Below are 69,732 nucleotides of genomic sequence, written 5' to 3'. Positions count from 1 at the left end.
CTTCCAGGGGCACCACAGACCTGCCAGGGGCACCACCAGAGGCCTGCCAGGGGCACTATCGGCTTCGCAGGGAAACCACCGGCCTCGCAAGGGCACCATGGGCCTGTCAAGGGCACCACAAGCCTGTCGTTGGCACTTTAGGATTGTCAGAGGCACCAGTCACCACAAACCTGTCAAGGGCACCTGCGTTCTAACAGGGGCGCCACAGGCTCGCCAAGGGCACCACAGACCTGCCAAGGCCCAGGGTCACCACAGGTCTAGCAAGGACACCACAGGCCTGTCAGGGGCACCACGGGCCTGTCAGGGTCCATGGGCACCTAAGTCATGTTAGGGCCCACCGTAGGCTTGTCAGGGGGCAGGGTAGGTAGGTACCACAGTCTTTCCAGGGGCACCAGCGGCCTAGCAGGGGCACCAGCCAATAGCCATCACATGACTAACCAAAAATAAAGAAAAAAAAAACTGAAAATAGGGCACCACCAAAATAAAGTGGCCGAAATCCGTTGAGGTTTTAATTTTGGGTATAGGTAGGGGCACCACTTCGATTCATGACCCTCCCCTTGGAGTTTTTCCGAATCCGCCCCTGGTACTAATACATCAAATGTAAGGGGGGCACCTTGCTATTGGTGCCCCCTTGCAGAATTCAGGGGGGAACGGTGCCCCGGTGCCCCCCGTTCTGCCGCCTATGGTAACCTGCAAACACAAAAGTAACATGTTTCAATTTTCAATGCATCAATTTTGCCCTCAAATAATTTACGGCCACTTAGCGCCCTGAGCAGTCAGCCTTCTCTTACGACTTACCTCAACCCCACACAAACTAACGGAATATTTTGTTGCCGCTTCGATACACAGACCCCAGCAGCTGCGTTTGCCCGCCCGACTTCACGCTCTGCGCCGGCCTCTGCCTGAAGCGACTGGATGAGGGGGGTGCAGTCAGCCACTCCGAGGCCGTCACAGCCTGCTCCGCGCTGGGTGCCCACCTGGCCGTGCCTCGCTCTCAGCACCAACACCAGTGCACCGTCGACCTCGCCACCGGCATCCAGGTGTGGCTGGGTATCACCAACACGGTGCTGGCCGGAAAGTACACGGGTTTTGACGGCTGCGGCGAGGTGCCCCCGGCGGAGCAGCACTGGGCTGTGGACGAGCCGAGTAACCCCGATACCCAGCCGCTGGTTGCGCTCAGCACGATGGTCGGCGGCGGGTGGAAGGTGGGCTGGCACGACCTCGATGACCGCTTCTCGGCCTGGCCACTCTGTCAGCGACCGCTGAACTGATACGGATAACTGGCCGGAAAACCGGCAAACCGTCTAAAAGACCGGCAAACCGTCAAACTGTCTAAACGGCCGGAAAACCGTTAAACCGTCTAAAAGACCGGCAAACCGTTAAACCGCCTAGAAGGCCGGAAAACCGTCTAAGACCGTCAGCCGTCTAAAAGGGCGTCTCACGGTCATCGTAACCGTCTAAGCGGCCGTCTGTAACGGTCGTCAACCGTCTAAACGGCCGTCTGTAACGGTCGTCAACCGTCTAAACGGCCGTCTGTAACGGTCGTCAACCGTCTAAACGGTCGTCTCACGGTCGTCGTAACCGTCTAAACGGTCGTCTGACGGTCGTCCAACGGCTGTCAAACTGAAATGACGGACACTTCATATATTGGAAGCGTGCACTGATCTAACGGCTCTTGATCTGAGGCCAGTTATACCAACAGAAAGATCACCGGCTTTTGTTGTCTTTATTTCTGAAAGTCTCCGGCAGGTTTGGCTAGCCACGCGACAACTTAGGCAAAAAGAGCCGCAGCTAGTGATTTTTGATAATGGCAAAGCTAGCCTCTTTGCAACGTCTTAGCACTATTCTACCTATGTGTTGTGAAGTGCGAACAATAAATGTCTGGTCACTTTCAGTCGTTGTTGCTTGAGTCCTTTAGTAATAAGTGCTACCATGGTACTACTACGAACGGATCTGAACGAGCTGGAACTGAGAACTCACAGCAGTGCTATATTGTAAAATGAAAAGCAGCAATATTTGTAACAACTTTAGCTGGTGAATTGAAGTGTGCCAAAGGTATATGTCAGAAAACGGATTATGAAAAAGGCAAAAGAAAGTAATATGTAATCGAATTAAGAGATACTTATTTTGTTTCATGTGTTCTGCCTTGAGAATAAAAAAAATATTATTTATTAACAAGAGAATAATTAAGAAAAGAAAATACTCACATTTTCTGTGTCAGGCTCGCAACCTACGGCTACATGCTTGAGATTGTATGGTTAGCAGTTAGCAGCGTATCACACGTATTCGAGATTAAAGGTGCAGGTTATGGAAATGTCTAGCCCATGTTCATATTGTTCAATGATCGTCTAATATCACCAACAGAAACACAATGTAAAATTGGCTGAACACAAGATAAAAGAACGTAGGAACGAACAGACCCGAAAGGTCGACCGTTAACATGGGTAAAATAAGGGGAGCGGAAAGGCATGCGTCGTTTAGTGATTCACACAATTGATAAAATTGTGTGATTGTATATGTGATCGAAGAGTTATGTTTATTAGCTCAAAACATCATTCCGATTTGCAGACTTTTTACGGTGTAGTCTTTAGGCTTTTTGTGGTAAGGTCAAAGACATATTGCTTGTAGCACAACATACTCGTATAACGCGTAAAATCATATTAAGACGGTAGCAATAGGTATGACCACGGTAAATGTTTTCAGTCTATGATATCTACTATAGGTATAGTGCTATCATATTAGGTTCAGTGTGTCTCTTAGTAGCTGTCAGCTAGGGTTGCACTAATTGCTTAATGCTTATAAACCTGCCTTGTCATATTATCAGAGTATCAATGATTAAAACACTGAAATACATTCATAAAATAAAGATATTTGCTGTAAAAGAGATTAGGTGCAGATTTGTTCAACTTAGGTGCACTCGCCAGATAGCCCGTCGTCAAAACGGCTATTGTGTAACGCGTAACATAGATAACGCGAAAGCTAGATACATAGTTGAGTGATAAATATTAGCCGTTTTCACGACAGGCTATCTGGCGAATGCACCTTATTTGACATAAATCCGCACCAAAGCTATTTTACAAGAAATAAATTGATATCATGAATTTATTTCGGTGTCTTAATCGAAAATAAGGTCTGATAATTTAAAAATTAATGAGATATATAAGCATCTGTGCAATCCAAACTGATAACTTTTAAGAAATACAATGAACCTAATTAGACCAAATCTGCACCAAATCTGCGCCAAGTCTGCACGAAATGTGTACCAGATGGCCGTCATGAAAACGGCCGTTGTCATACCTGGCCTCTGGCCTCTGATTCAAGTGAGATCTTCATGCACGCAACTCTGCCTGCAGGGTTCAAATTGTCGCAACTTTGAGACTAGTTTGTGTGTGTACTGAGTTATGTGGCTCAGTGGCGGCAAATGTAACCATATGTGTGACTGTGTCTTTGTCTTTTTACATCCTGTATTATTATGTTTAGACACTCTTTGTGTTTGTTTATGTTGTGCATGCATGTATATTGCGTATGCTCTGTTTATGTGCTGTGCAATTGAATATGCATACGCGGTTCGTGCATTTGTATTTTGTAAACGCTACATGTGTGCGTTGTAGGTATGCATGTTCTATTTGTGTTTATGCATGGGTTTGCGGTGTTTGTGCATTTGTTATATGCACTTGCCAAGTGTGCTGTGTAATATGGATGTTCTTTGCACCGATTGTTCTTGCATTGTGTTGTGTTGTTAGCACCGACTGTTTGTGTTCCGTAGATCAGTGGCAGGGCCATTGACACAGAGGCCTTGGCAGTTCGTTGGACTCGAGATCGTGCCAGCCGGGTGGTATTGGTAAGGAGCCGATCTGCTTAGGGAACAGGGCGACGTAGTGTGGCACTCCTCCGGGGTTGTTGGGCTGACCGTCCGGCGTCCGCCCAGTAGGGACCGAAGGAAGGCACGGTGCCGCAGCCGTCGGCGCCGACGAACTGGCCTTCGGTGACGACGTCGGTGATCCCCAGTCAGACTGGCCAATCAAGGGAGGCATTCATGGCGCACTGGTTCTCCTCGTCGGAGCGGGGTACGGCCAGGTGGGCGCCCAGCGCGGCGCACTGGCTCTCCGCATCGGTGTAGACGAACACCCGGTCCAGTCGCATCAGACAGCGGCCGGCACAGCGGCTGAAGCCGGCCGGGCAGGCGCACGAAACGTTGAATGCATCTGAAAGAGTCAGATACATCGCTTAGCCATAACCAGATAATCAGATTAATAAGCAATCACTATAACTCTACCGGAGCGGCTCCTTTTTCCCGATATTTTTCTTTCTTTTTTAGCGGCTTCTCAGCGATCCTTAGATGACAGATCTAAGCACATGGATAAGTATGTCTTTTGTGGCCAACCTAACATATTCGCTGGAAAAAAATGGTCACAAGGTGTAAAATTAATGTATAAGAGGGTATCGAAAGTTTCGCGACGATCGGCGCTTTAGTTTTAGAGATAACGCGAAAAGACTGGGGGGGGGGGACAAAAATAGCAGCCCCTCATAAGGGCGCGGGTTAACCCGGCAGTTGCTGGGGTATTTCGCCACCCACCGTTTGCTGGGGGTGGGCGTTAAACGCCCCCAGCCAATAACTCGAGAACCAATAGGCGCAGCGAAACGCACGAGGCGGCAAACGAAAGAGCGCGACGAGACGCTTCAGATGAGTACTTTAAAGTTGAATTTTGAGGTCACAGGTCGGGTCAAGGTCAGGTCAAACACCTGAAATCGGGCTTTCAGTAGCATGGACTTCAGGGCTTCGCAATGGGCGCCTCTCGTCATAAACGTTGTCAAAACGGTGCACAATCCATCATATAAGGCCTACAAGAGTGTCAGCTCCATGTAGGGGTCAGTCAAGCATAGGTCAGGGTCAAGGTCAGGTCAACCGGGTAGGCACATATCCCCGAAAATCAAAACTGAAATTCGCAGCCTGCGACAGATGTTTTATGGTTAATTTGGGGCGTAGAACACGATGGTGACATTCATTTTATCATATGTGTACGTGTTTGGCTCAAAAAGTTCAATTTAAGAAATGTATGTATCATGGTCGTGAAGTAGTCGCGAGAAATTGCCAAGATTCAGTTCAAAATTTTGGAAAATGCAGAACGATAATCAATAATCAAAGATAGCCATTTGATTGTCCATGGTATTGGCAGTCTTATGGCGTTTACGGCATGTCTGTATGTCTATTCTGTGATTTTATATGATTTTTCGAACATATGCCGTTTTTGGTCGAAAACTCAGAAATCATGACGTCACTAAAACCTCGATATCTCAAAAATTTTCCGATTGATTTTTTTGAAACTTTGTCACAATAAACTTCAATCAATTCCCTACAGGTACCCAAATTTTGGCGCGACTGCGGCGCGCCGTTTTTATGCTATGGCCCGGCGAAAAAAGTGGGGGCGTTTAACGCCCCCCCCCCCAGCAACTCGCGGGTTAAGTTAGGCAAATTCTGAACAAATAACGATAAAGTGCCAGCAGACGGTGCATCTAACCATGTTGATGTGTAGCACGGGCTGTGATTTGAGCACCAGCTCCTCCGAGGAAAGTTGATTGTCGACGTGAACAGCATTGTATGTGGTGTGATTAATTTTGTGATGTCCCCAGCAGTCGACTGGTGTGTACCTTATTCGAGTCTGCCAGACAGCCATCACAGAAGTTTTTGACGCTCAGCTGAGTAAATTTTTTATTGGGACGCATTGTAGTTTACAAAATCACACTCGCATATAACCAATCATGTATCTGCCTTCGGCTTCTATTGCTGATTCCTAGCTTGGAACACTAATGTTCATGCGTACCTAAACATTTTCGCTTTTATCAATCCAAATACTAATATTTCCAACCAATCTTACCTGGTAGGCGCAGAGCACTCAAATAGATGCCCTGCTGCCCATCGACGGCCGGACCGCGGCAGCCTCCAGACAGCAGACGACACGTGCCGTCATCCGGCTCATAACTGAAGCCGGTACAGTCGTGCAGGTCTTGGGCCTCACATTTGATCCCGCAAGTGATCTTTGACGGTGCGGTGGTGGCCTCCACGTGCGCTCCGGAGAGGGTCACCGCCTGCTGCCAGCCGTAGAGAGCCGCAGCCGCTGACGTTACCAACGTCATCAGCGTCATCAGCGGCGTCATCAGCGGGGCGGCGTCCGTCTGAGCCATGGCTGAGAGTGGGGTGGTCAGGTGTGGCCGACACTGCTTTATTGGGGCCGCTCCAAGTGTTGTGCCGTCCCGGGGGAGGAACTGGTTCCCGTTTCCTACAGCAACGGCACGGACTTGAGGGCAATCGCGCTCTAATAACGGTGCGGTCAGAGGCAAACAGGCTGTGGGCTCCGCAATTAGGTATTATTGCTGAAGGAAAGGTTTGAAGAGGCAATATCAATCGGTGCCAGCCGCTTGTTAAACCGTGCCCTACTGGGGTCCTGGATTTCCACGCCCTGCTGGGGGGGGGGGGGATGTTCATAGGCGGCGGAACGAGGAGGCACAGGGGCACCGTGTCCCCTTTGATTTTGGCATTATGGGCGTTATTTGGCATTATTTGGCCACGTAGCGATACGTGGAAGCCGGTGTTGGAAAGAGCACCAAATACAATGGCGGTAACTAGAGGTGGAAATGAATATTAGTCATTAGTCAAAAATTAGTCGACTAACGTTAGTCAAGCACTTTTTTAGTCAGTCAAAAGTCAGTCAACCAAAATGTTTGTTAGTCATTAGTCAGTCATTAGTCAATGATTTTGTTGCATATTAGTCGACTAATTTGTCGTGATTCGTGAGGTGACTTAACCCTATTCCTGGCGGGCTCCGCCGGGACAAGAAACTGGCGGGGGGGGGGCCGATTCGGCCCCCCCTGAGATCTCGAGAACGAAGCAAGATAGCGACAAGCGGTAAACGGCATCGGATACGCACGGCCAAGATCTACAATTTTTACTAAGGTCATTTTCAGGTCAGGTCAAAGATGACGTCACAGGGGTCGAAAAAGTCAAAATGGCGGCGCTAGATATGGAGAGAGTTTTTCTCGAATAACTTTCGAATTAGTCAAGATAGGAACAAACTAAGGGCATCATCGTGATCCTCTCGTCAATCCGCATCGAATGATATATATGTTGACCTCGAAAGGTCAAGGTCAAAGGTTGACCTCAGGTCACGTGACCTCGAGGTCATCATGTATATCATTCGATGCGTCTTGACGAGCTGAACACAATGAGGCCATCCACGCGTCTGTATCTTGTTCCTGTACGGAGTGATTGGCCAAAAACCTTTGGTGACCTTTGATGACGTCACATGACCTCACAGCTGCCCAACAGCAAAACAGACCTCAAGGTAGTGAAGGTTGATCGTATATGAAGTCATGTATGGTATATGGGGCCATTCCGACCCGTTTTAGTGGTAAAAACAGGGAGTTGATTTTTCCCCCATTGACTTATAATGGGGAGGTCGCGAAATTGACCTGACCTTAGGTCACCGATATCGAAATTCCGAGATATACAAATTGCACATACTGGTACTCTAACTAAACCCTGAAGAGAAGAAATTGATCGGTCAAAAACTCTAGCTCTGGTGTGATTGCAAACTTTTCTGAGGTAGGGTCACCAAACCGCCTCTGGTGACCTGACCTGAGGTCAGATCAACTCAAAATTTTCAGACATGTTGCGTAGAAGCCTTTTAGGAAAAGTCAGAAAATTTGAGCTTCCTAGCTCAACGCGTTTGGGAGAAATAACCAAAAAACCTCAGGGGGGGCTCCTGAGGCCCCCCCCCCCGCCAGGAATAGGGTTAACCCTCGCCCTGACAGGGAAGGGGTCGATGCGACCCCTCCCCCCCCCTGAGTTTGTTTTTTGCGATGCGCGATGAACTATTAGTCGGATCGTGCTGAAATTTTCCATAGCCTCTGGGGTATCCTTTGCACAACTTTTGCTTGACAAAAAAAAAATCGGGTCACCGAGCTATGTTCACCGAGCTATGACGTCATAATAAGTACAACCTCCGACCGTTTTTGACAAAATCGTACATACCGTAACTGGACGTGATCTCATCGACAAGAACGAAGCTATTCCGTGTGGTTTATGTCAGAATTTGACTGGTGGACATGATCTTTACATTGTATATTGACCTTTCTAAGGTCAACCAAGATGATCTCGCATGTTCACACGCTGACCTCCGTGATATGAGCTGTGTTTAGTATCCGTAGTGGGGTTTCTTGAGGTCCTGAATCCGAATCTGCGGTTCAATTTCCACCTAAACGCCTTCAAAACTGTTCCTACAAGTGGCAGTGAACTCCCCACTTCCCCAGGTCTCCGGTTGACGGGCGGCCGCTGCTGCTGCCGGTCAGCGAGCATAGCCTTGCGGCTTTTTGGGCCAGGTACCGTGGTACGTGACGTCATTGAAAGCCTTTTTTTATCACCATAAAAAGTCATAAAAAGCCAACAATATGTAATTTTGCAGCTGAGGAATACGCTCTTCTGAGGAATACGCTCTTCGAAGTTGCAAGTCTCTATCTTTCATAGACGCACCAATGTTGACTCGATTAGTTGGAAAGCTCTCGATATTCGCAAACGTCCTCGCCAGCGGCGGGCATGGCCTCCCATGTTCCCGGGGAATACGTCACGCCAGTAATGACTGAAATGCAGTCAACTATTCCTCATTTTGTTGCTAATTCCGAAACGCGGTCGTGAAAGCTTCATGACGCTATCTTTCATAAATTCGCCAATATTGGCTAAGTAATTTGGAAAATTATAGTTTTTCCACGAAATTTGACCTTTGACTAATGACCTGTCATAACTGGGTCAAATATTGACCCATGGTAAAAATATACCACCAATCGCGAGTACTCGTTGAGACCAATCGACTGGTCTTTGTTGCGAAACGCCACGACGCTTAGTTTCGAAACGCCAGAAGGATCGCATCGACCCCCCCCCCCCCCCCCAGCCAGGCCGCGTTACGAAAAATGCCCTGCCAGGGCCGGGCGAGGGTTAACCCGCGTCCCACTGGGGGTCGCCGGCCGAATGCACCCGGCTGGGGGATAAATTTTACCCCCCCCCCCCCCTCCTCCCCGCCTGTTATCTCCCTAACCAGGCGTCGTAGCGGCCGACAAGATATCTTGCGGTGGCTTCGCATCGCGTTGGCCATAAAATGATTAGGGAGAAAATTTGGGATCGATTTGTGTTTTTCCGGTGTCGATCGGAATTATTTACGCAGTGCTAACAAATTCCGAAATTTAGTCAAATATTAGTCAAAATCAAGAAAAATGGCGTTAGTCATTCATTAGTCAATCAAGCCTTTTGAGACCAAAGATTAGTCAGTCAAAAGTCAGTCAACCAAATTGTCATTAGTCATTAGTCAGTCATTAGTCAAGATTTTGGAAAACGTTAGTCATTTCCACCTCTAGCGGTAACACTTCGGTCACTGTTTTGGTCAGGCCAAAGGTCAGGTCACCAGAGGTCGTTGAAGGCGAAATTTTACCGATTTTCAGGTCATTTCAGGGCCAGGTAGATAATGTCCAAGCAGCTAAGGCATAGCTCGGGAACCAATATAGAGCTACAGCGCCGCGAGAAGCGCATTCGATAGCCCTATTCACGCTCTTTCCAAGTATTGTTCTCAGATTTGACCTAGCGTCAACGGTTTTGCCTCCAGGGGGCAAACACCGTTACCGTTACTTTGCACATGGATCCGCCATCAGTTTGCACGGTACTTTTAAGACAGAATGTACTTATGCGTTTGACATGGATCCTGCGGTATCCGGCTACCCGCCGCTCTCCGCTAACGCCGCGCCTGCCGGGTTGGCTAAAGGCCACCCCACACTGGACCTCGCACGCGGATTGCGAGTTTCTGGGTTTTCGGGTTTCTCTACCAAATTAAGGGGGGGGGGGGGAGGCAATGCCGACTTTTGGTCCCATTTTTTTTTCATGCAACGCCCATAAGGCTAATGTTAAAATGCCAAAATCAAAGGGGGGCACGGTGCCCGGTGCCCCCTCGTTCCGCCGCCTATGCACCATATTATCTAAAAAAGAGCTTACGAAAACAGTACATCCGCACAAAGCAAAAGACACCAAATTAAAATAGTTTTGCGTGTATCAGTCGATAAAAATGACAACGCAGTACGCACTACACCACACAAACTTCCTTTGGCGTTTACCCCCGACATTTGAAATTGACCTGATGTTAGTTTCTTAGGCCATTTAGAAACATTTGCGAAGACCTTTCATTGAGTACTGTTTTTGTTTTCGTAGCTCATTTGATTACGAAAGTAGACAAAGGGAAGGTAAATAGGTAAGCGCCCCCCCCCCCCCCCACCCCGAACCCTCTAAGTGATCGAGGTAAATCCCCGGGCCCGGCTGGCTTAAACAGCTGCAATATCAGACAGCATTCTATCGGAATAAGTAGGAGGCAGGATAGTCACATGAAGGGTCTCTGGTGTGTCAACCACATTATGTGCTACCCTGTGTCAGCATATGCATGTATGTATGTATGTATGTATGTATGTATGTATGCATGTATGTATGTATATTTCCATAATCCTCTTCCTTGCGGAAACAGCTCTTTCAGAAGTTCGAGTTATACACAGCTAAGAGAACTTCAAACTACTACATGGAAAAAATGATGACGCATACAGGCTCCTACCTAATTACAACTTTCAGGTGATTGATTTCGACCACTTCCATGCATCATCCTTATACGGTTTTTGAAAAATGAGCATAACGTCGGCTACATTTTGCCTTTCGCGACTGACATTCCAACGTGTTTACCGCTTAGTCACGTCTGAGCTGATACCGAAATACAGCACCTTCACTGTATCAAAACGCGAATGGCTTCGGTCACGGATCCACGATATGGCAGCGTGATAGCCACGGTTTGATCAGCACACGACTGTGATTCAACTGCATGTTCACCACGGTGTGATCACGAGTGGACTGCGTGATTTCAGGCGAACAAAGAGACGGGAATCCACAGGTGTAATATGCACTGTGATTACAGGTAGAAATATATGCTGGCTGGGCTGGGAGGTAGCCTCAATAAAGTAGAAGCTTAAATATATGTAGCTGAATGCCGGTGCCATTTCTTTGATTGATTGTCGGCTATCGCAGTAGGTAAGCCTGTCAGTGGCGGGCACTGGGAACGAAGGAAACTGAAGCCAGGGCAACGTATGGCAAAGGCAGCTATAGCAATCGGGGTGGAGCCAGAACTTATTACAGCAAAGGCATACATAACGATTTCTAAGCTAGCTATACATGTGAAGCTATACTGTATATGTGAATTTCTGTGACACGGTGCGGAGGAATGCAAAAGAAAAGTAAGAGGTGCATTATAAGGTGCGATCTACAAATTGGCAGCGTCGTACCCGGAATATCAACTCATATCAAAAGTAACCAACAAACAGCAGCAATAATTGACCTTCTTGGTGCCAACAAATTAATGTTGGTCGCCTGTATACGCTGAAGTACTCTATGTATATACGAGCATGAACAAGCTACACTGACAGGAGGAACTTGTATGTACCAAGTTCATCAATATGAATTGCTGTTAAGTGTCATAACTAAACCGTTTAAGGACGTTTGCAGGAGCTCTAACGTCTTGTTTTGTTGTCGTCGCTGCTATCATACCGCTCTGCAATGCAAAGGCAGCTGATTCCCAAAGCAAATGAACTACTCAAACAATTCTGAATATGCTGCTTAAGAAGCAGTAAGCACGACACGTACGGGCCAACTTGTGCAAGGAAGCTTTGTATAAGATTGCTATTATGGTGTGTGCATAACATGCACATTGCACAATGCACAATGCTCACAGCTCCATATAGCCACATAACCTAACTATAACCATTGGTTTGCCTGTAATGTGTCCGCTCAGTGACTCCATTGTTGTTTATGTTCCTTTTTTACTCCATTGTTGTCCTCATAATGAAGCGTTAGCGTTTCTTACAAACAATTCACTCGCTCTGGGCCAGCCCCAGTAAGGCGACTGTGATATTGAGCTCGAAAACGACATCGACCCAGAAACAGGCCGGTGGCTTTATGTGAGCGACACTCGCGTCACCGAAATGGCTTTGGACAGGGTGCTGAGGGCGCGGGCATACATGCTGCTCTACCGCTACGGAAGGGTTAACCCTCGCCGGACCTATTGGTTTTCTACATACGCGCCGGCCGAGGGGGGGGGGGGCGGGTACGACCCCCCCCCCTCGCCGTTTCGCCCCTGGTAGAGCTAGCGCGTCGCGGAAAAAACGAGCGTGTGCGCCGTTACGAGACGCAGAGATTGGTACCCGATTTTAAGGTCCTAGGTCAACCGGTGACCTCTGAGGTCAGGTCAAGTGCTCCAGGGTACGGTTCAGTTTTTGGTGAATAACTTCGCAAAAAACGGCCGCAGAGCGCCGATTTTGGCAGCATCGTGTTCGCCTCGCTCAGGCGCGTCGAATGATATACTTTTTGTCCGGGTCAGGTCAACTTGGGGTGTTGACCTCAGGTCAAGGTCAGGTCAGCACCCCCAGGTCACGAAGTTGGTCGAAAGAGGTCATGTCGCATATCATTCGATTCGGCAGGCCTTCCTGAGTCCATTGGTGCCTTTCCCGACTCGCTAGCTCAATTTGATCAAGAGTTATTGACGAAAAACTAATTTGACCTTGATGACGTCATAAGTGACGTCACGCAAGGTCAACATTGCAAAAGTGACGCATCTAACCTTGCAAGGAGTGCATCAAATCACGATTCTGTGTGCTTGAGATAGTTGGAGATCGTTCCCGGCGCCAGAATAGCAGTTTTCATTTTTCCCCATTGACTTATAATGGTGAGGTCACGAAAATGACCTGACCTCATATGACCTTTAGGAAAAATCCGAGATATACAAGTTGTGGGACTCATAATGGATACTAGATCCTGCAAGTTTCATTTCCCTGTGACATCTCCTCTGGCAGTGAGGGCGTTGCGAAGCTGCGACATCTGAACACCGTGCAGAGGTTCACTTATGACGTCATAGGTCAGTGACCTGACCTGACCCAAAAATGCGGTTGGTGTCAAAAGATCGGGCTTGGATCAAAGGTCAGGTATGCCAAGTTTCAGCTCTCTATCGCCAGCGTGTTCGGAGCTATCGCGAAAAAACCCTATGGGGGGGGCGGCACCCGCCCCCCCCCCTCGGCCGGCGAGGGTTAAATGCAAGATGGGCATGATGACTGTGTTTTTGTCTGTTTTCTATGGAAATATGATTGAATGTAAAATAGCAGATCCACTGCAAGTTTTGTTACAAAGCCATGGCGAGTACCTAGCATTATATGCTTATCAGAAAATCTGATAATGGATGTGTGCTGGCGAGCAATTATGCTCGCAGTTTTTAACAGAAAACGTGTTTTAAGATAAATTTAAAAACAAAACAAATGTGTATTATAGTCTGTCATCTGTAACCGAATACGTACACACTGCACTGGGCACACGAAATGTTTTATTATTAACTCAACCGAAGAAGCCAGAGCCGTTTTTTTTTTTTTTTGCTTTCAGAGGGACAATTCAGTCTCACTGAAGAACAACAATGAATGACCTAGCATAACAATGCAGGGTGAGGTATAATAAAAGAAACTATTATTTCTTAGCATATCTGAATTCATGAAACTAGCTCAAACACAGCCACCATGAATTATCAGTCCTCAACAACTTTACGTCACTCATTACGTCACGAATTACGTCATCCATTACGTCATCCATTACGTCATCCATTACAACGCCATTCCCTTCCGGCTAGCACGGCGACCGAAGCGATCCTCTTTTCTGCCCCACTGAGCACAGCTCCGCATCGGTGCCTCTCCCTCCCACTCTCCCTTTCCTCCGCCGCTCTCTACCCCTTCCCTATCTCCCTTCCCTCTCCCCTTGCCTCTCTCCCTCCCTCTCTCCCTCCCTCTATCTTTCCTCCGCCGCTCTCTCTCATACCCTCTTCGTTACAAAATCACTCGTAGTCGCATTGCGCCGATGATACTCTCATTGCCTCGGCTAGAAATGTAATTTGGAGTGTTTTTTTTTATTCAGGCTGCCATACCTACATTTATGTTTTTTCCTCAAATAGCAATGTTTTTCATGTGCTATTTCAAGAAGAGATGTGGTGGGTAGTCGTTCATGCGACGGAAGGAATGAATAATGAGACAATCAATGCATATGTTACAGGGAGTTTGAGAAATCCGTGATTTTGCAAACTCCTTAGGGAGTTTGCAAACTCCCTGACCCATCAGTGAGTTTGCAAACTCACTAGGGAGTTTACAAATTCACTAGGGAGTTTGCAAACTCACTGACCGGTCAGGGAGTTTGAGAAATTCCACAGCGATTGGGCCAAATAAAATCAAGTCTGTAAGATGAGGGTGGCATACGTGCCGTCCGTGATGTTGAAACAAAGGCGACTAGTGGTACGGCCTATATAACCGTCGCACGCTGACAAAAAGCTTACAGATCCTTAATTGTTTTACCGAAAAAAAGCTTCTCTCGCGGCTATGTAAAGGAGAGGTTCGGAGCAACGTGCTCCTCCGTTCCGTCGTTTCCATCCTCAGGAATCAGGATACTGAAGTCCTTCTCCATGCCGCAACCCCCACTCCGGGCTGGACAGGCACCTTTATCTCATGCGGGCTGCTCCCTTGGAGCGGCACCGCTACTCCCGAGGGAGTGCACTCCGTAGACGGGTGCAGAGAGTGCTTGGGGGGGGGGGGGGGCTGGTCGGCCTGTCCATTCGGACGGGCTCAGTCCTGGCGACTCACTAGGGTGCCTGCCCAGACCAATGTCTCCCCCTCTAATTCCTGTCATTCGTCCGGCTCTGAAATGGTCTTGTCAGACCGAAAGGGCCCAACCCAACAAAACAAAAACAAACAAGCAGCGTGCGCCAGTCGCAGCTGGGCTGGCTGCCAGCAGCGCCGGCTCTCGATGACACGTCTATATAGTGGAGTGGGAATGGGCGTGAATTGGTGCGTGTGCCTGTAGGTACTTTAGCATAAGTGACCAACAGTGAACTGTTTCTACTTTAATAAATTGAGCCTGATTCTGGAATAGCCACACTTGATTGGAAGTTTGGAACGGATCTAATTGGGACGTGGACTAAATAATTGTATGACTAAATAAGGCGGTACATGCTTGGATAGATCACTGAGCAGTTAAAAATAAAAAGGTATTTATGGTGTGCATATGATCTATAAGCTTTTTGTCAGCGTGCGAGACCCTACAACTAGCCGCCTTTGTTTTAACATCACGGGCGGCACGTATGCCACCCATATGCTGCACACTTGTTTTTATTTGGCCCAATCGCTCTGGAATTTCTCAAACTCCCTGACCGGTCAGTGAGTTTGCAAACTCCCTAGTGAATTTGTAAACTGCCTAGTGAGTTTGCAAACTCACTGATGGGTCAGGGAGTTTGCAAACTCCCTAGGGAGTTTGCAAACGCACGGATTTCTCAAACTCCCTGTAACACATACATTACAATCAAATATTATAAGATAGGCCTTGTTCGCAAATTAACCATCCTGTATTGCTGTATTGACTTTTTGAGGGGCTGACGTTATCTTTATCATCAACAATTGTATTTTGCTGTACCATCAGCTGCAGTGCAGTGTAAAAAATATGGAAACGAGAAACGTAGCAGCCCTAGTCGCACTGGTTCAAGGCAGTGTTTAGGAGCCAGCAGGGTGGGGAGAGGGCGAGGACTGAGGGCGGGTGAGGAGAGGTGTGAATGGTCAGAGGGTCACCCAGCGACCTCAGGCAGGCTAATGGCATTCTCAGTGCACGTGCCATCCCTACTGGCCACACCTCCCCTACCCCTGGTGGATGGGCAATAAGAGACGTGGCAGAGACGAATGACGCATTCGACATAAATTGACCCCGAAGTTTCCACAGTCTGCTTGATCGATGGCTTGCTCACTGGAGGAAACTTTTTGGTCTTTTTGCCTGTCTTGATTATATCCTTTTTGATACGCATCCTCATGAATCTTTCTAGTCTCTTTGAAGATCAATACCTATAACAAAAATAAATTTCCATCCAGAGCCAAAACGTTACACCCTTTCTGAAGCTGAATGGGAGGGTGCATTTTCCAGCAGCTCGTCGTTTCTTGCCGAATGTCGTTCACTACATACCTATTACCTACTATTCATTCCTGTGACGGACATTCACCGGCACCATAGCGTTCTACTAAACATTATTGACATGTGCGTGGAGCTGCGCAGGGTCGCTGACTAGCGACCAGGGTCGATGTATGTAATATGCCTGTCCCACCGGGACAGACTTGCCATTTGACTATGATGGGCGTCGGTTAATTGGAGGAAACGCAACCGTTTTGTCTGTGCTGCCCATGACAACATTTTTTACCTCGCCATTAGGCACCAATACGATCATATAGGTACTGCTCAATATCAGTAATACAGTTATCTATTGCATGATGCATGCGTAATGAAAATGATGGTTAATTTATATAAGTAATTGTTTCAGCCCTCCCTCGCCGAAGGAGGGGGTTGGTGTCACCCCTGACGGTTTTATCGCGGTTGCTAGGAGCGCCTTAGATGTGGAATGCCGACAGTTGGCATATATGTCTTTTGATTCCACTCGAATGCTATAAAATCAGCAACATTTTCAGGAACGGTTACGTCAATGACCCATGACGTCATAGGTTGCGTCACACGATGGCTAAAACGTACCAACAGAGGTGTTGGATAGGATGAAGGTCAATGGAGCAAAGAGTGAGGGAGCGTAAAACCTGGACGGTGACGCCGCTCAGAGAGAGAGGAACTTTATCAACTGGGCACTGCACGTTGGACAATGGTCAGTGGCTGCGTCGGTATCCATGACAGTGGCGATGACGGCAGCGGCTAGCACCAGTGGTAGTAGCGGCGACGGTGCATTAGCGATCGGCCGCGGCAGCGGTAGGGGGGGGGGGGGGCGGCAGCAGCGGCATCGGTCGCCGGCGCGGCGGTGGCGGTGGCGCCGGTGGCGGTCGGCGGTGGGGGCGGGTCAGGTCAGTGACAAACGATGTCTGGAGCACTCTCGGCACTCTCGGCACCCGCTGCGGATGTCGTTAGCGGATCAGAAGAACCGGTCGCCGACGCCGACGATAGGGGGATCGAGTCGAAAGGACGTAGGCAGGGGAAGACGAGCAGATGGGTCTGACTCTGGACTCGATACGGGGGAGGCTGGACATGACTACACTTGTGTGTCTGTTGACAGTGTCAGGACTAGTGGTGTCATTTTCCAAAAAATGTCTGACCGATACCGACCGAAGCCAAAATTTGGGGAAAATTTCCGACCGAATACCGACCGATAACATCCCAAGCCAAAATTTGACCGAAATTTGACCGAAATTCTATTTGCTATTACTCTACCCCAAAATTGAAATATTTGGTAAATTCTGATGGAAAATAATGGGAATATGAAATACCACACGGGGCTGGTAAATGATTTCTTGAGGACAGAGGTCGTTGTTGATATTCCGTCCGAGGCCGAAGGCCGAGGGTGGAAAATCCGGAAAATCAAACAACGACCGAGGTCCTCAAGAAATCCAAGGCCCTCTAACCAGGTATGGACATCGGCCAATCGGGGCGAATCACGGCCGGCGGGAGGATGACGTCATCGGCCCATTCTCCGCCGACTCCGCCCACCCACGGCAGCGAAACTGAATGGGGTTTGCGTCAATTGTTTCGTGATCGATTTTATCCAACTGGAATGCAATAAACGTTCAGCGGCCTCTTAACCGTTTGACTCAATATCCTTGCAACCTTTCAACAGCAAAAAATTGCAGCCAAATTGCAGCAAATTGTACCTAAGCCGTAAGCCCGCCCGTAGCAAACGGGTAGACAGAAACTAGGTGACCAAAACACAAAACCAGCTGTTTTGTACACGATCATTAGCATGTCATAGGTTGATATAAATGCCAAGCTATGCACAATGCACATTCGTGGCTAGACAGCATAGAAGTTAGAACCAAAAATACTGTCAACAAAATACTGTCAACTACTGAGTTCAAGCGCGGATCCAGCTTGGAGTTGGGGAGGGGGAGGGGGCAACTGTTCATCGACGGCGGACACAGTGACTGTGTGGAACTCAATGTAGTTTTGGTTATCGGCTCGGGAACGGTCGACGGCACTGTGCTGCTGCTAGGTGCCTCCTCAGTCGTTTGACGGGGCTCTGGAGCACCTGCTAAGCTTTGACTAACCGCTGCGGCTCCGGTGCCATCGGCTCAGAGACCAACAGGCTGTACCGGCCGGAACTGATCGGCGATTCTGATTATGTTAGGCTGATTAAGTGATTCTGTTAGTGCGGGAGAGGCAGATGGAGCCTGGCCGGTGGGTTCTGCCTCAACGCGGGGCTGATGGGGTAAGGTGCAGCCCATATACAAAAAAGTAAAAGCGTTGGAAATATCGCTTCACAAAGTCAGAGCATTTAGCATGGAAACGCTATGGCCCTAGGAACTGAATGTCGTGGCGAATTTCGATGCAACCAAATTTCGGCGGGGACTTGCATCCACCTGCCGCTGGTCAGCCGTGCCACGGACGCTCTGGACTTGTCGCTGCCGGTGCTGGCCGAGCTGGCCGCGCTCTGGGCCGACTGCGCCGAGCCACTGCGGCCATGGTGCCCGACCTGAACCAGTAGTAGCTGACGCCGGGGCGGCGCTCGGCGAGGCCGGTGCTAGTCGGAGATGGGGCCGCTGCCGGCTGCGGTGTCGCGCGGTGCAGCTGCTCGGCACGCTGGCCACGCCGCCGCCACCGGCTTGATGGCAGACAGCTTGCAGGCGCAGCTGGCCGCCTGAAGTCAGCGGCCTGTGCTTGAGCTGGCCATGCCATTCGGCATTCGCTGACATGAAGACCAGCCAGTGACCGTATACATTCCTGCCGCGTGTCGTCCAGCTGGCGCTCAGCTCCGGCAACGCGGAGCTAAGACCTCCGGGCTCCGCGTGCCAGCTTGCTGAAAGCCGTGACCGCGTTCACACTAGGTGAACCGCTTGCTACACGGTGCTATCACGAATAAGGCATTTACGCGATAATAACCAGTTCAGAAGTCTTGTACTTACGCGAAAAGCTGAACGAAGGGGTCCAAATGGGTGAATTCCAGATAAAAAGGTCAAATTAGGTCACGCTGGGTCATTTCAGGTCACAAAGGTCACTTTAGGTCACCTCAGGTCACCCTGGGTCAGGTCAGGTCACAGAGGTCACCCAGGGTCACGATGGGTCAGCCCAAGTCACAGAGGTCACCTTAAGTCGCAATGGGTTGGATCACATTGGTCAGGGCTATCATGGGCCGATGACGTCATTCCTGCTCATCAGCTGGCTACAACATCGGCCTATGGCACAGCATTACGGTGTCACCCCCCTGAAGAAATCATTCCGGCCTTATAGATTCCGGCCTAAGAAATCATTCCGGCCATTCCGGCCTTAGCCACTGCAAGTACATTTTGTGGTACGTTAGGCGGCACGGGCGGACATCGATAGCAGCGCCTCTATCGGTCACTAGGGAAAGCTGGGCTGTAGGCGACGATATACCGGCTGAGTTGTCACACGTTGAATAGGTTTATAGCCATCCGTCTTGTGAAAAAGTTGAACTTTTGCCTTTAATATTTCTACAGGCAATTTTAGAAGTGTCTTCACATGGATTACAAAACCGTTTAGATTATTGTATTCACTTCAAGCCTTCCCTATTGTTCTTGATGATGCGGGAACTATTTCTAATTAGTGTTTCTAGCTTAGTAAAAGAACATACTTGCAAACGATGAAGAAAGCATAAATGGAAGATTTTAAATGCAATTTTCTCTAACAATTAATGGTAAATTCTCTACATATCCAGGAAAAGGTGCATGCTAACTGAAAATTTAAAGTTCTTGGGGCCAGTTGTTTTCTTCTTTTCTTACGTCGCCCCAATGGCCGCGAATACACTTGTGATAACGCCTATCGAGAAATTACATTGTGAAGGGTAGGAACACATGGACCTCAGAATTTCACAGATTTGGTTACGGGTCTATCGACCCCGTGACGTCATCAATGCGGCTAGGTCCAATTTTTTAATTTAGAAGATGTCAAATTGATGGGAAAAAATGTAATGAAAGTTTTGCTTTCCTATCCCTAGGCGTTCGGGAGCTATCGCAAATATTCGCCAGGGGGCGAAAAATCCCCCCCCCCTTGGGCCCGCGAGGGTTATTTACCTAATCCACTTTGAATTATAGCTTGTAAGTTGTAGCGAAGAGTTCGAGAAATATTACATGATTTAAATTTGGTGACCCGGATCACGAGTGCCTATGGAAACGTGGTCTTTGTATTTCCGACTTGCTGGCACGGTGCCAGTGACGTCGGGCTCTGCGCACGGCGGTACAGCATAACTTCAGGCGTCCGCTTACATTGCCATCTAGCGACAGGTTTGGTAAACTGTGGTAAGCTTGCCGAGCGGCAAGGGATTGACCTAGACAATCAATTTTGATTGACTGAACAGTGCTCATTACTGAGTCATTATGTTGTGGGTGATAAGAGAGTAATTTACTTTTTTAGTCATTTACTATGCTTAGCCATTTAGGCGTATGCGTGATAATTCCGATTTCTATTCATGTAACGATTTATAGGTACATACATTTGTTTCCATTCGAGTTAAGTTTAAAACGTAGTCCTGAAAAGAGATATTTGCGAGGCTTGCAGTAAGTTGTAAGAATGTTAAGATGCTCATTTTCAAACAATCACAATATATAAGATTCAATTCCTAAATGTTTTATAATTACTTTCATTAATTCAATTACTGAATTAATGTGAGCACATGAATTGTGATGCTTGAGCACTTTGAGGGTGATTGTTGCTGGTGCAATTATTGACCTAAAACAGAGAAGTAGACTGATACGTTTTTATGATAGAAAACACGCTCAAACATATTGCAAGCTCGCATAGCATTGTTTCAGTTCACATCGAGTCGTATTCGCCACACCTCACTCCAATGCGGCACAGTTTCCGTTAAATTCAACACAAAGCCTGCGAAATGCCTGAAGATTGATTCCAGACCAAGTACTGAAATTCTTTGCGTCGCGTTGAAAAGAGCAAGCGGATTGATGAGCGCCAGTGAAGCCGTGTCCCTAGAAATGCTTCCGAAAAGAAAACCGTAGCACAGTGTTTGGTCTCAAATTGCATAGCCAAAAGCATTCGGAGCTGGAACTAGAAATCAGAGACGATAGAAGTTTCGCTCCAACGGCGTGGCAAAAAGAAACAAAGAAAAGGACAGAAAACAGCCATGTGATTATCACTCTGATATTTTATTGAAATAGCATAACTAGCTTAACAAATTGCCTTAACGAACAGCGCGAGTGATAAGTTGTCCTCGCAATGCGTCGGACACCTGGTGAGACCATTTTCTTTATTTCATCGAAGAATAACGAGCTGGAAAATGTAAGCAAATTACCACCCTTTTAAGCGCATGCCCAATGAAAGGCTCATGATAATAACAAATTGGTAACATGTGAAAAAAAAAACGATTGCTATGTGCATCTTCTTGAAAACTTCTTGGATTAAGACAAGTTCATAACGTTTAATTGAATATTTTACAACATTGTTTTAACAATATGTGTTAACTGACAGCAAATGGCACCCATTCTGTTTCGTAAGTTTTGTATCTTGAAAACAATGTTCCGTGTCATTCTCTAAATAAGAAATGTATGATATACCCTCGTTTTATGTGGCCTCTATCAAAACAAACTGTAGCACAACTACAGCTTAGGAGCTGAACATTTTTGATGCTTTATCACCGTCAAACGAAATTGTCATGCGCCCATGCAGGTGAAAGGGAAAAGGACGTAAACATTTATAGATGACCTCATCTTGCACTATCAATAAACAAAAATGGAAACACTGTCCTTTTTATCATCGAATGCTAAAATAGAAGACACATTCCTGAGCCCCTTGCTCTGTGTCGGACATTTTACCCTAACATATTAGGCTATTTGTTCATCAACAGACATACGAACACTCCTAAACCGCACCACGGCAAAGAACAGAGCTACAACGAACAACAGCAGCAGGAAAATGTGGTCAAAAATGATCAGAGCTGTTGGCATGGCGACAGTGAACTCGGTAAATTTGTCAACTCTGACGAACAGCAACGTGGAAACGTTGCTAGGCGGCGTCTGAAGCACCGGAGATTTTCAGCTCTGGCTTCAGCGTCAATGCCTTGGTGTAGAGATGATAAAGCGATCCATGCTATCTGAAACAACAGAGGGGCATCAAGAAAAAATGGAATAATGCAATTCTATTATAGCGCTTTGTTCTGCATGATTGTAGTTTTTTAAGACCAACAGAGTATCTATAAATCCACCGATTCAAAGGACAATCTAAATAAACACTAAACACGATACAATAAAACCTTACAGTACATGTAAGGTACATATTCAAAACAAAATAAAAAATCACTGATCTTTTTGTGAGCAAAAATAGATCATATATCGGATCGGAGCTGTATGGAACTCCCTAAAAATGCAACAGTTTTATAGTGGCGCTATCTGTAACACTAATTTTTATCACGCAGTAATTTTACGCAGCAGTAATCGCCACGCCATGTGTGGATCGCCCATGATCGTAAATACATACATACATACATACATACATACATAATTTTCAGTAAGTCTTGCAACAGTGGTCATCCAGTAGAATGTTAACGATGATCATCATTTCAAAACGAACACATTTTGATTTTGCCAAGCATAGAACATTTCCAGTAAAATCATTCGTAAGATATGGCTGTCGTGCATACGATCCGTCATCTATTTCGGCAATTTTTGACAACTGGAAAAGATGTCCACGACGTACAGGCTCTTTGGATCACCACGGACAATCTGCACGCTACATAAAGGAAATGTATAGACCTCTTTTCAGTCATTCCATTTTTTTCTAGCTCATAACTCGCACAAAACGCTGTAAAAAGGAGTGCTGGCGCAGCGATCCCTATTGGCACTTTCTTTTGGATCGTCGACTGCAATAAACAACACGCATGATAAAAAGAAAATCGTAAAAAAAATATTGACCTTCATTTACTTTCATGCAATCAAAAACACACAGCACAGCATACAAGAAAAGCACAAAGGCAACAACAAAACCAAGTACAAAAAACAACAACAATAACATAAGAGAACTCACCATTCAGCAATGCCCGTTGCTTTGCGTTTTTGCTTCTACCATACAGCTCCGTACAAAATGGTCCACAAGATCTCAGCTTTGTAGCGGGATCTGTCAGCTGTGTGGTCGTCCGCGGCTGTTTCACTGTTCCTCGACCCCTCACTGTAGATCCGCGGTAGCTCCTCTTCCTGAACGTCCTCTCACGTCGTGGTCTGTTTCGTTCTTTGTCGTCCCTCGTCACTGGCTTTTGTTTGCTGTGATCAGCGGTCTCTCCACTCGATAGTGGTCCTGCTGGCTTGTGATCTCCTCTCTCAGCCGACGGTCTGGTCTGTCCGGGGGCGCTGTGGTCCTGCTGGTCCGTGGTCCGTGGTCCGTGGTCCGTGGTCCGTGGTCCTGATGGTCCGTGGTCCGTCCGACCGGCCCGTCGGCTCTCCAGCTACTGGCTGAGCTCTGACCGACTCGATATTGGCGGAGAGCGCAGCGAACGGATGAGAGAGAGGGAGGGAGAGAGAGATAGAGGGAGGGAGAAGGGGAGGGAAAGAAAGAGAGAGAGAGGGAGGTGAGAGAGAGAGAGAGAGAGAGAGAGAGAGGGGGAGAAAGAGAGGGGGAGAGAGAGGGAGGGAGGGAGAGAGAGAGAGGAAGGAGAGAGAGTAGAGAGAGAGAGAGGGAGGGAGGGAGAGGGAGAGAGATAGAGGAGGAAACGGCTGGAAAGCGGAGCTGATAAGACGGTTGAAAAGAGATAGGTAGATAGATGGAGAGGAATATAACAGGAATATCGAAAAGCACATATAACACAGATGCTCAGAAAACAATACAAGAAAAGAGGAAAAACAAAGTAATGAATGCATAAAAATGCCGCTAGCCGATCGCCAGAAATGATCGGATCTCCCCGTCTGACGGAAGAGCGGGATCTTTACCGCCCGAGTACTGCTGCGAGAGCGGACCCCCCCTACCCCCGGCACAGGGGGGTCTGTCTGAGAAACGTGCAGTGAGTGGGCCTGATCGACAGCTCCTACTCTCAGGGGGGGGGGGGAGGGAGCATCTGTCCACTGCTCCGGAGGTATTAGATGGATGGGGTGGCGGTAAGAGGAACCCAGGAAAATGGGATTAAGTGGGGTACAGTAAATGGACAGATACAGTAGAGGAGAAACACCGCGGAGAACGCCGTCAGGAGCAGGATGGGACAGGAAGGGAAATTATCAGTGCGCGTACGTGTGTGGGAATGAGTATTTTTTTTCATCCAATTTGAATTCTTAGGAGCAGCAACCGCCTATAGCACTGCTCATTAGGCAGCGTAGTCTTTAACTTATATCCGTCACGAAGTCAAAGTCACGACACTCGAAGATGTTTTGCCGAGTCACGAATAAAAAACTCTCTGAAGAACCAGTGCCTGTGTTGTTGTGTTCAAGATACAATAATGGAGCACTGACACTAATGGCGCTAAAGTTATGACACTGACTAAGGTATGACACTTTTGAAGCTAAGAAAGCAGCTAACTTACGACTTACGTCGTCAGAGTTTCTGTACGCAATGTTGTGCGGTGGTAACTTGTAATGCAAGCTGCTAAGGCAATGACTAATGCACTGATGACACAGCGATATAACCAATGCTGGGAAATTTGAAGTGAATTTTGACAGCAGGACACCCTCCACTCCCATCAAAAGTTCAAACTAGCAAAAGAACAACAGACAACTGTCGCCTTGTTTTGGCATGTGTGCCAGAGACATGCCATGTTCTCGTTACTACTTAAACTTTCCCATAATAGGAACAAACATTCCGCGCAGCCTTATCTGCCGAAACAGAAAAACGCGCGAACATTCGGTCTCATCACAAGTGATATTGAGCTTTAAAGGGACAGTAGGTATATCATCATTTTGATGAAGTTTGATATTACATAGGCCCCACCTTTCTGGTCCGGGAACTGAAGACCGATCCTCGAAGCTTCACACTGTTCTCCCGCTATCGCCACTCAAAGTACGAAATGTGCACTACACTTTGAATCGTGCAGAATCGCGCACCACTATTCTCACTGTTCAAATGTTTGTTACATGGTGGTGTGGGTCACTCATAGAGTGTATCCATTAATTGAAGGTGTTCCGCCGCCACTGATACGGTGGTGACATACTTAGATCCCATTGTCCACCATTCTCTTTTTATGGGTATGAAAAAGGCACGGCTATCGTTGACGCTAGGCACACAAGAAAATGAGCTCCACCAGAACTGTTAACGAGAACTCAGAATGACAGTAATCACATTTAGCTCGAGTTAGAGCACGGTGAAAAGGTCCATGACTTCATTCCTTGAGCCTTGCTATATCGAAGGGTTTCAGGAACTGGGTGTGCTGATAAAAATTGATCCGTCTACTTTTATGAAGAAGCTGATGTAGCGGCTCATGGTAGCGTGGCTCGGCTTGTAAGTGTAAATGTCCATCCATTTCCACAATGAGCCACCCGCAAATGTGCTTCAGCCGACCTTGTGTCGTCTGCCATGCCAGTCCACTTGCAGACTCATTACATAACACTCATCATGTATTACAAACGAATCCAAGCATCAGCCTCGGTATGACGCAATGCCAGAAAAGTGCAAATCGGATTTTTCCCTTTAATCACAAATTGATGAATTTGTAATACTGCTATGATTCGTAATTATCTATAACTCAAACAAAGGAGTAGTTGGCAACAATCAGAAGGCATCCAACTTAGTTTCTGTAAAATTTCAACAAATAAGCTGTCTGCTGAGAGGTGAAATTTATTATAGCACAGGTTACATTTATTGTAAGGTATGTACAGTCATCAAGCGTAGTCAAAGAAGAACCTCTCCAAGAGCAATTATTAGCCTATAGTTGATGAAATGCAGTCTATCCACTCCTCGGTACACTGAAGAAATAGAGACTGTCGCTAGTGACTTTATTACTGAAGTTACTGGTCCGGAGGGGAGAGAGGGAGAGAGAGAGAGAGAGAGAGAGAGAGAGAGAGAGAGAGAGAGAGAGAGAGAGAGAGAGAGAGAGAGCGATAGAGAGAGAGGAAGAGAGAGAGAGAGAGAGAGAGAGAGAGAGAGAGAGAGAGAGAGAGAGAGAGAGAGAGAGAGAGAGAGAGAGAGAGAGAGAGAGAGAGAGAGAGAGAGAGAGAGAGAGAGAGAGAGAGAGAGACGAAAAAGACAAGACAGTCGGATGAGGAGCCAAGTGGAAAAGGATAGAGAAATGGAGGAACAGAAGGATAGACATAGATGAAATAACGACAAACCTAACCGAGCCAGTGTCTCACATCGCCACTCCTACACAACAAGAAGTGCCCAGGACGTCCCATCATCAGTCTTCGTCATTCTCCCCGCAGTTTTCCTTGCCTCGCCCTCTCGCGGCTCTACCCCCGTTCCCTTCAGCCGGTGCTCGCAGATGTATCCGTGTAAGGTACTCGGACCCATGTCATTCCACTCCTGCAGCTCCGCCGCCAGGTTAGTGGCTATGAACATGCCGTTGTGGTTTTCGTTCGGCTGCCCGCTGTACCAGGCGGTGTAGGTTACCGGTGAACCGTCCGTCCAGCGTGCGCCGTCAGCAGGAGCGCCCAGCGGCCAGAACATGCCGATGTGGAAGTAGACGCCGCCCGCCTGCCGGGCCAGGGTGGAGACGAAGACGTTCTCGGCTGCGGAGCTGATGGAGACCAAGTGGGAGCCGGTGCCGGCAGAGTTGCAGGCGATCTCGGCGTCCGGCCACGAGAGAATGGCGGGGAACACGCGGTAGCAGCCACCCGAGAAGACACTCCAGTCGGGGGGACAGGTCACTGGGGTGCAGCTGAAGCCCGGGTCGAGGCTAGGGTCGAGTCCCGGGTCAGGGTCACTCACTCGCAGACCCACGCAGAGCGGCTCGATGAGACAGCGGAGTCCACACTGGATCGCTGACCCGGTTCGCAGCGTGGTCAGAGCTGTGTGGTTGATGGGTGGGTCGGAGTTGAACCAGCGACCAGCTCCGGCGCTGGACGCTGGCAGCAGCACCATCACAGCAACCACCGCCAGCACCCGGACGGAGTGGCCGGGTCGGAGCGAGGTCATCGCTGTCGGTAGGCGGTAAGCGACGGAGGTGGGGAGACTTACAGAGACGAGAGAGACGGCGAGAGATTATTTCAGCCGCTGTGGAGACGGCGTAGAGATCAGACTCACTGGAGACGGCAGAGACACGTAACTTTTGAGCTCCAAGAGACGTTGAAGAGATGCAACGACACCTTTTTTGGAGACAGTAGAGACGTAGATTCTAGGAGACGTTGGATAGATTCAATGCCTCAGAGACAGATAGATGGTAGATAGACCAACGGTGTGTTCTCTTGAATAGTAGACTGAAGAAGGCTCAGTATGGGACTATAGTCCGTTTTTCTTAAGTTTGCCCCTCACTGTAAACGTCTCTTTGAACACAGCACGAGAATTGCTTGCTGAATTACTGAGAAAACTGGTAAGCGCACATTGTATTGTAGTTATGAATAATATTTTCAAAAATAAGTTTTGAACATCGACGATTTAACGTTATGTTAAGCGCCGTGCAATTTATTTATTAGTTCAGACATAGTTCCTGAGAAGTCGTCTATCCCTGTGAGGCTGTAGGCATTGGCAGATACGATTTACGAGTCTGTGAAATAGTAAATAAATTTGATGAAATTGATCGTCTGTGAAATCTGGTTAAATCAGTGTGCGCCAACCAGTTTTCTCAGTAATTCAGCTAGCAATTCTCGTGCTATGTTCAAAAAGACGTTTACAGTGAGGGTCAAACTTAAAAAAAAAAACGAACTATAGTAGTTTTTTGTCTGATGGCATATATTTTATGATAATCTTTCGAGCAGAGGTCAAAACAATGTGAAAATTAAAAAGTCAGCATGACAATAAACAGAAGGTAAAACGCTGCTCTTCCTCACAATAAGCTGAGCAAACCACTATGTTTCATTTAAAGTCTGCTCTGTTGAATAGGTTATGTCCAACACAACTTCAAGAAGCTTGTTTCCAGCTCGCTACCCGGACCACGTTCACCGTGTGGGTCCGTCAGTCACACTGACCGAGCACCATTACCCAGCGCGGTCCCCAGGGGTACTTATAGGTGCCCCGTCCCGCCCACTTGGAGTGCTTTGTCCACTTACCCCCGCCCCCCCCTCCCCTCCCTTACCGACGGGACTGTCAGTGAACCAGCCGACAGGCGGGGCTGGTGTCGAGGAAGGGTAGGACAGTCTGGTCAGTGGTCGGTAATGGAATCAGACGGACAGACAAACACAGAAAAGGACGGACGGACAGACAGGCTTACTTGCCTGTCAGGCAGGCATTCAGGTGCCTGCCTGGGAGGCACCTGAGTCCACCTGAGGCTCACTCACATAGACACACAAACTCACTGCACTGGGCACACAAACAGTAATGAGCACAATAGGTACTCTTAGAATTGTCATATCGCATAATTGTAATTTCGGACGATCGATGCACTTATGTTGCGTTGCTGTTTTTTGTTTTGCCCACGGAGAAGCGTGCCACACATTGCATGGACATTGGAAGAAACAAAGAGTTGTGTCTGCCCACAAAATGTCAACACAGCTGTTGCCAATAGCTAATATTTCCTAGTTGTTGTCACTGGTCAGTTGCCTAACATCGTCAAGTCACAGAAACATACCACGCCCGGACGAGGTGGGCCACATGTGCGACATCTATACCGTTGTCAGCTTGGTTTCAGATGGCGTGACTAGCCGATACGTGCAATTGCATTGCGTATTGCAGCCAGGGCATCAACTTCGCAATGATAAGCGCACCATAAACCAATGCGTAAAAGCAACCTTCTGAACTAATGACGACGGAAACAGTAACGACTAGCGCTCCTGGAAATGTTATCGGTGTTACGGAGTGGTTGAACGAGCCCACTTATGCTTCTTAGTTCTTGCCATATCAAACGCTCTGTCAAATAAGCCTTTATTCATTGATGCACGGTCCACAGACGCATACACTTGACATTGCATGAGCAGTGGCCTATGCATCCCATGAGCGCTTTCATGTAGGTTATGTTCCCTAATCCTGTTCGTCCAGATCTTCTATGAAAACCAGGTCAGTTCCCTTCATCTTTTCTTCCATCCACTTGTCAAACTTTTCCGTCATCTCGGGGGTGAAGTGGTTCTTCCAGTCACCTACCTTACCCTTCCTGATGAAGCTCCCTCGGTCCGGGTACATCAAACCAAGCGCCTTCATGTACTCATAGTTCACCCACGGGTTCTTCTTGAAGTTGTCAAAGTGAAGATGTTCTGCCAGCTTGTCCACCTGTTCGTCAGAGTAGTCCTTCCCCAGGAACTTGGACACCTTGCGGATCTGCGCAATCAGATCCTTCTTCATGTCCTCGTAGAAGAGGAAGCAAAGGTTGGGGTGGTGTCTCAGGTTCCACGCCTCGATTATGTGCTCAATCGTCCCGCTTTCGACAATATTCCCTTCCATGAAGTACTCCATAAACAGCTGAAATAAAGAACGTGGTTAGAATAAACGGTCTCAACAATGCTTTAGGACGATATGAACGCAATCGGAAGCGAAGCAATTCTGTGCAGCAAAACCCATCGTATGCGAGTCGATATCAAACATGTGCAGCTCGTACGCTGAAGTCCAGCCAGAGAAAGCATTTCATAAAACCATATGCGCTTGAGCAATGCATGTTGTCACATCTTTTGAGTGTAGATTATTTCACTTACTTTATCATTTTGACAACGCAAAATGACAGCTTGTTAGGGCTAGAAAAAGAAAATAATAATACATTTATTACTCAGCCAGAACAGAAAGTTTCCGACTTCAGAGAAAGTTGCCAACTCTCGGCTTCGTCATTACCTTCAGGCTCCCCATGAAATCGTGCAGACGCAGCAGCCTCATATGGTGGTAGAGCGAGACACAGACATCCTTGGGATTCCTGGCCACGTAGACCACCTTGCAGGTATCCAGAAGGCGCGGGTTGTTGAGAGAAAACGGCAGGTGCGACTTGACGAACCGCGGGGAGGGTCGGTTTGGATCGCTGGCAGCTGCGGGGCCGTTCGGGATGACACCCTGAGTTCTGAGCTTGGCGACAAACCCTTTGTCCAGAACGGCCTTGAACTCCATAAAACTCCACCTGGAAAATTCATGAATAAGTTTACACTACAACTTTGAACTCAACAAAGGGTTAACCCTATTAGTGGCAGGGGGGGGGTTGTTTTCATCCACCCCTCAGGTTTTTCGGGAATATATCCGAAACTGCTGAAGCTACGATGCTGAAATTTTCTGACTTTTCCTAAAACTAAATTGGGCACATTCCCTGAAAATTTCAAGTTCATAACTTTACCAGGGGCGGCTCCAGAGCACTGGGAATTGGGGGGGTCCTATTCGTGAAGCGAGTCATTTGGGCGAAGATCACGATGCTGATGTATCATAACTGTATGCACCAGTTTTACGAACAGTGAATGAAAGGTATCATGTGATAACATATACAAAGTTATTGTGCATCCTCTTTTGACACGTTTTTGCTATAATAGGCGGATCCAGGCGTCCAAAAAGGGGGGTTATGTTTTACCTCCCAACATAGGTGCCCTGACACCGCCTATGCATGACCAATACAATTGTAGTCGTTCTCTCATAAGAAAATTGTAACATAACAAGCAGAGGCGGATCCAGCTCAGAGGTTTGGGGGGGGGGGGGCAACCATAAAAATTTATCGATTCTTTCCATGCATCGTCCATAGGCGTAATGTTAAAATCATGCCGTTTGGGGGGGGGGGGCAAATGCCCATTTTGCCCCCCCCCCTGGATCCGCCACTGATAACAAGACCATTAACACCATTTTTAGAAACAGTACCAACAAAAACCTTATTTACTATACTTTTTGTGTACCTCCAATCTCAATTATCTGTATCCGCCTATGATTTTTGAAAATGCATATTTTTAGAATCCATGTGAATTCCTGGTTCATTCTCTATCGATCGGCAAAAGTTGCGTTAAGATTGGTTCAGAAACCTGGCCGTGATAAACAGTCTAAAATGTATCTGCAATTTGCACGTTTTTACCCCCCTCTTCCCCCCTATTGACATTTTTTAACTTTTATTTTTTAGAAATGTAGATCACGTTGAACGAAATCGAATGCCGTTTGAATTTTGAAAATCGGCCCGTTAGATCTCGAGATATCAAGGGGGGTCGTAAACAGCCCCCCCCCCCCCTGCCACTAATAGGGGTAGCCAGGAGCCTGCCACTAATAGGGTTAATGCAAAATTAAACAATAACAAAAATACAGTTTTAATTGTGAAACATTCCAACTGCATAAATGCTGGCAAAAGTTCCTTTTTACGACCGCAAACTTCGGTCGTAACAAACACAAACACACCGCAAACAGCAGTACTTCAGTTACGAAATCCCTTTAGGAGTGTTGCCTGAAATGCAGGAGAACGAAATGAAGCGTGACACTTTGGCACCGCTATCAGCCACCGCATCTATAAAGCAGACCTTTACTTCCCATAGTCGGTTCTTTTTAAAAGTGACAAGTATAGTACCGAATGAGCGCTTAAATTTCTAGCACTCGTCAATCGAGGAACGAACTATTCTAGTTGAACAAGGTAAGGACGATGAAAACTAACGTTTTTTTTTTACCTATGACCTGCAGTGCACTAAAAAAAAAGCTCTTATTATTCCCTGGGCCCTGTTTCGTGGCACTACGCTACAGCACGCTGAACGCATCGCTGTATTGGACTTCCATTGCAACATCAACAAACTCAGACGCTGTCGTGCCGTGAAATAGGGCCCAGGCGCCCACGGTTATAGCAGCGATGGTATGATCTGTTTCGCATATCGGCTCCGTGTTTGACCCGCGAGTGTGCCTCGGGGTAAGCGGCCGGCACTTCTGACCGAGACGGGGCGGCCGGCGGAGTTAGCTGCATTCTCAGCACAGCAGCTGAACACGCGTATTTTATGGTAAGTGACAACGCATCCCTCTGGTGACAGCTTGTTCTCACGACCCCTTGTGGGGGTTAGCCCTCGCCCTGGCAGGGCATTTTTCATAACACGGCCTGGCAGGGGGGGGGTCGATGCGACCCCCCTCGCGATTGGCTCCTATGGCACCTAGAAACACCAAATTTGGTAGGTAGGTGGGCCTCCTGGAGTTCTCGCCCCTGTGCAAATTTGGTTGCTCTAGGTCAATATTTAGGGGGGGTTTGGGGGTATGAATGTAAAAATTTCGCTAAAAACAGGTCAAACGTTTTTTGCTTATAACTTTTGAACTAACTAAGATAGAGAAAAAAGAAAAGCACCAGTGAACTCAGCACGTCAAGACGCGTCGAATGATGTACTTTTTCTGCTTGCTTAAGTGTACTTAAAGTTTTTCTTAATTTTTAAGTAAACTTAAATTAATTAATTAAGTTAACGTTAACCAAATTGCATCATATCGCATATCATTCGATTTGGCTGATCACCATATACACAATGACACCATTTTTTTAAGCTCTAGCGTCTGTATGTGCCAAGTTATTGGCAAAAACGTCATTTGACCTCACTTGACCTCATTTGACCTGACCCATGGATAAGTACATCAAACAAAGAAGCAACAAGTGACCTGCTGTTAAGTACTGTAGTTTCAAAGCACAAAAAGTGATAGAACGAAGCGGATATCTACAGTATTTTCCGAATTTAGTATTTTACCATAGGCTTAACATTACGACGTAATGACCTCTCTCCTGACCAGCTCTCCTGAGGGCTGGTTTTTGACCCTAGCACCCTCAGTGTGCTAAAAAATACACCCTCCAGGGTGCTAATTTTTTATCACCCTTCGGGTCTTAGATATGCGGTGCTAATTAAAAAGCATCTTGTTAGCCCCATACAGGAGCCATGGTGCTACGATTTTTATGGGTGCTAAAAAATAGCAGCCTCTTAGCCTGCTTAAAATAAGCCGGTGGGTGGTGCTCGTTTTTTACCATGGTACTAAAGTGCATTTAGCTGCTTGGTGGTGCTTAACTTTTTTTTACAGTGTAACCCTCGCCCTGGCAGGGGGGGTCGATGCGACCCCCCCCCCAAGGTTTTTCGAAGATAGCGTTAAAACGGCGGCGCGCAGCGCCGCCAAATTTGGCACAGCCTATGGGGAAACCTTTTTACATATGACCTGAAAATGTCAGGTCCGGGTGACCTTGGGTCAGGTCACCAGGTCAGAAAAACCGATACAAGGCCATGGTCAAATTTCAATTTTCTTTTTGCACCTGTCCAACTCACAGTTTTTGACTGATTTCCTTGAAACTTTCAGGAGGTGCTACTTGTTTAGCACCTTAGCGCTTAGCACCTTCAGCTAGCACGCAAATAGGTTCTTACTATACCCCGACATGCTACTGCAAGCATGACATTAGCATCTATGGACATGAAGAGTCACGGTTCTGCAATGTGATGCAGGATGCTTTCGGTCATCGGTTGTTTTATTAACCAATATATATATATATATAGACTATCATTACCAATCACGGGCGGTCACACCATGAAGGGAGATGAACTCCTACAAATGTAGGTGTCCACATTGACAAGATGATGACAACTCGGAATTTTTCCCACCACCAGCCACGCTGAACGCGTGAAATGCAAAGATCTTTCGCCACTGCTTTTGTGACCTATATAATGAATCGAATTGGTTTCAGTTGTCAGTTTCGGAACAAAAGCGTTGCCAATAGTCACGTGATGAATGTTGCAGAGGTTTTGAAGATGCATCTTATCAATATTACTTCTGCCCCTCTTGGAAAACGCAAAAAAAATGTGCAACTATATCAGTGGTGCAAAAAACATCAAAAATCGCAGTAATTCAGAGCCGTATGAAACAGCGCCATCTGTGTGTGACGTTTGAAGCTTCAGTTTTCAGTGCCCTGGTTGTACTCCAGGGTTCCATCGGAATAGGTGCTAATCCTAAGCACCTTAACCCGGCAGTTGCTGGGGTATTTCGCCACCCACCGTTTGCTGGGGGGCGGGGGGCGTTAAACGCCCCCAGCCGATAACTCGAGAACCAATAGGCGCAGCGAAACGCACGAGGCGGCAAACAAAAGAACGCGACGAGACGCTTCAGATGAGTACTTTAAAGTTGAATTTTGAGGTCACAGGTCGGGTCAAGGTCAGGTCAAACACCTGAAATCGGGCTTTCAGTAGCATGGACTTCAGGACTTCGCAATGGGCGCCTCTCGTCATAAACTCTGGTCAAAACGGTGCACAGTCCATCATATAAGGCCTACAAGAGTGTCAGCTCCATGTAGGAGTCAGTCAAGCATAGGTCAGGGTCAAGGTCAGGTCAACCGGGTAGGCAAATATCCCCGAAAATCAAAACTGATATTTTCAGCCTGCGACACATGTTTTATGGGTAATTTGGGGCGTAGAACACGGTGGTGACATTCATTTTATCATATGTGTACGTGTTTGGCTCAAAAAGTTCAATTTAAGAAATGCATGTATCATGGTCGTGAAGTAGTCACGAGAAATTGCCAAGATTCAGTTCAAGATTTTGGAAAATGCGGAACGATAATCAATAATCGAAGATAGCCATTTGATTGTTCATGGTATTGGCAGTCTAATGGCGTTTACGGCATGTCTGTATGTCTATTCTGTGATTTTATATGATTTTTTGAACATATGCCGTTTTTGGTCGAAAACTCAGAAATCATGACGTCACTAAAACCACGATATCTCAAAAATTTTCCGACCGATTTTTTTTTAAACTTTGTCACAATACACTTCAATCAATTCCCTACAGGTACCCAAAATTTGGCGCGCCTGCGGCGCGCCGTTTTTATGCTATGGCCCGTCGAAAAAAGTGGGGGCGTTTAACGCCCCCCTCCCCAGCAACTCGCGGGTTAATAGCAGTTGTTTAGCACAAAAAGTGCTAATCTGTTTACAGTGTTTCAGTGTAGCACAACGTTAGCACCTAAGGAGCTAATTAGCAGATATTTAGCACCATATATTGATATTTCCAAGATAATGAAATGAGGTGCTAGTATGCAGCACCTTCAATATTATAAGGTGCTATAATTATTTGCACTATTTTATAACGGGAGCTTAAACCAAGCTTCCATTTATCGTAGCATGCTTATATCAAGCATGTGGTGCTATATTTTAGCATCTGCCTCATAAAATGCTGCTTATTTTAAGCATCATAAATTCTTAGCATCTGAATAGCACTCTAGTAGCACCGGTTTAGCACAAAGGGAGCTAAACTTTTTACAGTGTAGGCTAGATTCATTGCACGTCCAATAGGTATTAACCAAGCGTTTGATAGAAAAAGGTTTTATATTCTGAGCAGCTTGCTTGAATGACCTATGACCATACCTGAAAGGGGACGTAATCGGCGTCTTGGCACCCTCGTAGTCAAGATCGTTGGCGATCAGCCAGACCATCTCCTGGGTCCAAGTAGTTCCACACTTGGGAGGCGTCACCACCCACACGTCACGTGGGTCCAGAGGATGGTTGAACATGTCCTCCACCTCCTGTTCAGTCACGGTCGCTGACAGCTTGAAGCCCCAGTGGTTGCATGAAACCAGGCCGTTTGGATTGCCGGCAAAGTCCCTGGCAATCTTGTTTTGGACTTCATCCTCTAGCGGAATGATATTGAATGGTAATGGTTGCCGCTGGGGTTTGCTCATCTGAAATTTAAGACAATTTTGCTGAGCCACCTTGTGTATCATTTTATAGCATGATTTACGAGAAAAAAAAACGGACAAAATGCACTAAGAACGACCTTGCATTCTGCTCAACGAGGAAACAAGCTGTTTGAAAAAAGTTTCATATCTAAATATAACAATCAGGGCTGCAGAGTCGGAGTTGGAGTCGGAGTCGGAGTCGGTCGGAGTAGAAAGTTCTGCCCGGGGTCGGAGTCGGGAATGGAGTCGCCAAAATCTTACCGACTCCGACTCCGGAGTCGGAATTGACACTGCATGTCATGTCCTGCACCTGTTGGTTTGACGATACTACGCTCGTTGGCCTTCCAAAATCAGACTTTGTCGAAAAAAGGGTGTATTCCTGTTTTGGATGAGCGTTTAAAGCGGAAAAATGCAGAAGACGGCGGGTTCGTCAAAATCTGCTTTTTATTCTGCATATTATTTGTAAAGCATGTTTTTAACCCTTTTAGTGGCAGGCTCCTGGCTACCCCCTATTAGTGGCAGGGGGGGCTGTTTACGACCCCCCCCCCCCTTGATATCTCGAGATCTAACGGGCCGATTTTCAAAATTCAAACGGCATTCGATTTCGCTCAACGATATCTACATTTCTAAAAAAAATAAAATTAAAAAATGTCAGTAGGGGGGTAGAGGGGGGTAAAAACGGGCAAATTGCAGATACATTTTAGACTGTTTATCACGGCCAGGTTTCTGAACCAATCTTAACGCAACTTTTGCCGATCGATAGAGAATGAACCAGGAATTCACAGGGATCCTAAAAAAATGCATTTTCAAAAATCATAGGCGGATACAGATCATTGAGATTGGGGGTACACAAAAAGTATAGTAAATAAGGTTTTTGTTAGTACTGTTTCTAAAAAGGGTGGCAATGGTCTTGTTATGTTACAATTTTCTTATGAGAGAACGACTAAAATTGTATTGGTCATGCATAGGCGGTGTCAGGGCACCTATGTTGGGAGGTAAAAATAACCCCCCTTTTTGGACGCCTGGATCCGCCTATTATAGCAAAAACGTGTCAAAAGAGGATGCACAATAACTTTGTATGTTATCACATGATACCTTTCATTCACTGTTCGTAAAACTGGTGCAGCATCGTGATCTTCGCCCAAATGACTCGCTTCACGAATAGGACCCCCCAATTCCCAGTGCTCTGGAGCCGCCCCTGGTAAAGTTATGAACTTGAAACTTTCAGGGAATGTGCCCAATTTAGTTTTAGGAAAAGTCAGAAAATTTCAGCATCGTAGCTACAGCGGTTTCGGAGATATTCCCGAAAAACCTGAGGGGTGGATAAAAACAACCCCCCCTGCCACTAATAGGGTTAACCCGCGAGTTGCTGGGGGGGGGGGCGTAAAACGATCGGTCGGAAAATATTTGAGATCGAGGTTTAAGTGACGTCATGATTTCTGAGTTTTCGACCAACAACGGCATATGTTAAAAAAATCATATAAAATCACAGAATAGACATACAGACATGCCGTAAACGCCATTAGACTGCCAATACCATGACCAATCAAATGGCAATCTTCGATTATTGATTATCGTTCCGCATTTTACAAAATCTTGAACTGAATCTTGGCCATTTCTCGTGACTCCTTCACGACCATGATGCATGCATTTCTTAAATTGAACTTTTAAAACCAAACACGTACACATATGATAAAGTGAATGTCACCATCATGTTCATACGCCCAAAATTACTCACACAAAACATGTGTCACAGGTTGCGAATATCAGTTCTGATTTTCGGAGATATGTGCTTACCCGGTTGACCTGACCTTGACCCTGACCTATGCGTGACTGACCCCTACATGGAGCTGACACTCTTGTAGGCTTTATATGAAGGATTGTGCACCGTTTTGACAGAGTTTATGACGAGAGGCGCCCATGACTCCTGAAGTCCATGCTACTGAAAACCCGATTTCAGGTGTTTGACCTGACCTTGACCCGACCTGTGACCTCAAAATTCAACTTTAAAGTACTCATCTAAAGCGTCTCGTCGCTTTCTTTCGTTTGCCGCCTCGTGCGTTTCGCTGCGCCTATTGGTTCTCGAGTTATCGGCTGGGGGCGTTTAACGCCCCCCCCCCCAGCAAACGGTGGGTAGCGAAATACCTCAGCAACTGCCGGGTTGATGCAAGTTCTTGGAACGGGCATAAGATTGTTTCAGGCAAAATAAAACATCTAGCCACCACGTCCACGAACTTAACTATCATGGACTTGGGCTATATGGACTTTATGGAAAACGTCCGGAGTCGGAGCTGAGCCGGAGTCGATTTTATAAGCCGGATTCTGACTCTGAGTCGGAGTCATCCCAAAAAGCATCGACTCCGCAGCCCTGGTAACAATTAAACATTACTCATCAAAAAGCCAGACAAAATTAAATGAAACATCTTTGAGTAAACAACTCGTCGACTGCCCCAGATCGTGACACTTTCTCTTACCTTTCCGTTGATGCTGCACGTGCGGTCACTCGAACCCTTCTGATTCCCCGGCGTCTTGAGCTGGCCTCTTACTTTGTGAATAGGCAAACAGTCGCAGACAGGTCCCACTCCCCCTCCAAAGCTCACACCCCCTCACACAAACACACATTTAGTCCGTGCGCTCCCTATCCTTCCACACGCACATCGATGACGCATGGGTCTGGTTACTTTCGACGTGCCACTGACCCATGACAGTTCACTTACGGCCGGCGGTGTGGCCATGGAGATGTAAATATTTGTGGTAGGTCAGAGGACAGGAACGACAACGCTACAGGAACTATTACAATTGCTTATCTTGTACAACTCTGACTCTCTTTTTCAATCTTGGCATCATCTAAAAACACTTGTGCAGGATTCAATATTTAGGAGCTACTATAACATGTGCTATTATAGAAGTATTTTTTTTTAGTACCGTAGTTTTCTGATTACTGTCAACTAAGGTCTGACATTGTGGACTGGAAAACCTATCTGCAGAGCAAAGCCATCGGCAGTCGAACCACCCTGTAGTGGCTGACGTAATTACACAGCAAACAAGTCCTGCCTACCGCAGTCTGTGCAATGTCAATCGGAGATGGCAAAGCCCCGATAGGAGCCACTTCTCAATCGGACAAAGTCTGCCTCCGGTCATTGAACACTTTCCTATCCGCGTATGTACCCTCCAACAAAGGTATTGAGACAGGTGAGATTTTTGTGCCTACTCATTTAGTCGTGTGTAAGCTGTACACTGTCCGCAGCAAAGTTCGCCGAGAGCGATTCTTTTTTGCATCGCTGCTTCAAACAGCATTTACCGATGCCTACACGGCTTGTTTTGACCGCCCTATATTTATCCATATCTTATCTTGCCCTAATCTTGCCATGTCTTTGAACAATTGACCATGCAATATATCTAGGTAGGTATCGTTAAAAACACAAATGATAAAAAATGATTAGACGACGGGTTCAATGACACAGGCTCTTGCAATTATTGTGCTTTCTAAGATAAGCTACCAATAAACCAGTCTTGTACAACGGTTAGTGCATACCTGCCTTCGCCTATTCCCTGTCACCTCCTGCGAGCCACGCATTCGGAGCTCATGCCTCATAGCTGAAAATCAGATGGCCGAGCGCTCCAACGTTAAACACTACAACTGAGCAACTTCAAGCCATCGAAATGTTTCGCTAACGGGGATTGATCTTCTATGATCTGTATGCCTGCTGCGGTGACGGGTCGAATGTCAAGTTGTAACTAAATATAGCCAGAATATAGCTCTTCTGCACTGAAACATCTTATAAACAAATGACACGGCACCGAGCACAGGCCAAAGTACGACTAATATTACAAACACACCTTATAGCCTCTCCCAAGGAAGCTTCACTTGCATATATGCAATTTACACCACGAAACAGGTTTGCAGCGGCCAGTGCATATGACCTTGTGCTAAATGTAGCAGGAGACGTGCATGAAGCGCTGGTCTGGCGTGCTCGATATGTACTGGGTTTGATCAGATCCCTGCACGCTGCAGCCCTGCACTGGCTGCTGAGCAGCCGGACTCTACGGACGGGGACTGCAGTGAGCTGTGAGTGAGCTGAGTGAAGCCGCTGTGAAAATGTGAGTTGAGTGCAGTTGCTGTGAGACTAGAGTTCAGTGCAGCTACTGTGAGCTGTGATCTGTGTGAAGCTGCTGTGAAAATGTGAGTTCAGTGCAGCTACTGTGTGGTGTGAGTTCAGTGTAGCTGCTGTGAGTTGTGAGTTCAGTGTATGTAGTTACTGTGAGCTGGATTAGTTCAGTGCAGCTACTACGAGCTGTGAGTTCAGTGTAAGTAGTGACTGTGAGTTGTGAGACTGCCACTTGAGTGCATCTGTTGTGCGACTGTTAACTCACGTGAGTGAGTGAGTGAGTGAGTGAGTGAGTGCACCTGCCGCGAGTCTGCGAGACTATGAGCTGTGTAAGGGAATGATCTGATTAGAGATGTCAATCGGATACCAACTTTTGGTATACCGATACCAAACCGTTACCAACTTGGTATTTGGTATTTCAATCCTAATGTGTTTGGTATTTTGTTGGTATTATGAACCCTTACTAATGTATAAGAGGCTAAGAAATTGGTAAAAAGTTGGTATTTCCCTCATCTTTCAAAGTTGGTTGGGTTTCGGTATTTCTCCGCGGTTTTGGTTTGTATTTGGTTTGGTATCGGTAGGTATTCCGATTTTCTGTAATTGACATCACTACATAGATCTGATGATGTTATGTGCAGCGTGTTACGTAACCCCAATAACTCTTGCAGTTTCGGTTCGCTCGACTATTTTATTCCGCGCCTTGATGGGGTCTTCCGAGCAACGCCCCCTGATGGGGAGGGGGCCATTCTGCCCCCCCCCCCCCTAAGATATCGAGAACCACGCAGCATAGCGGCAAGCGGCAAACGGTGTTGGATAGCCCCAACGGGGAACTACCTTGTGACCCATTTTCATTTACCTCTGTCTAACCGATGACGTCATAGGTCGGGTCAAATGTCGAATTTTCACCGTTTACAGGCATTTCAAAAAATGTGTTGTAAAATCGAGTAAAAATGCATGTTATTGAAAAGCATCGATATGGAATTAACTATCAAACGCATATTTTGCTACTTGAGGTCACTTATACCAGATCAGGCCACTGAGATCAGGTCTCTGAGGGTCACAATGCCGTGAAAGTGTCGTGTGATGCATGTTGTATGATCCATTTTACATGACAAATGCGATTATTTGGGCCAGGTTAAGAAAGTTGAATGTTTACTTTGCTTCAGATGGATTCGGCGAAAAGGGTCCCATTACCATTCAAGATTATTCCGCTTGAGGATGAAGTCCAAAAGAAGATTGCCAAGGATTTTGCCGGCAATCCAAACGGCCTGGTTTCATGCAACCATTGGGGTTTCAAGTTTTCAGCGACCGTGACTGAAAAGGAGCTGGAGGATATGTACAACCATCCTCTGGACCCACGTGACGTGTGGGTGGTGACGCCTCCCAAGTGTGGAACTACCTGGACCCAGGAGATGGTCTGGCTGATCGCCAACGATCTCGACTACGAGGGCGCCAAGACGCCATTCATTCCAGACAGGTATGTCATACAGTTATAAAAATTGCTTGTCCGTACTCAGTGTTTTTTCTGTTTGGTTCTGATTACATCTTGGATAAATTTGATGATTCAAATAACTATAAATAAAAACGTTAAGAATATCGTGCCGTCAAAATGTACCAAATTGCCTCTAAACGAACGCATGCAACAGCACCCTTGATCATATGCCATCCCAAGCATTAATTGGAAAATGGCATGTGAACTTTGAGCTTAATAACTTTTTAAACTCCTCAGTCAACGCTCAGTGGTTTTCAAGTATAAAGGCATCTGCGCGGCTGACTGCGTATTGCTGCGTAAAGAGCATTCAAATTGATTCACCGAGAAGTTCCTCGCTCTTCTCTCTAAGAACTAAAATTACTTATCTCATATATTCACATGAGAACGCCAACTTATCAGTTATGTCAACATTGTATTTTTGCATTTTTTCAGATGGAGTTTTCTCGACGTTACTGGTGTCCTCGACAAAGATCAGATGATAAAGGCGGCGCCACCTGCTTCCGAAGATGGCGCCCCCGAAGGTCCGCCAGACATGGCGGGAGATCCAAACCGACCCTCTCCGCGGTTCGTCAAGTCGCACCTGCCGTTTTCCCTCAATAACCCGCGCCTTCTGGACGTCTGCAAGGTGGTCTACGTGGCCAGGAACCCCAAGGACCTGTGCGTCTCTTTCTACCATCACATGAGGCTGATTCGCTTCCACGACTTTTTGGGAGACTTCGAGGTGAGTAAACTACAGTCAGCTGGTCACGACTGCCAATCTGTGTGAATTCCATCTAGGTAACGTTTCCATTGTCTGAATGACACAAGAGCTAGTTCATGATCATAACCCGTGCTTAGAATATTGACAGGCATCATCCGCTTGAAGTGCAGATTATGCGTGTAAGGCCTGTTTGATCAAACGACTACTGGTGATAATGTCAAGTTTTTGTTACATCTTTGTTAAGTGACTTACTGGATCATTTCAGCTCTTCGTGGACTACTTTATGAAAGATCTGACGATGGAGTCCCCCTACATCGAACACATGATCGAGGCATGGAACCTGCGTCACCACCCCAACCTCTGCTTCCTCTTCTACGAGGACATGAAGAAGGACATGAAGACGGAGATCCGCAAGGTGGTGAAGTTCTTGGGTAAGGACTTCACTGACGAACAGGTGGACAAGCTGGCAGAGCATCTGCACTTCGACAACTTCAAGAACAACCCGTGGGTGAACGCCGAGCACTTGAAGCCGCTTGGTCTGATGCACACAGATCGCGGCAACTTCATCAGGAAGGGCAAGACGGGTGACTGGAAGAACTACTTCACGCCTGAAATGAATGAGAAGTTTGATAAGTGGGTGGCGGAGAAGCTGAAGGGAACGGATCTGACCTTCGTCCAGGAGCTGGAGAAGCAGGACTAGACAAAGGCGCTTCAAGCTGATAACAAATGCGGTATTTGAAAAAGAAAACATGTATTTCTTGTGTAGCTCAATACACATATACGTACCTATAGTTTGCATTACTACGGACGTCTTATGCGTGACATGGAAGGAGCGGTGTGCCAGCTGCACAAATGTTTGAGGTTTTCACCAGGGACGCGGTGCCCTCGGAGCTACTGAGTTATGTATTTCTGTCAATGACTTTAAACTACTTAACTTAATACGAATAATGATTTATACCATCAGTGACCAGGCGTTATGTTTTTCATGTTTTGACACCGAACAGAACTGCTTTTTGTGGCGACGAGAGCTTTTTCCGTTTAGGTGTTTGCAGTCGAGTTTGCGCCTTAACCCGCGCCTGGCGGTCTCAGCCAACTTCGCCCGTGGGGGGGGGGGGGCATATGTTACCACCCACCTCTAACTCAAAAACTAAGAAGGCTAGAAAGAGGCAGTAAAAAGCAGTCGATAGCCCTCAATGCGTACGTTTGAAAGTATTTCGGTCATTTTTCATCTTAGAGCAATATTGGGGTCACCAGAGGTCATCAAAGGTCAAAATTTGCCAATTGTCATTATATTTTTCAGAAAACATGCCGTTATCTCAGAAACTATGGTAGCTAGAAAAACGCATGGAAAGGCAATAGACAGCTTTTGAGCTCTTCTATTGATAAGGTTATTATCAAAATTGACCTCAGGTCAACGGTTTAGCCTCCAGAGGGCAAAAACTCCAAAAATAGCTGTTTTTACGAAAAGTGTTTTTCGACAATAACTTTCGACTACAAAACGCCACGCCATTTCTATTGCCAGAATAGTGTTCCTCTCGCCGAGACGCGTCAAATGAACTATAATTTGACCTTGAAAGGTCAATTTGAAAATTTGACCTCAGGTCTAGGTCATGACCTGACCGGAAAAGGTCATGTTGCATATCAGTCGATGCATCTCGACAAGACAAACACAATGAGACCATCCCCAGCGTTCTATTTCTTTCCAATCGCGAGTTATTGGCAAAAATCTGTTTGTAGCCTCAAATGACCTCGGATGACCTTTCTAGAGGCTATCAGCAAAAATGACACCTTGGTCATCACGGGTGGTCCAAATCATTGTGATTCTGAAATATTTGGACTGTTCCTATGCGTACACACGGATCTAGAGGCATTTTCATTTTTCTCCATTGACTTGTAATGGAAAGGTCACGCCACTGACCTGACCTTAGGTCACGGATATAAAAAAAAATCCGAGATATACAAATTGTAGGCGCCCATAACAACATGCAATCCACCAAGTTTAAAACCTTTCTGACAAACACAGCAGGCTGGACATGATTGCAAACTTTTTTAGGCTTGGTCAGTTAACTTGACTTGGTGACCTGACCTGACATGACCTGGGGTCAAAAATTTCACACATTGTCCAAAATTGACTTACCAAAAGCTACGCCATGCGGTGCGGCGCTACGCGCCGCGGTTTTTTATTCACACGCAAAAAACGCGACAGGGTGGTAACATATGCCCCCCCCCCCCCCACTGGGGCGAAGGTTAAAACGGATGCAAAGCATCACTTTACCATGAGGGCGCCCGGAGAGCTAAAACACCAATGCCATGCGTCCCTTACCAGTATGGTATAGTAGCATTCAATGACAGTACCTGATTTGACCGGGATACACCATAGAAACATCAATGGCTATCAACCTCGTCTGAAAGAAGCATTCTCTGTGTACTGAAAGGCAATAAGGTTGAACCGACAGCTGCCGGGTATGGTATTTTTTTAGGCAAGGCGCTTTTTTTTTCTAAGATAGTCCGTTACCCATGATCAGGTAACCAGGAGTGCCCCCTCCCACAGTCCCGGCGACGCACAGGCCACAGAGGCCTTACTTTAGCACCAGGGAACATAGTAAATTGAACAAGTCGCGGCACTCCCTGCTAATAATACAAAATACAAACACGATTGCCACACTCGTCGCTGATAATTTTTCATCTTCCCGGCAGTCCCATGCATAATTATATATTGTTCATTCTAGTAGAAGTTTATTTGCCATTGGTTCTTCTACAGCGCAGCGCAGGGATATTTCTACCTTACAGTCCTCTGAGATACAAAGATAAACTCTCGAGGGTTCATAGCCAAATATCAAGCGTTCAAGTGATGATGCGTCAATAACCGAACATTTGTTGATTGTTGAGATGAAGCTCATGAATTAGATGCAAACTAATGTAAAGTTTTTTTCAGAAATATATACACTTGAAGATAATATTTCAGATAACTACAAATAAACATCTATATAGGAAGAGAAGAGGATTCTTAACCCGCGCCCCACTGGGGGGGGGGGGCTATTTATAGCCCCCCCCCCTCCCGTTTTTCTGCAATAACTTCCAAACCTCTTGACGTATGGACGCCAAACTTTCAGTACCTTCGGCTGCATCAATTTGACACCTTGTGTCAAAATTTGAACTTCGTACCTACCATAGGTCGGCTGGAAATGACGTCAGAGTGACGTCATGTTCGGCCGATTTGGACGCAAAACATTGAACCACGGCAATCGCTCCCAAGAGCTCAGTTTTTAAGCTAGATCCAATTTCTTTGCATGAGAGGACTCAGAATAGACTGCGCTATCAAACTGCTATCTCAGATTTTCGAAATTTTAATATATATTTTTACATTTTTTCAAAAATTTCTTGGCTTTTCGAAAAAAACCGGAATATATGTGATAGAACGCATTATTATGACTAACTCTAGCAAGTTTTAGCTAAATATCTTCAAAAATGGCCAAGTTATACGCATTATTGCGAAAAATTAACAATTATTTATTTTTCAAATCAATTTTTCAGCACGAATTTGACATCGTACGCCAATATAAATAGCACCATCGTGTTCCTGAGCTCAAACCGCATCCAATAGACCTTTTTTGTTGAAAAATTTTAACTTCAAAATTTGACCTTTTTTGACCTGAAAGTGACCTGACCTAAGCTAAATTTGACTCAAAATGACCTCGAATGACACAGACGACATCAAATTCGAAATGTTTGGCCTAAATGGACCATAAAACATGTGTCACGTGACCGACGGATGATATAATATTTTCGTGACCTGTGATGACCTGACCTTGACCTGAAAATCAAAGTACAAGTTTGGTACCCTCAGAGTATCTAGAGCATCTGTTCACGAGTGTGTGAACCAAAAATGAGCCTGATCTGACTTGTAAGACGGCGGCCAGAGCCCAAAACGTGAAGAAGCCAAAATGCTAATAATTTTTACTTTGACCTGACCTGTGACATCATCGGTGACCTCGAGGTCAATGAAATTAGGTTTCGCTCGACAGTTTTTCCGGGGCTATCAGACGCCGTTTGAATTTTGACGATCGGCCCAGTAGTTTCGGAGTTAGGAGGGGGGCTATGAATAGCCCCCCCCCAGTAGGGCGTGTTATACGCAGACCCCAGTGGGGCGCGGGTTAATATCTTCAAGACTCACTCGAGGAATATCTGATATCTTTTCCTCGCGTGTTCTAGGAAAAAAACTCGCTCCTTCGTCGCTCGGTTTTTCCAACCAAGGCTATAGAACTCCGGTTTTTCAGCAACCCGCTGAGAAAAGAAATCCGTATCTTTCTATTATAATAGAGATTTATTTGCCATTGGGTCTACAGTGCATGGATATTTCTTTCCCATACATGCAACATTGCACGTTTAAATCGAGAAAGCCAGGCATTAAAATGGCACGTGCATTATACTGCACTTTTGAAACATACGAGAAGTCAATGCTGATTGGTTTCCGAGACATGCAGGAAAATATGTTTTCCTGCACCTTTCGACGTTTTCCTGCACCCCTCGACGTTTTCCTGCACCTCTCAAATATATGACGTCATTATGAATGACGTCACATCATAAAGTTGAAGAGCATCATTTGCTCCTTATAACTTCAATTTATCTATCGTCCATTTTATTTGATTGGCTTATGATATACCTACCTATATTGTGTTTGATGCAAGGATTTTATTATTTGTTATGAATAAAGTGAAACATCACCATATAAAACTTAAACTTTGACGCTATTTCTCAACAAACCATAGCCACGAAAGACTCAACAAGGTTGAAATTGGGGCGTTTTGGTTCCTCCAAAACATTTGCAACGCTCCCATGCTACGCATGTATGGGAAATAGCTTCCTGCCCTGAGCTGGGAAAATTTAATGGTGTCACCTCGTATTTTAATTGAAAGTACCTCGGGCCTACCGGCCCTCGGTACTTTCAATTAAAAAACTCGGTGACACCATTAAATTTTCCCAGCCCCGGGCAGGAATGTATTTTCCCATACATGCAACATTGCACGTTTAAATCGAGAAAGCCAGGCATTAAAATGGCACGTGCATTATACTGCACTTTTGAAACATACGAGAAGTCAATGCTGATTGGTTCCGAGACATGCAGGAAAATATGTTTTCCTGCACCTTTGGACGTTTTCCTGCACCCCTCGACATTTTCCTGCACCTCTCAAATATATGACGTCATTATGAATGACGTCACATCATAAAGTTGAAGAGCATCATTTTGCTCCTTATAACTTCATTTTATCTATCTTCATTTTATTTGATTGGATTATGATATACCTACCTACATTGTGTTTGATGCAAGGGTTTTATTATTTGTCATGAATAAAGTGAAACATCACCATATAAAACTTAAACTTTGACGCTATTTCGCAGCAAACCATAGCCACGAATGACTCAACAAGGTTGAAATTGGGGCGATTTGGTTCCTCCATAACATTTGCAACGCTCCCTATAATGGTACGCATGTATGGGAAATAGCTTCCTGCCCTGAGCTGGGAAAATTTGATGGTGTCACCTCGTATTTTAATCGAAAGTACCTCGGGCCTACCGGCCCTCGGTACTTTCAATTAAAAAACTCGGTGACACCATTAAATTTTCCCAGCCCCGGGCAGGAATGTATTATCTTGCCCCGCTGACCGCTCTGAGAAGCGAAGGTAAGATTTTGTTATCTTTGCATCCCTCTGAGATGCAAAGATAAAGTCTCGAGAGTTCATAGCAAAAAGCGGTTTAGTATGATGCCTGTCCCGTAGCTCAGTTGGTAGAGCATTGGACTCCCGGTAGTGAGAGCCCGGGTTCGAAACGCTCCGGCACTCGATATTTGAGACTCCTGACGGGGATGGTCTGCGGTTGGTGGGAGCAGCCGTAGCCAGTTGAAGTCAGTTGAGTGGGACAGGCCGTGTCCGGCTTTGAAGGGCACGCTTAAACTTTGGCATCTAAATTATCCCGATATCCGGAATTGCGCGATCGGACGGTAGGGGTCGGGGCCTACGCAACAAGCTCTGCTTAGCGTGGGATTCGGCTCTGTTATTCCGCCCATTCAGACGTTCGAGCTAAATTTATTAAAAAAAAAAAATGATATGTCGATAATCGAACCGTCTTTTGATGGTTGTTTGTGTATGAAATAGTGGTGTCAATCGGAACTTGAATCTCTTCGGAATTCCGCTTTTGTCCAATGTCCAATTCGGAATTCGGTTGGACAATGGCAGCAGGCTTTGGACAACTTTGGACAATCGCTTGCTACACCTCAACATTTTTACAAAGTAGTCGTGTTTAACCCGCGCCCCACTGGGGGTGGGGGGCTATTCATAGCCCCCTCCCGTTTTTCTGCAATAACTTCCAAACCGCTTAACGCAGGGGCGGGCAAAGTCCGGCCCGCGGGCCGGATGCGGCCCGCCAAGCTCCGGCGTCCGGCCCGCGGCCTCGATAGGCAGCCAGCATTGCAATCCGGCCCGCGAGCCCTACGGAAGCCCAGTTTAGGATTATGGTTCATCCGAGTTCAGTAGCAATAGCACCACGGTGACCTGCTGTTCTTCAGTGAGGTACGCTGGCTGAGTCGCGGCGCCATGCTGTCCCGTGTTTGGGAGCTCAGGCAGGACATCGCGAGCTTCCTACATGAGAAAAGCTCGCCATACGCCGATAAATTCAGTGATTCCAGGTGGCTGGCTGACCTGGCACTGCTCACGGACATCACATCCCACCTGAACACGCTGAACACAAAACTTCAAGGAAAGTATCTTCTGCTCCCCGACATGTATGCGCATGTCACTGCCTTCGAGGTGAAGCTGCGTCTGTGGGAAGCCCAGGTAGGTCGAGGACAGCTTGACCACTTCCCTCGCCTGGCCACCTGTGCTGCGGAAGATGTCGACCGCGACGGATGTGCCGCTGCTCTTGCCGCTCTGCGCCAGGAGTTCACGAACCGCTTCGCTCGCGTTCGGGAGCTCGCTACCGACTTCAAGCTGGTGACAGCACCGTTCAACTTCAGTGTCGACGAAGCGCCGGTATCCCTGAGAGAGTCGGTGGAACTCCAAAGCAGTGATGAACTCAGAGGAAAGTTCCGAACCTCTTCGCCTCTGGCCTTCTTCCGCGATGTCATTATCCCCACTGACGGATATTCCAATTACATATTGCACGTCCAACGCATCGCTGCCATGTTCGGTAGCACGTACTGCTGCGAACAGCAGTTCTCCAAAATGAAGTTATACGTGAAATCCCGCCTCCGATCCAGACTGTCTGATCGTCACCTGAATGACGTCCTCAGGCTGAGCTCGACGACATCTGTGGCGCCGAATGTCGAAGGGCTTCTTCACGGCAGGAAGCAGCACCACCCTTCGCACTAAAAACGAGGGTGCGGAGATCGAAGGACGCATTCCGGTACCTTTCTGGGACAGCATGAAGGGAGTGACGTATAGTATCGTGTCAATACAAATAGCATGTGAATCACGAAGTATTTTGTCTTCTTACGATCGAGAAAAGTTTTGCGGCATAAACCAAGAAACTAAACACAAACATCATGGTAGCCCGCCGTCTCCAGCTTCTTGAGGTACTTCTCAAATAAGGTGAGTCGTTATTTCTATGATTCCTAGTGTGTCTGTGCATTTTACAAAAGCAGACTTGATTTTTAGTACGGTTGTCATGGGTCAAAAGTCATTCGTTTGTAAGTGTAACTATAAGTATTTGTCTCTGTCACGAGACAGTCATTGCCCGTCGTTAGTCAGTCGCGTCATAGCAACATAGCATCCATTTTAGTCATTGACAAACGAAACTCTGGCGAGCTTAGCACTCAGGCCCCCCAGTTGCTCACAAATGCAACACCCGGCCCGCGCTCCCAAAAGTTTGCCCGCCCCTGGCTTCACGTATCGACGCCAAACTTTCAGTACTTTTGGCTGCATCAATTTGACACCTAGTGTCAAAATTTGAACTTCGTAGCTACCATAGGTTGGCCGGAAATGACGTCAGAGTGACGTCATGTTCGGCCGATTTCGACGCAAAACATTGAACCACGGCAATCGCTCCCAAGGGCTCAGTTTTTAAGCTAGATCCAATTTCTTTGCATGAGAGGACTCAAAATAGACTGCGCTATCAAACTGCTATCTCGGATTTTCAAAATTTTGAAAATTTCGAAAATTTTATATAATAAAATTCAAAATTTATATTTTACATTTTTTTCAAAAAGTTTTTGACTTTTCGAAAAAAAAAACGGAATATATGTGATAGAACTCGTTATTATGACTAACTCTAGCAAGTTTTAGCTAAATATCTTCAAAAATGGCCAAGTTATACGCATTATTGCAAAAAATTCACAATTATTAATTTTTCAAATCAATTTTTCACCACGTATTTGACATCGTACGCCAATATAAATAGCACCATCGTGTTCCTGAGCTCAAGCTACATCCATTAGACACCTTTTCTGTTAAAAAATTCTAACTTCAAAATTTGACCTTTCTTTACCTGAAAGTGACCTGACCTAAGCTAAATTCGACTCAAAATGACCTCGAATGACACAGACGACATCAAATTCGAAATCTTTGGCCTAAATGGACCATAAAACATGTGTCACGTGACCGACGCATGATATAATATTTTGGTGACCTGTGATGACCTGACCTTGACCTGAAAATCAAAGTACAAGTTTGGTACCCTCAGGGTATCTAGAGCATCTGTTCACGAGTGTGTGAACCAAAAATGAGCCTGATCTGACTTGTAAGACGGCGGCCAGAGCCCAAAACGTGAACAAGCCAAAATGCTAATAATTTTTACTTTGACCTGACCTGTGACGTCATCAGTGACCTCGAGGTCAATGAAATTAGGTTTCGCTCGACAGTTTTTCCGGGGCTATCAGACGCCGTTTGAATTTTGACGATCGGCCTAGTAGTTTCGGAGTTAGGAGGGGGGGGGGGGCTATGAATAGCCCCCCCCCCCTCCCCCCAGTAGGGCGTGTTATACGCAGACCCCAGTGGGGCGCGGGTTAACATTGATTGGCTATTAGAAAGCTCAGCTTTCGATATGATTAACACTTTTGAGCTTGTAACGGTACATGAAAATCAAATTAAATAGCTATGTTGAGTGTAAACTATTGCGTAGGTGTCGGACATCTTTGGACAAATGGCTGGCTTGGACATTTTTGGACAGACAATTGACGTAAGCATTGGACATTGGACGGACTTTGGACATACGTTTTCTGAAATTGACACCACTAGTATGAAAGCTATGAATTTAAAACAAATGAACTACTCTGAGACTGATTTTTCACTGATGAATACATCTGAATATATTATTTAATTAAATTAAGAATAAACATCTACATGGATTCCTCCTGGCTCAGTCGTGGAAGATCGGATATCTTTTCCTCGCGTGTTTCAGAAAAACATTGCTCCTTCGTCGCTCGGTTTTTCAGTAACCCTCTTGGAAAAGAAATAATTATCTTCCACTCGAAGCCATGAGGAATCCTTCTATATATCTTCAACTGGGGGTCATGAAGAATGCTCTGCCTATATCTCACACATATCTCATGCACAATCTCACATACAGCTCACTGATCAGGCAGAGATCACATAGAGCTTACCCAATGCCCAAGACCGTAATACTCCCCAGCCACCCGGTAGCGGTCGTTTTCCCGTCTCCACCGCTGGCTTGCCCCACCGCTGTGCGTGTCGCCTGGCCTTGAAGCTGAATATAAACAGCGAGCTGCAACGACCTCGTACGTGATCAGTATCAGTGAACGTTCTCTGGACGGCGCGGCCAAGCCGCGGCACTGGCCAGATAGCACTGGAGCTGAGCGGACTACAGTCGAACCGCTGCGCTGGGAGGAGTGCGAAGGGGTGCCTGCGTAAAACAGTGGTTGTTCGGAGAGAGCTATCACACTTCTTACGACAAAAGGTACGTCAGCAGCTGATACGTGCTAATAACGAGTTGGGTTCCTGAATACAGAAAAGGTACTTGAAAGTGGGAAGGTATGTGCTGGTTATCGGACCTTAAGACTGAAACAGACTCTTTCCGCATTCAGGAAATCGCATGCGAGAGCATATTCAAATACATTAAAATTCTGCCCGCATCAATCGCATGCGAGAGGTGCGTGCGGTTGATGCGAGCGTGCTTCCATGTATTTTGATAGGCTCTCGCATGCGATTTCCTCAGAGGTCGAAAAACTGTCCATCCCTCCAACCGGTGTTGGAGCATATAATTGACCGAATAGCTATGCAAACGGAAAATAATCGATCGCCAATGATGAAACACAGAATCTTTTACTTGCATGGCCATTCCTTGCATCCATGTGCAATTTCAAGCTTCAGCTAATGACTCACTGTGAGTACTTTGTAACCGACCCACGGCCTGGCTATGCCACCCTCGTCTGACTTGCTCCCAGCCCAGTTGCTTCCATCTTACTGAAGCAAATCAGTGTCAAAAAGGCTACTTTTCCCGTAATCGCGAGCGGGATTTCGCCCTTACAGCAGTTGTAGAAAGTAGCGGCTTTTTAGAGCGTACAGTCCGTGGAATAGATGTCGCTGCGGTCCGGCAGCGACATCCAGCGACATCTACGCGCCGAACAGTAAGAACTTGGAACTACGGGCACGTCATGACCTCTTGCACGGCCCTGTTTCAGCGCATTGAAGCTGTCTGGCGCTAACGGTATTGGTGCTCAGTATCCATGGAAACTGTAGAGGGATTCAAGGCCTTGACCCGGGTTATGCAACAAATCATTTTTCTTGTGGAGCAAATTTTAGATCGGTTGGAGAAAGTCGAACTGTTTTTTCGGCCTCTGGATTTCCTGACTGCGGAAAGAGTCTGTTTCAGGCTTTAAGGACCCTATACAATTTATGAACGTACAGTAACTAGCCGATGTTTCGCCAAATTCGATTTGTGAAAGGCACATTGGAAGCATTAAAAAACACATTTTTCAGCTAATACAGCATATAAAACGATGTTAAATTTTCTATTTATCTATTTTGAGTTACACAAGGCTGTGGCTTCGACAAACAAGCTAACAGGAAAAATTACAGTTGGATTCTGAGAAAGGGGCACCAAATCACGTTTCTGCATAACGATCATAAGATGCGGAATGCAGAGAAACAAAAGGTACTATGAAAATGCCATAAAAGCTACTATAAAAATGTCATAAAAACTAGTCTCGAGAGAGATTTGAGGGTGTTGAAATATGGCAGCGCAATAAATATTTTGAAGGTAAGCTACTTCAGATGTAGGAATTCCAAGGCCTCAGAGGGTTGGCAATGGTACTATCCATGTATCAAATTGGTACCACCGCGAATACTCCGTCGTAAAAACGGCCAATATGTTTCAGATGAGTTCGGAGAAAAGGATTCCATTGCCATTCAAGATTATCCCGCTAGAAGATGAAGTTCAACAGAAGATAGCGAAGGATTTTGCTGGCTATCCGAACGGCCTGGTCTCCTGCAACCACTGGGGCTTCAAGTTTTCAGCGACCGTGACTGAACAGGAGGTGGAGGACATGTACAACCATCCTCTGGACCCACGTGACGTGTGGGTGGTGACGCCTCCCAAGTGTGGAACTACCTGGACCCAGGAGATGGTCTGGCTGATCGCCAACGATCTCGACTACGAGGGCGCCAAGACGCCATTCATTCCAGACAGGCACGTCAAGCAATGTCACAATCCTTACAAATGTTCTTTTTTGCAATCCCACTGAATTTACTACAATTGAGCTATCGTTTCATCTTTTATCGTTTTATCGTTGTATGTTATATGAGATCAGAAGTAAGAGAGAAGGTTCATGCATTTCTGGACTAGCTAGAAAAATGTCACCGTTTTCAGCACAAAAGCGACTCACGTCGCGATATTTGGCATGATATTTTTTTTCGTGAACCTAAACATTTTAATTGAAACACCTTTTTGTACTCATTTCAGGTGGAGTTTTGTTGATTTCCCCGGCCTCTCTGATAAGGAGTATATGAAACGCTTCACTTCAAATCCTTCTGAAAAAGATGGCGCCACTGGAGGTCCTCCCAACTTGGCGGGAGATCCGAATCGGCCGCCGCCGCGGTTCGTCAAGTCGCACCTGCCGTTTTCCCTCAGCAACCCTCGTTTGCTGGATGTCTGCAAGGTGGTCTACGTGGCCAGGAATCCCAAGGATGCCTGCGTCTCCTACTATCATCATATGAGACTGATACGCGTGCATGACTTCCTAGGAGATATTGAGGTGAGTGAAATTTCGGCAAAGCTATCGTCATGCTACCATACGTGTAACAAGCTAAATGTGCAAGGCGTTTCAAAAAAGTCACTTCAATGTCGTTGCTCAGACAGAAGAATAATTTTTTTTTCTTTGTATTATGTGAGAAAGAAATGCTAAAATTTTCTACCGAAAAGGTGGTCAGATGGTCATATGGCTATTTGGCCTTCCATTTTCCGATTATAGTCATCATCGTCTTTTGGATGATTGTGACAGTTGAGTTCCGTTTAGCTAAAGCTTTTTCTCATCATTGCAAGAGCTAACTTTTTTCCTAGTGTTGAAACCACGGAATATATAGTCTACGACATGGAATGGACAGATCGCGATTTAACCACGTTAAACGTGTAACTCGAAAGCAAGCAAGGAAGCGCCCGTATTATAAACGCACACAGTGCTCTCGCGCTAGAAAATCAAATATTTTTCACAAAACCACGAAAACAACTCGACAACCTAAACAAAATTCGACATTCTTGTGCAGTAGTGATTCAAGGGTAGAATCGACGGTTTATTTAGTACTGGTAACGGCGATTTACCGTTAATGTTCTCATTCATTTGCTTTTTTGTACTTTTTTATTGTGATTCATAGTCTTCGAATATACAAGGAAAAAGCTGTAACCAGAGAAAGACGCAACTTTGTGACGCTGAGGGCTTTAAATGACTGGAATGCTCTTCCAGAAAGAGTGGTTACTGCCCCCAACCCTTAGCGAATTTAAGAAAGAAATCGACCAGCTTTGGGCAACGTCTCAGTTCAAGCATTGAAATAGTTTGACTGATGCATCGTCAAAATCAGCCACAAAGTTGAAAAACATCCAAACGAAGGAATATCGTGGAGAGAAAGTAAAAGTGAAAGCGAGGAAGTCGCAGGCCCTTTGCAAGGGGCCTCTTTCCATGGACAACTTCAACTTCAACTTCAACTTCAACTTGATTAGGATTACGAATGAGTTTGCGGATTGGCGTTTTTTATCGCGAATTTGTGAGCTTAAAAATGATGTGGCCCAGCGCGGTTCGCTGCGGCTACTGCCGAAAGGCGATATCAAAATTGCAACTGTCTAGACACCGGAGAAGGCCAAGATTACTTTACCGAGAAGGCTGCATCCGTGGCTGCCTACGACCCGGCCCGGCCGGCACCGCTAAAGCGAAGGACAACCGGCTGATGGTATCCTTCGCCAGTGGAGCTGCTGTTTCTGGAGCTGCTGCTTCTGCTGCCCCAGTTATAGCGAGAGACGCCAGCCCCCTGGACCAGCCGCTGGCTGCTGTCGCCAGCATGGAAGTGACCACGACACCGACAGGGGCCGGTAAGTTGTTCATTGAAATGATCGTGCAGTTTGGCAGATAGATGCTCACGCTAAATTGTGTTGTACGGGAATCGCTGCTCCGGGAAGCGTTTTTTCTCGTTTAGCTGGAATCGATTTTGTTACAAGAGGTGAAGAAAAACGGACAGCGTTGTCGAAGTGCTGTTTATTGTTTCTGAACTTAATAGCGGGTTGAATAGTGGAGCTCGGCCCAAGTGGAAATTGGTACATGGCACTCGCTACTCGTTACCCCTCATGCAGACACGTGCTTTGCCTTTGTCAGGTTCGGTGCAGGCACACCAGCTTGCCCCGACACTGACGAGTGACGGTGGTTTTCCCGTCGCCCCTGATGGCGGCGAGGGGCCAGCCAGACCCGTCGATGCGGCGACCGCGGTACCAACTGACGCTGTCGAGCAAGAGCGCGCACATTTCACTGGTAGGTGAAAGACAGGGCCGAAGCATGCCTTGCATTTTGAAAGCCGTTAGATTCGGAACCACGAATGGCAGCTCCTTCAACAGCTCTATATCTGGAGCCATTTTCCGCACTGCTGGCGAAGATTCTCGATCTCGAAAGCTTTACGGTACAGCATAACTTCAGGCGCTCGCTCTTCCTGCCATCTAGCGGAAGAAAAATGTCGCGGGCCGCGGCAGTAGAATCGCCATTCCGTTCCTCTCTGTTGACTATCATGTCAGCACAACATTCGTTGGTGTTTTTTTTTTTTTAACCGCTTATTCTAAGCAGTAACCGACGGCACACTCTGGAGGACTGATTGGTGTTTCGGTTCTCCCTCCAGGTACTGCATCGCAGTGTCGCCACCATGCACGGAGGACGTCAGAGGACGGCCCGTCAGTCTTCACGGCCAGTGCGCTGGGCCGGCACGGGTCACACGCTCGGTGAAGTAGCTGGCCTGCGCACGCAGCTCGACATCATCTGTGGTGTCATCCCAGCCTTTCTTCAGATCATTCACTCGCCGCTTCAGCCACGCCACCGCCGGCCGCAGTCATCCGGCCACGGAGGATAAGTGATAGGCCGACCACACCACAAGAACAGTGCTCTCCGTGTAAATATCACGACCGGAAGTGCGCGAGCTACTGACTGGGAGATGGCGCTCGCGCTGACGCTGTTTCCTCGACGTTTATGCAGCTCCTGGCGAGGTGACCGGTCTTGCTACAGGTCTAATAACGCCGTGCCCGGTCCGCCGTGGACCCTGACCGACCCGCCGGTGTCTTGGCGTCTCGCCTCACACCCGCTGCTGCAGAGAACACGTTCGTCACTCAACACTGCCCGCGCCAGGATGCTGGCCAGATCCAGGCCTTCTGCGCGCGTGTCGGCCCGAATTGTGCTGCTAACGGCGTCTGGTAGCCCGGCGATGAAAGTACTGGCGATGAAAGCACCTACCCGAATGCAAGCCGAATGCAGCAAAAGATGCTCCTCCAAGTGTGGAAACCGAGCGTCGTGCGCGCTCGAAATTTTAATACAACCAATTTTTGCAGGCTTTTGACTTTGAAAATTTCACCGGCGCAGTTCGCACAGTTTCGGAGCAATAACCCGCTAACAAAGACAGGCTCACATACATCCATGCATAGTTTGAGTTTTATAATAGTTATTTAATTTATAAGAGTGAAAAGAAATAACCTCATGCTCATTAATATCGAAATTAAAAATATTAATCCAGAATATATTTTGTGAATATCACTTCGTCGGTGGATTAATATGCAGAATTGATGGGAAAGCTAAGCAGTAAGCAGTGTTTCGTATCCTCCGTGTCGTGAATGTCACCGACCGAAGTGATATTCACGAAAATATATTTTTGATTAACAATTTTAATTTCGATATTAATGAGCATGAGGTTATTTCTTTTCACTTCTACAACGTTAACTATGCTCAAAAGAACGCTTAACTTTATCAAACAAAAGTTATTTAATTTGATAAAACTCATCTCGTTCATCAGCACGGAAGTGCCAAAACCACAGCAGCACACCTAAAATTGCCAGATAGCCAAAAACTCAGCAGTTACAGGAAAAATTCGTTTTGTCCATTCCATGTCGTAGACTATATATTCCGTGGTTGAAACTAAACCACTACAATAGTCCTTCTACATAGTCCTTCATATTCGCCTTTGTTGAATTGCTTGGAGCAGATTGCCTGTCTTTCAACCAACCTGAATGGTTTCAGCTCTTCACGGAGTACTTTATGAAAGACGAGCTGGGTGAATCGCCCTTCATCGAACACATGATCGAGGCATGGAACCTGCGTCACCACCCCAACCTCTGCTTCCTCTTCTACGAGGATATGAAGAAGGATCTGAGATCGCAGATCCGCAAGGTGGCCAAGTTCTTCGGAAAGGACTACTCTGAAGAACAGGTGGACAATCTGGCAGAGCACCTCCACATCGACAACTTCAAGAAGAATCCGTTCGTAAACTTCGAGAGCCTGAATAAGCTTGGTCTTACGTACCCAGATCGCGGCAGCTTCGTCAGGAAGGGCAAGACGGGTGACTGGAAGAACCACTTCACTCCTGAGATGAATGAAAAGTTCGACAAGTGGATGGAGGAGAAGCTGAAGGGAACGGATCTCACTTTTGTCCAGGAACTAGAGAAGCAGGACTAGAGGTCATTATGACGATCCTCCTGTTGATGCTGCTGCTGATGCTGCTGCTGCTGCTGATGATGATGTTGATGATGGAAGTCATCATGACCCGGACGCTGATGATGAGGAAGAGCCGGTTGACTATCAATGCAATCTACAAATACGTACTGCATGATTTTTCTAATCTAAGCGGGGTTAAAATGATGTAAAACGTAGACATACGAATTAACAGCTGCTTGACCTGATGGTATGCTTTATGGTACTCTTAAAGTATAAACTGAGTTATGCAGTATTCATGCTGCTGACAGCTGAATGTGACCAGATGAGCGTTTTCCTGAGTAATTTTTTATTTTAGGTCATCATTGTTCTCACTTCTCATCCGGTATTCACTCTTGGTTTTAGAGAAGGTCTTCACTTTTAAGCTCATCAAATCATGCGTTTTATATATCAGCCATCATGTTGCCTGTGAGACTGCTTCCGCCTCCCTTGCATAATGCCTATTGCATGCTTATCGTATGCAATAGGCATTATGCAAAATAACACAGAACAACTAGTGCATGGACGCGTTTTAATTATTAAATCTTCATCAGCATGACATAACCACAGAGAAAACAAGATATAGCACACACACCTTGTGTTCTCTGTGTTTCTCTGTGTTTCTCTGTTTCTCTGTCTTCTCTGTTTGTTTTCTCTGTGGTTATGTCATACTGATGAAGATTTGATAATCGAAACGAGTCCATGCACTATTTGTTCCGTGTTTTTCTACTTGTCTCTATCAATCAATATACATATTATGCAAAATGCATTGTATGCGTCATAAACCTCGGTATAGAGACGCCTATGTATGCGTAGACGTGTGTGTATCTCCGTCTATCGCGTGTTTCAAGTCGTGCTGGTTTACGAGCTTCAGAGTGATTAATATAACTGTAGTTTCTAAATTGCACGGGACGGTTGTAATCTTTACGTGCGCTTCTTGTCCCGATGGCTGTTTTCGTCCCTCACTTCGTCGTCTAAAAAAACGTTTTGTTAAATACAATGAAGTCTATCTTGAACTTGCAAAAGCTTTTTTGTGTTTCAGCTTTGATTGTGAGTGTGCACCATGTAGTCTCTCTCTCTCTCTCTCTCTCTCTCTCTCTCTCTCTCTCTCTCTCTCTCTCTCTCTCTCTCTCTCTCTCTCTCTCTCTCTCTCTCTCTCTCTCTCTCTCTCTCTCTCTCTCTCTCTCTCTCTCTCTCTCTCTCTCTCTCTCTCTCTCTCTCTCTCTCTCTCTCTCTCTCTCTCTCTCTCTCTCTCTCTCTCTCTCTCTCTCTCTCTCTCTCTCTCTCTCTCTCTCTCTCCTCTCTCTCTCTCTCTCTCTCTCTCTCTCCTCTCTCTCTCTCTCTCTCTCTCTCTCTCTCTCTCTCTCTCTCTCTCTCTCTCTCTCTCTCTCTCTCTCTCTCTCTCTCTCTCTCTCTCTCTCTCTCTCTCTCTCTCTCTCTCTCTCTCTCTCTCTCTCTCTCTCTCTCTCTCTCTCTCTCTCTCTCTCTCTCTCTCTCTCTCTCTCTCTCTCTCTCTCTCTCTCTCTCTCTCTCTCTCTCTCTCTCTCTCTCTCTCTCTCTCCTTCTTCTCTCCCCCCATAAAGCCTGGCACCATGTATGTTGCACGATGTATGCAGATGCATCCATCAGCAGAGCTATACTTCTTATACTATGTAGCTACGTATGTAGTGATCTATGCAACAACATAGCAAACACAGATGAATAAAAAGTGTGTCAGAGATGATCTATTTAGCTGTGTTGAGGAGCGGGATGTCCTTCAGGTTACTTTGCTTTTTTATTCAATATTCCGAATGGATTATGAAACCTCTGCACAGTGTAGGTGTCTGGGCTGTGCATATCAGCGAATACTGTCGGGTGTGTGGGTTACGTGTCGACTAAGACGCATACGGGAATGCTAGGTCTGCGATGGTGTGCTGTATGACAAGCTGCATGTCATCGACGCCGCTCATTCATATGTGTGTAGTTACTGGTTATCATTGTGTGTAGGATCAAAAATATGGACGTTTAAGAAAGAAACCTTTGAAGAAAGTTTGGCACACCTAAGACTTTGACCACGATTCAAGCGCTGCATATTATATTTGAGGGTGTATTAATCAGTTTTGAGATTAATCTTCCATCAGATATCATTGTTCATGCATACACATCTGCTTTTACGGAATCCATAACCACACACAATTGCAAAAGTAGCGACAATATCACATCTCAAGTTCACACTTAAACGTACATGAGTTGTGCACGATTATTACGCTGCTTTCTGTCGACTCGAAAAACGGTGGTGGTACTTGCGACGAGTTATCGCAGCGCCCGATCGTCATGGAAAGCACAGCATCTTTGCCATGCCTGCATTTCTTTAGCGGCGAGACATTGCCTCATTCCGCATTGTAGCTACCAACCATATTCATCAGAGAAATTGCGATAATCACCTTCACTGACAAGCCTTTCAAAATGTACATAAAGCTCATCTGTCCGCTCCTTCCCTAGACTCACAGTTTTGTAGCTTTGAGTGTCTAGTCCTGCTTCTCCAGCTCCTGCACGAAGGTAAGATCGGTTCCTTTCAGCTTCTCCTCCATCCACTTGTCGAACTTCTCATTCATTTCAGGGGTGAAGTGGTTCTTCCAGTCACCTGTCTTGCCCTTCCTGATGAAACTCCCTCGATCTGTGTGCATGATTTTGCCGTCCTTCATGTGATCGGCATTCACCCACGGGTTCTTCTTGAAGTTGTCGATGTGCAGGTGCTCTGCCAGCTTGTCCACCTGCTCTTCAGAGTAGTCCTTCCCCAGGAACTTGGACACCTTGCGGATCTGCGCCCTCAGGTCCTTCTTCATGTCCTCGTAGAAGAGGAAGCAGAGGTTGGGGTGGTGACGCAGGTTCCACGCCTCGATCATGTGTTCGATGAAGGGCGCCTCCACCACCTGGCCTTTGATGAAGTAGTCCATGAAGAGCTGAAAGCACCAGATGAAAACAGCTTCACTCAAAAGTAGTTAACCTATGGAGAGATCAAAACTGAGCAGGACCCAATCTTACCAATGCCGTGAATAGGATTTGGCAGCACTGGCCGGAGTTTACGGCACTGGTATCAATGATATCCTTTTTATTTACGTCCAGCTAATTTTGCCCAATGATTTGGATAGCGTGAATGATTATGAATGTTGCCCGAACGAATGAATAAATGAATATTGAATAGTTTTGAATGTTACCAAATGCCGTGAATGCGCATTCACGGCAGTTGGTAAGATTGGGCCCATGTTCCGATTGATTGATTCAGTTGATCCGATTGATGATTGACTGATTGATTCAAAACGTAAAAAGAGGTAGCACAGCCTCTTTTCCACCTACGGTAATTAGTGCCAGACATTCCCTTTTCGAAAGTTTTCTTTAAGATAAGCTTAGACTGCTGAAAATAAGAACATCGGTCTTGAATCCCAAGATTTCTGCAAAACAAACGTCTAACATTGTGACACATGAGAAGATTGTTTGCGTCATGCGCCGCAGATATCATACGAACGATGAAGATGATGAAGTTCTTCGAGAACCCCTTACCTCCAGGTCCCCAAGGAAGTCGTGCAGACGAATCAGCCTCATGTGGTGGAAGAATGAGACGCAGGCATCCTTGGGATTTCTGGCCACGTAGACCACCTTGCAGGTGTCCAACAGGCGAGGGTTGTTCAGAGAAAACGGCAGGTGCGACTTGACGAACCGCGGTGAGGGTCGGTTGGCAGCGCTAGCCATATCCATCGGCCCGCTCCGCGGGGGCTCGCCTTCTTTTGCAGCAGCAGCTGCAAACTTTGCCTCAAACTCTTTGTCGCTCAGCGCAGCGAAATCTATGAATGAATATCTGAAAATACAAAAGGGCGGTAGTGGTTCTATTAGCAGGCAATGGGAAATGCGTTCCATTTAGGCAATTCAGAGTGACAAAGGACACGTCATTCAACCATGTATCCGTAGCTGGGCGCGAAAACGTATCTAGCCATATGAATAAACTAGCACTTGTGTATCATAAATGCTGGTATGAAGGCATGCAATATCCATGTCGAACTCGTACACATAATCGAAACTATGTAGAGTAGAAACAGTCTTTGGCCCCACCTGTCTGGCATGATGGGTGTCTTGGCGCCCTCGTAGTCGAGATCGTTGGCGATCAGCCAGACCATCTCCTGGGTCCAGGTAGTTCCACACTTGGGAGGCGTCACCACCCACACGTCACGTGGGTCCAGAGGATGGTTGTAAAGGTCTTCTAGCTCCTGTTCAGTTACTGTCGCTGACAGCTTGAAGCCCCAGTGGTTGCAAGATGCGAGACCTGTAGGATTGCCGACAAAATCTTTGGCAATCTTTTTCTGATCTTCATCTTCTAGAGGAATGATCTTGAATGGAAACGGAATCCGTTCTGAAGAGCTCATCTGAAAGAAAAGGCAATTGGTTAGGCTTTTTTAATAAACACCATGGACTGCTTTCAAAGTATCAAACACTTCATGGTCGGGATACAAACGTAAGTATGCCAAAGTCCTGGTAAATATGTCTGTATTTACTGAGAGAATAGAGGTTCGTTGAAGCGCGCGAAGCAGAATGTCTGTCGGACTCAGTCAACGGGTTATCCTTATAGTCTAATATATAGTTCGTGAACACGGACTCAGCAGTGCAGGGTGTTTGGGTAACTTAAGGCACTTCGAATGTTTTCAATGGTTCAATGAACGCCACCAGAGTACACGCTAAGCAGAACTTGTCCCACGAGCTCTGAATTTCAGCGTGCGATGGCTGAATTAGAATGCCTGTCATCATTGTTATGGTCATAGGTAATTATATTGAAGGAATGCTTTTGATTTTATTTTCTATGTTCCCTCATTAAGTCTCAAAATAACTCCATTGTATGACACGAAAACAGCAGAGCTGCAGACAGTAACAAATTAGAATAATCTGCAAGTGCACTGATAGCGACGATTAGATAAAACGCTATCAACACCAATCTATGGAACAGCATTACTTGTATCCAAAAACGAACCGTTGACACCCTACCTTGATTCGTCGTCCACCGACCGACCCTGCTCTGCACGCCACCGATCTCCTTCTGCCCTGCTCTCTGCTCCCCGCCGTCTCCGACACTGCTGCGCCGCCTGGTCCGACACTTCACTACCGGTACTCGTTTTTGCGCTGAGTCATGTGTCCAAGGACAAACGAGCCTCCCGCTGTTGATGTAGAGGCGTAACCAGAGGCGGAAATGGAGAGCTGTCCTCTAAAGCGAGGGGAGGGAGGATGGACTGTCAGATGACGACTCGGTTTGTTCAGCAGGAAGGAAGTCTGCATCCTTGCGTGATGTGTATCGAAGGAGCAGAATAGGGGAGTGAGTTCTCGTCCGATTTGCTTGAACCGCCTCTGGTTGAGTGGGATGATTAGACGTTTAAAAACTCGAGAGGTAAACAAGCGCTCGTTCCGAATGGTAGGGTGGCACTGCAGCTCACTGAAGGGTACAGACGTCTGAGATAATGTAACCCTTCCTCGGTGTATCGAAAAAGCTGATCGGTCTCCCTCCCGTCCATGTCGGGCTTAGCCAAGGTAATAAGGTGCGGCAGGTTGGCGTTGGATGTGACGATACGACACTATCACTTCAGCATAACACGACACAACATTTGCAGTGGTCACTTGTGTTACCAAGTTGGATTTATTGACCCGCGAGTTGCTGGGGGGGGGCGTTAAACGCCCCCACTTTCTTCGCCGGGCCATAGCATAAAAATGGCGCGCCGCAGGCGCGCCAAATTTTAGGTACCTGTAGGGAATTGAGTGAAGTTTATTGTGACAAAGTTTCAAAAAAATCGGTCGAAAAAATTTTGAGATATCGAGATTTTAGTGACGTCATGATTTCTGACTTTTCGACCAAAAACGGCATATGTTCAAAAAATCATATAAAATCACAAAATAGACATACAGACATGCCGTAAACGCCATTAGACTGCCAATACCATGAACAATTAAATGGCTATCTTCGATTATTGATTATCGTTCCGCATTTTCCAAAATCTTGAACTGAATCTTGGCAATTTCTCGTGACTACTTCACGACCATGATACATGCATTTCTTAAATTGAACTTTTTTAGCCAAACACGTACACATATGATAAAATGAATGTCACCATCGTGTTCTACGCCCCAAATTACCCATAAAACATGTGTCACAGGCTGCGAATATCAGTTTTGATTTTCGAGGATATGTGCCTACCGGGTTGACCTGACCTTGACCTTGACCTATGCTTGACTGACCCCTACATGGAGCTGACACTCTTGTAGGCCTTATATGATGGATTGTGCACCATTTTGACAGAGTTTATGACGAGAGGCGCCCATTGCGAAGTCCTGAAGTCCATGCTACTGAAAGCCCGATTTCAGGTGTTTGACCTGACCTTGACCCGACCTGTGACCTCAAAATTCAACTTTAAAATACTCATCTGAAGCGTCTCGTCGCGTTCTTTCGTTTGCCGCCTCGTGCGTTTCACTGCGCCTATTGGTTCTCGAGTTATCGGCTGGGGGCGTTTAACGCCCCCCCCCCCCCCCCAGCAAACGGTGGGTGGCGAAATACCCCAGCAACTGCCGGGTTAAGTGGATTCTTCTTTATTACCAGCCGATAACTGTCGATAACTGAGCTTTCTATTCACCAATCAATGCTATACATGATTATTTTATGAAATGCTGAGGCGTAAGACGTGCTTGTTCAATGTTGTGCAGAGCCAGCTGCCTTTTCCAACAGCATTATGAATCGGACATCGGACAAAATCGGTTCATAGACTAGGTCATCACAGGTCACTGTGGGTCATTTCTACCGAATTTGCCATTAGGAGTGCTCGTAAGTTAACCTTCGCCCCATTGCACAGTGGGGATTTTTCCGATCTAGCGCCTATTAATTCAAAAAATATTTTTTGGATTTTGGTTTATTTTTTGTGTCAGTAGGGCTAAGAAATGCCTGAATTTTTCATATATGGCATTGTTTTATCTGTATGTCCACAGCAAAACTAGGAAAAATGCGCCCAAAGTTCACACTCATGCGTGATTACTCAATGGGCTCAGCAAGGCCCGAAAGTATAGCTCAATTTCATTGTCCTGTCCTGTTGGTTTTAATCTTGCGAGGTCTTAAAGTTGCATATCGTCTGAAAGGCACCTTTATTAGGAATGGAATGGCAAACAGAAGGTATGCCACAACCTTACTAAAGTCACAAAAATGCCCTTTACAAAAAACCCTTACAGACACCATATTGAAGGAATGGTATTCTAAATAAATGTAGGAAATCAACAATGTTCTCCACACTTTTCCACTCCGAAATATATCCTATCGAATTCGCCACTTTCTCCTGCACAAGACAACGCCTAGTTTGGCTGCCGAAACTTGCCTGAACACGGAATATTCACATTAGAGTATCTTAACACCCCACTCGAGGAGCCCTAGGGCAAACAGCACGATATAGGTATGTTCCGGACATAGGCGAATAATTTTACTTCGTGATATATATGATGCATATTTTCTGAGACGCATTCATTAGGAATAGGATGACAAGCGTAAATTATACATGCCGTAACCTTATTAACCATCGCACTTGTGGGGAGGGGGAGGGGGAAGGGGTCGGATAAAACCCCATGGTTTTCCGCAAAGTACTCGCGCAAAAAGCGGCCGATCGCGCCGAAACTTTCGGTACCCTCGAGATCATCAATTTTACATCTAACCTAAAAATTTCATGACTCTGACCCAACTGACCTTTGACCTGTGGCATATTTCTCGAGACCATGTTTGGCCGGAATCGCGATTCGGCGTATGCCAGCTCACATTATCCGGGGTTTCCAGTCTTTTTGTGGTTTTAAACGTTCAAATATGTGAAATGATGTTGGTGCCATGCATAATGGTGGGTGTCAAGGTCACGTGAAGGTCAAGTCAAGGTCATTGACCTTTTGATGACCTTGGTTCACTTTTTCGAGTTTTACTTGTTTCTAGGGTAGTTTTTGGTGCTGATTTCGATTTTAGCAGCCATTTGAATATTTACGAAGTAGTTCTAGTGCCTTCGTTCCATGTTACGAAGCTATCAGTAGTAGGTGACACTTCTATGGATGGCCGGCAGGACGCCTACTAATTGATCTAACCTGACCTGACCCGACCTGGCCTAAATGCATGAAGACATCGTCTGTGATCAAAACTAACATGAAATTCGTGATCAGCACCCCAAAATACCCCGTAACACCCTAACTTTGCGAAGTTTCAAGAGGTCTCGATTTCCCAACTTTAGTTGGGTCATTAAACTGACTTGGAAAGTCAGCTTATGACCTTGGACTTTGAAATTGGATATATTCGGCCTAATTTCGTCATAGGCAGCACGCTTGACTTTTCCGCGAAGCTCTAGCTTGATCAGGGGCCAAACGGCTGAGCGGGGGGTCCAATTGAACCCCCTATACTATGTTGATTATGCACATTTACAGGTAAAATTCTCACCAGGACACACCAGCCAACATCTGTGCACAATCTGGCTACAATTCTACCTATGGTTTGCCCTCTACGAATAAATACGTGCTAGATCGGAAAAATCCCCACTGTGCAGTGGGGGGGGGGGGCATATGTTACCACCCTGTCGCGTTTTTTTCGTATAAATAAAAACCGCGGCGCGTAGCGCCGTGCCGCTTGGGGTAGCTTTTGGTACATCAATTTTGGACAATGTATGAAATTTTTGACCCCAGGTCATGTCAGGTCAGGTCACCAGGTCAAGTTAACTGACCAAGCCTAAAAAAAAGTTTGCAATCATGTCCAGCCTGCAGTGTTTGTCAGAGAGGTTTTAAACTTGGTGGATTACATGATGTTATGGGTGCCTACAATTTGTATATCTCGGATTTTTCATATGCGTGACCTAAGGTCAGGTCAGTGGCGTGACCTTTCCATTATAAGTCAATGGAGAAAAACGAAAATGCTTCTAGATCCGTGTGTACGCATAGGAACAGTCCAAATATTTCAGGATAACAATGAATTGGACCACCCGTGACGACCAAGGTGTCTTTTTTGCTGATAGCCTCTTGAAAGGTCATCCGAGGTCATTTGAGGCTACAAACAGTTTTTTGCCAATAACTCTCGATTGGAAAAAGATAGAACGCTGGGGTTGGTCTCATTGTGTTTGTCTTGCCGAGACGCATCGACTGATATGCAACATGACCTTTTCCGGTCAGGTCATGACCTTGACCTGAGGTCAAATTTTGAAGTTGACCTTTCAAGGTCAAGTTATTGTTCATTCGACGCGTCTCGGCGAGAGGAACACGATTCTGGCATTAGAAATGACAAAGCTTTATTTATTCAAAAGTTATTGTCGAAAAGCACTTTTCTTAAAAACAGCTATTTTTGGAGTTTTTGCCCTCTGGAGGCAAACCGTTGACCTGAGGTCATTTTTGATGATGACCTTATCAAAAGAAGAGTTCAAAAGCTATCGATTGATTTTCCCAGCGTTTTTCTAGCTATCATAGTTCCTGAGATAATGGCATGTTTTCTGAAAAATATAATGACAATTCGCAAATTTTGACCTTTGATGACCTCTGGTGACCCCAATATTGCTCTAAGATGAAAAATGACCTAAATACTTTCAAACGTACGCATCAAGAGCTATCGATTGCTTTTTACCGCGTCTTTCTAGCCCTCTTAGTTTTTGAGTTAGAGGTGGGTGGTAACATATGCCCCCCTTCCCCCCCCCCCACTAGGGCGAAGTTGGCTGAGACCGCCACTGGGGCGCGGGTTAAAGCCAAGGTTTGGGCTCTCTGCCGGGCCGTCCACCCATTAGCTAATCAATTCCCACGTTTTGTAGAGGAATGCCCGATTATAGGTATAGGGGAAGGTGGGGTAAGACGGACCAGCTAAGGTTTGAGGCCGCATATCTTGCTACACTGCTCTCGTAATTCATATTATTTGTAGTCTTCGGAATGCTCAATCCTTCCTCTGTTGATATGTGTAAAGACTTAATTTCAAATTAAAGACATCTAGGTGGTGGATGCTCTTAAAGAGGGACATGTCAAAAACTCGGACAAGAAAAAACGTGGGGTAAGACGGACCACCCAGCAGTGCCTGCTATCCGTTCACGTGTGTTACACTTCTGCTCTGTATTCTTGTAAGAAAAAGTAACCAGAATGGTAAAATAACAAAATGAGCCTTTATTCTTTACTCATGTGTGATGGAAGTGCAGCTAAAAGCTGGGAACATGTATATTGGTTGTCGTTTGGAATTAATGCATGCCAACTGAGCACTTGCATGCATGGCTCACATGCAACAAAGACTCCTTCCTGAAAAATTAGCTTACTTAAACTTGTGTCAATGTTTTGGAAAAGAACTTTCCATATGCAGGGTACAATGGACCCCCACAGGGTAAGATGGACCACAGTGGTCCGTCTTGCCCCACATCCAAATTCTGTCATTATCATGACGTATATGTCAAATAGCCCAACATTGCAAAACCTTGCCTTTCCTAAAGTGTGACTATAACTAAGTTTATAACTTTGTTCTTCACAGTTAAGTGCAAATTAGAAACTAATCATGCAAGAAAGGCGCCGTAATTGAATCACCCGTAGACCTCTTATATTAGATCGGTTTGACGAAAAACATTTTTCTCAATAACTAAAAAACTATGCATCCTAGCAGCATGAGCTCAAGGTGGCCATTGGAAGGAAAACAAACATAGTGAGTGCATAAAGCAGTAGATACCAGCAGCGGTTCAGCCGGGAGGGCTGGTGGTCCGTCTTGCCCCGCTGGGCCGTCTTACCCCACCTTCCCCTACCCAATGTCATTAGAGATTAGAGAAACCTCCAAATGCGGTCAAGAGATAAACCTAAGTTTGTGCAGCTATCCACCAGAGAGCAGCACCATACGGGGACGACTGCCGTCTCCAGCCTCCGCTGTTGCTGCATGAGATTTGATCAGATTTCCATTGCTGTATCAACAAAAGCAATTCAAAGTGAAAGTTGACGAAAAATCGCGCTTCATGATATGGCAACGTGGTGGCTAACAACAAGAAAAAAAAATCGAGAAACGAGATGAAACCTCATTAACCCTCGCCGGCACATGGCATTTTCCCATCCTAGAACGCACAAAGGGGGGGGGGGGTGCCACCCCCCCCCCCCGCCATTTCGTTCCTGTTGGAGATAGAGCTTCGCGGTAAGGACCAAAAAGATTCTTTGGGAATAGACGAATCCAATGATACTCAGTTTTACCTTCACAGGCTAGTAATTGACCTTCCAGGTCAGGCCAAACTAAAAAATGTTGCTGTTTTGGGTCACCGTTGGATATCAAGTGCGCTGCTCATCATTTGCCGATGACGATGCCGTGCTGTAGTGCCAAGCCAGCTAGAACCTCTTTTTCACACTATCCGACTAATTTTTGCTGCTGAGGTCATTTCAGGTCAAGTTAGGTCAAGGTCAATAATATGTGTTTGTACCTACCTATGTCTGTGTGTGTCTGTGTGTATACTGATGTGTGCACCGATTTTTTATGTGTCCATATTACATGAGATCATGAACTGAGAAGCTTTTACCAAAATTGCAGTCAAAGAAACATCGTGAAAAGTAAATTCAGGTTGCCTAAAACGCAGTGTTTTTAGATGACCTAAATT

The 69,732-nt window shown here is 46.2% G+C and overlaps 7 protein-coding genes across 9 annotated transcripts in view; 4 read left to right on the top strand and 3 right to left on the bottom strand.

The window, feature by feature from the left end:
* The window catches only part of LOC122371908, a 2,376-nt gene extending 975 nt beyond the window's left edge, over positions 1-1,401 (top strand). The window contains exon 2 of the mRNA XM_043348680.1: positions 850-1,401. Coding sequence (XP_043204615.1) covers positions 850-1,271 — 422 coding nt within the window. The 3' untranslated portion in view covers positions 1,272-1,401. The remainder of the gene's footprint in view (positions 1-849) is intronic.
* Positions 1,402-26,166: 24,765 nt separating this feature from the next.
* LOC122371918 (C-type lectin 1-like) lies at positions 26,167-27,414 on the bottom strand. Its single transcript, XM_043348691.1, has one exon. The coding sequence runs from the start codon at positions 27,122-27,124 to the stop codon at positions 26,354-26,356; it is 771 nt and encodes a 256-aa protein (XP_043204626.1). The 5' UTR covers positions 27,125-27,414; the 3' UTR covers positions 26,167-26,353.
* Positions 27,415-29,017: 1,603 nt separating this feature from the next.
* LOC122371913 (sulfotransferase 1C4-like) lies at positions 29,018-38,275 on the bottom strand. Its single transcript, XM_043348687.1, has 4 exons — positions 38,156-38,275; positions 35,371-35,684; positions 29,900-30,176; positions 29,018-29,536 (listed from the first exon to the last, which is right to left on the bottom strand). Exons 2-4 carry the CDS (start codon positions 35,682-35,684, stop codon positions 29,102-29,104), a joined length of 1,026 nt encoding a protein of 341 aa, XP_043204622.1. The 5' UTR covers positions 38,156-38,275; the 3' UTR covers positions 29,018-29,101.
* Positions 31,927-42,949, top strand: LOC122371912 (sulfotransferase 1A1-like). 3 transcript variants are annotated; one of them, XM_043348686.1, is made up of 5 exons: positions 31,927-32,001; positions 39,697-39,782; positions 40,957-41,267; positions 41,715-42,003; positions 42,248-42,949. In XM_043348686.1, exons 3-5 carry the CDS (start codon positions 40,957-40,959, stop codon positions 42,680-42,682), a joined length of 1,035 nt encoding a protein of 344 aa, XP_043204621.1. In that variant the 5' UTR covers positions 31,927-32,001; positions 39,697-39,782; the 3' UTR covers positions 42,683-42,949. The 3 variants fall into 3 exon arrangements, with proteins under 3 accessions (XP_043204621.1, XP_043204619.1, XP_043204618.1); XM_043348684.1 differs by having other exon boundaries at positions 39,697-39,750; positions 42,248-42,767; XM_043348683.1 differs by having other exon boundaries at positions 31,944-32,001; positions 39,719-39,782; positions 42,248-42,767.
* Positions 42,950-48,758: 5,809 nt separating this feature from the next.
* Positions 48,759-49,346, top strand: LOC122371915 (general transcription factor II-I repeat domain-containing protein 2-like). Its single transcript, XM_043348689.1, has one exon. It carries the CDS (start codon positions 48,759-48,761, stop codon positions 49,344-49,346), a length of 588 nt encoding a protein of 195 aa, XP_043204624.1.
* Positions 49,347-51,761: 2,415 nt separating this feature from the next.
* On the top strand, positions 51,762-59,148 carry LOC122371911 (sulfotransferase 1A1-like). The gene is made up of 4 exons (XM_043348682.1): positions 51,762-51,888; positions 53,309-53,619; positions 53,893-54,184; positions 57,683-59,148. Exons 2-4 carry the CDS (start codon positions 53,309-53,311, stop codon positions 58,115-58,117), a joined length of 1,038 nt encoding a protein of 345 aa, XP_043204617.1. The 5' UTR covers positions 51,762-51,888; the 3' UTR covers positions 58,118-59,148.
* A 1,056-nt stretch (positions 59,149-60,204) lies between these two features.
* Positions 60,205-63,274, bottom strand: LOC122371909 (sulfotransferase 1C2-like). Its single transcript, XM_043348681.1, has 4 exons — positions 63,143-63,274; positions 62,219-62,529; positions 61,673-61,967; positions 60,205-61,074 (listed from the first exon to the last, which is right to left on the bottom strand). Exons 2-4 carry the CDS (start codon positions 62,527-62,529, stop codon positions 60,640-60,642), a joined length of 1,041 nt encoding a protein of 346 aa, XP_043204616.1. The 5' UTR covers positions 63,143-63,274; the 3' UTR covers positions 60,205-60,639.
* Between the last annotated feature and the right edge of the window lie 6,458 nt (positions 63,275-69,732).

The sequence above is a fragment of the Amphibalanus amphitrite genome, unplaced genomic scaffold, assembly GCF_019059575.1.
Source record: "Amphibalanus amphitrite isolate SeventyFive unplaced genomic scaffold, NRLGWU_Aamphi_draft 001292F_arrow, whole genome shotgun sequence".
Classification (NCBI taxonomy): Eukaryota; Metazoa; Arthropoda; class Thecostraca; order Balanomorpha; family Balanidae; genus Amphibalanus; species Amphibalanus amphitrite.
Note: the sequence above shows the minus strand (reverse complement) of the source record. Positions and strands in the feature narration are given on the sequence as shown.

What these genes read in the sequence shown, in the direction of transcription:
- LOC122371913 (XM_043348687.1), bottom strand. Translation starts at nt 35,684, where the DNA reads ATGAGCAAACCCCAGCGGCAACCATTACCATTCAATATCATTCCGCTA. An exon ending in CCGATTACGTCCCCTTTCAG is followed by an intron (nt 30,177 to 35,370) that starts GTATGGTCATAG and finishes TGAATTTTCCAG; the next exon opens with GTGGAGTTTTATGGAGTTCA. An exon ending in ATTTCATGGGGAGCCTGAAG is followed by an intron (nt 29,537 to 29,899) that starts GTAATGACGAAG and finishes TCTTTATTTCAG; the next exon opens with CTGTTTATGGAGTACTTCAT.
- LOC122371915 (XM_043348689.1), top strand. Translation starts at nt 48,759, where the DNA reads ATGTATGCGCATGTCACTGCCTTCGAGGTGAAGCTGCGTCTGTGGGAA.
- LOC122371909 (XM_043348681.1), bottom strand. Translation starts at nt 62,529, where the DNA reads ATGAGCTCTTCAGAACGGATTCCGTTTCCATTCAAGATCATTCCTCTA. An exon ending in ACACCCATCATGCCAGACAG is followed by an intron (nt 61,968 to 62,218) that starts GTGGGGCCAAAG and finishes TTGTATTTTCAG; the next exon opens with ATATTCATTCATAGATTTCG. An exon ending in ACTTCCTTGGGGACCTGGAG is followed by an intron (nt 61,075 to 61,672) that starts GTAAGGGGTTCT and finishes TGGTGCTTTCAG; the next exon opens with CTCTTCATGGACTACTTCAT.
- LOC122371911 (XM_043348682.1), top strand. Translation starts at nt 53,309, where the DNA reads ATGAGTTCGGAGAAAAGGATTCCATTGCCATTCAAGATTATCCCGCTA. An exon ending in ACGCCATTCATTCCAGACAG is followed by an intron (nt 53,620 to 53,892) that starts GCACGTCAAGCA and finishes TACTCATTTCAG; the next exon opens with GTGGAGTTTTGTTGATTTCC. An exon ending in ACTTCCTAGGAGATATTGAG is followed by an intron (nt 54,185 to 57,682) that starts GTGAGTGAAATT and finishes GAATGGTTTCAG; the next exon opens with CTCTTCACGGAGTACTTTAT.
- LOC122371918 (XM_043348691.1), bottom strand. Translation starts at nt 27,124, where the DNA reads ATGACCTCGCTCCGACCCGGCCACTCCGTCCGGGTGCTGGCGGTGGTT.
- LOC122371912 (XM_043348686.1), top strand. Translation starts at nt 40,957, where the DNA reads ATGGATTCGGCGAAAAGGGTCCCATTACCATTCAAGATTATTCCGCTT. An exon ending in ACGCCATTCATTCCAGACAG is followed by an intron (nt 41,268 to 41,714) that starts GTATGTCATACA and finishes GCATTTTTTCAG; the next exon opens with ATGGAGTTTTCTCGACGTTA. An exon ending in ACTTTTTGGGAGACTTCGAG is followed by an intron (nt 42,004 to 42,247) that starts GTGAGTAAACTA and finishes GGATCATTTCAG; the next exon opens with CTCTTCGTGGACTACTTTAT.